Genomic DNA, 72,089 nt, shown 5'->3' on the forward strand with positions numbered 1-72,089 from the left:
CTCCTATTTGCTTCAATATAACTTTTGGGAAAAATCCATCATCTTCTTTATATCTAAAGCTGATCAAAGGATTCTTAACAGGAATCATATACATTTGAATGAGTGAATATGCATGCAATAACTCCAGTTATTTCCTTTGGGAAAATCCATTCCTTTGAATACTTGTTCCTGTCTATTTCCAATCTATTGAGTCTAGTGTTCCTCTTGTTTCCTCTTTTATTGGGAACTTTATAGTTGATGTTAATTCTCTGCGATTTGCTTCAATTTAACTTTTTGTGCAAATCCATCATCTTTTTTATATCAAAAACTGATCAAAGGATTCTTAACAGGAATCATTTACATTTGAATGAGCGAATGTGCAGGCAATTGTTCCAGTTATTCCCTTGGGGAAAATCCATTCCTTTGGATACTTGTTCCTGTCTATTTCCAATTCTATTGAGTCTATTGTTCCTCTTCTTGCCTCTTCAATTGGGAACTTTATAGTTGATGTTAATTCTTTCCTATTTGCTTCAATGGAACTTTTTGGGCAAAATCCATCATCTTCTTTATATCTAAAGCTGATCAAAGGATTCTTAACAGGAATCATATACAGTTGAATGAGCGAATGTGCAGGCAATAGATCCAGTTATTCCCTTGGGGAAAATCCATTCCTTTGGATACTTGTTCCTCTCTATTTTCAATTCTATTGAGTCTATTGTTCCTCTTCTTGCCTTTTCAATTGGGAACTTTATAGTTGATGTTAATTCTCTCCTGTTTGCTTCAATTTAACTTTTTGGGCAAAATCCATCATCTTCTTTATATCTAAAGCTGAGCAAAGGATTCTTGACAGGAATCCTTTACAGTGGAATGCGTGTATTTGCATTCAATAGTTCCAGGTATTCCCTTTGGAAAAATCCATTCCTTTGAATACTTGTTCCTCTCCATTTCCAATTCTATTGAGTCTAGTGTTCCCTTTTGTTTCCTCTTCAATAGGAACTTCATAGTTAATGTTAATTTTCTCCTATTTGCTTCAATTTAACTTTTTGGGCAAAATCCATCATCTTCTTTATAGCTAAAGCTGAGCAAAGGATTCTTGACAGGAATCCTATACAGTTGAATGAGTGAATGTGCATGCAATAGTTCCAGTTATTTCCTTTGGGAAAATCCATTCCTTTGAATACTTGTTCCTGTCAATTTCCAATTCTATTGAGTCTATTGTTCCTCTTCTTGCCTCTTCAATTGGGAACTTTATAGTTGAAGTTATTTCTCTCCAATTTGCTTCAATATAACTTTTGGGCAAAATCCATCATCTTTTTTATATCTAAAGCTGATCAAAGGATTCTTAACAGGAATCATATACATTTGAATGAGTGAACATGCATGCAATAATTCCAGTTATTTCCTTTGGGAAAATCCATTCCTTTGAATACTTGTTCCTGTCTATTTCCAATCTATTGAGTCTAGTGTTCCTCTTGTTTCCTCTTTTATTGGGAACTTTATAGTTGATGTTAATTCTCTGCGATTTGCTTCAATTTAACTTTTTGTGCAAATCCATCATCTTTTTTATATCAAAAGCTGATCAAAGGATTCTTAACAGGAATCATTTACATTTGAATGAGCGAATATGCAGGCAATTGTTCCAGTTATTCCCTTGGGGAAAATCCATTCCTTTGGATACTTGTTCCTCTCTATTTCCAATTCTATTGAGTCTATTGTTCCTCTTCTTGCCTCTTCAATTGGGAACTTTATAGTTGATGTTAATTCTCTCCTATTTGCTTCAATGGATATTTGTGGGCAAAATCCATCATCTTCCTTATAGCTAAAGCGGATCAAAGGATTCTTAACAGGAATCCTATACAGTTGAATGAGTGAATGTGCATGCAATAGTTCCAGTTATTTCCTTTTTGAAAATCCATTCCTTTGAATACTTGTTCCTGTCTATTTCCAATTCTATTGAGTCTATTGTTCCTCTTCTTTCCTCTAAAATTGTGAACTTTATACTTGATGTTAATTCTCTCCTATTTGCTTCAATGGAACTTTTTGGACAAAATCCCTCATCTTCTTTATATCTAAAGCTGATCAAAAGATTCTTAACAGGAATCATATACAGTTGAAAGAGCGAATGTGCAGGACATAGTTCCAGTTATTCCCTTTGGGAAAATCCATTCCTTTGGTTACTTTTTTCTCTATTTTCAATTCTATTGAGTCTATTGTTCCTCTTGTTTCCTCCTCAATTGGGCACTTTATAGTTGATGTTAATTCTCTCCTATTTTCTTCAATTTAACTTTTTGGGCAAAATCCGTCATCTTCTTAATATCTAAATTTGAGCAAAGTATTCTTGACAGGAATCATTTACAGTGGAATGCGTGAATGTTCAGTCAATAATTCCAGTTATTTCCTTTGGGAAAATACATTCCTTTGAATATTTGTTCCTGTCTATTTCCAATTCTATTGAGTCTATTGTTCCTCTTCTTGCCTCTTCAATTTGGAACTTTATAGTTGATGTTAATTCTCTCCTATTTGCTTCAATGAATCTTTTTGGGCAAAATCCATCATCTTCTTTATATCTAAAGCTGATCAAAGGATTCTTAACAGGAATCATATACATTTGAATGAGCGAATGTGCAGGCAATTGTTCCAGTTATTCCCTTTGGGAAAATCCATTCCTTTGGATACTTGTTCCTGTCTATTTCCAATTCTATTGAGTCTATTGTTCCTCTTCTTGCCTCTTCAATTGGGAACTTTATAGTTGATGTTAATTCTCTCCTATTTGCTTCAATGGAACTTTTTGGGCAAAATCCATCATCTTCTTTATATCTAAAGCTGATCAAAGGATTCTTAACAGGAATCATATACAGTTGAATGAGCGAATGTGCAGGCAATAGTTCCAGTTATTCCCTTTGGGAAAATACATTCCTTTGGATACTTTTTCCTCTCTATTTTCAATTCTATTGAGTGTATTGTTCCTCTTCTCTACTCTTCAATTGGGAACTTTATAGTTGATGTTAATTCTGTCCTGTTTGCTTCAATTTAACTTTTTGGGCAAAATCCATCATCTTCTTTATATCTAAAGCTGAGCAAAGGATTCTTGACAGGAATCCTTTACAGTGGAATGCGTGTATTTGCATTCAATAGTTCCAGGTATTCCCTTTGGAAAAATCCATTCCTTTGAATACTTGTTCCTCTCCATTTCCAATTCTATTGAGTCTAGTGTTTCCTTTTGTTTCCTCTTCAATAGGAACTTCATAGTTAATGTTAATTCTCTCCTATTTGCTTCAATTTAACTTTTTGGGCAAAATCCATCATCTTCTTTATAGCTAAAGCTGAGCAAAGGATTCTTGACAGGAATCCTATACAGTTGAATGAGTGAATGTGCATGCAATAGTTCCAGTTATTTCCTTTGGGAAAATCCATTCCTTTGAATACTTGTTCCTGTCTATTTCCAATTCTATTGAGTCTGTTGTTCTTCTGTTTCCTCTTCAACTGGGAACTTTATAGTTGATGTTAATTCTCTCCTATTTGCTTCAATGGGACTTTTTGGGCAAAATCCATCATCTTCTTTATAGCTACAGCTGATCAAAGTATTCTTAAGAGGAATCCTATACAGTTGAATGAGTGAATGTACAGGCAATAGTTCCAATTATTTCCTTTGGGAAAACCAATTCCTTTGAATACTTGTTCCTGTCTATTTCCAATTCTATTGAGTCTATTGTTCCTCTTCTTGCCTCTTCAATTGGGAACTTTATAGTTGAAGTTATTTCTCTCCTATTTGCTTCAATATAACTTTTGGGAAAAATCCATCATCTTCTTTATATCTAAAGCTGATCAAAGGATTCTTAACAGGAATCATATACATTTGAATGAGTGAATATGCATGCAATAACTCCAGTTATTTCCTTTGGGAAAATCCATTCCTTTGAATACTTGTTCCTGTCTATTTCCAATCTATTGAGTCTAGTGTTCCTCTTGTTTCCTCTTTTATTGGGAACTTTATAGTTGATGTTAATTCTCTGCGATTTGCTTCAATTTAGCTTTTTGTGCAAATCCATCATCTTTTTTATATCAAAGGCTGATCAAAGGATTCTTAACAGGAATCATTTACATTTGAATGAGCGAATGTGCAGGCAATTGTTCCAGTTATTCCCTTGGGGAAAATCCATTCCTTTGGATACTTGTTCCTCTCTATTTCCAATTCTATTGAGTCTATTGTTCCTCTTCTTGCCTCTTCAATTGGGAACTTTATAGTTGATGTTAATTCTCTCCTATTTGCTTCAATGGATATTTGTGAGCAAAATCCATCATCTTCTTTATAGCTAAAGCTGATCAAAGGATTCTTAACAGGAATCCTATACAGTTGAATGAGTGAATGTGCATGCAATAGTTCCAGTTATTTCCTTTTTGAAAATCCATTCCTTTGAATACTTGTTCCTGTCTATTTCCAATTCTATTGAGTCTATTGTTCCTCTTCTTTCCTCTAAAATTGTGAACTTTATACTTGATGTTAATTCTCTCCTATTTGCTTCAATGGAACTTTTTGGACAAAATCCCTCATCTTCTTTATATCTAAAGCTGATCAAAAGATTCTTAACAGGAATCATATACAGTTGAAAGAGCGAATGTGCAGGACATAGTTCCAGTTATTCCCTTTGGGAAAATACATTCCTTTGGTTACTTTTTCCTCTCTATTTTCAATTCTATTGAGTCTATTGTTCCTCTTGTTTCCTCTTCAATTGGGAACTTTATAGTTGATGTTAATTCTCTCCTATTTTCTTCAATTTAACTTTTTGGGCAAAATCCGTCATCTTCTTAATATCTAAAATTGAGCAAAGGATTCTTGACAGGAATCATTTACAGTGGAATGCGTGAATGTTCAGTCAATAATTCCAGTTATTTCCTTTGGGAAAATACATTCCTTTGAATATTTGTTCCTGTCTATTTCCAATTCTATTGAGTCTATTGTTCCTCTTCTTGCCTCTTCAATTGGGAACTTTATAGTTGATGTTAATTCTCTCCTATTTGCTTCAATGAAACTTTTTGGGCAAAATCCATCATCTTCTTTATATCTAAAGCTACTCAAAGGATTCTTAACAGGAATCATATACATTTGAATGAGCGAATGTGCATGCAATAGTTCCAGTTATTTCCTTTTTGAAAATCCATTCCTTTGAATACTTGTTCCTGTCTATTTCCAATTCTATTGAGTCTATTGTTCCTCTTCTTTCCTCTAAAATTGTGAACTTTATACTTGATGTTAATTCTCTCCTATTTGCTTCAATGGAACTTTTTGGACAAAATCCCTCATCTTCTTTATATCTAAAGCTGATCAAAAGATTCTTAACAGGAATCATATACAGTTGAAAGAGCGAATGTGCAGGACATAGTTCCAGTTATTCCCTTTGGGAAAATACATTCCTTTGGATACTTTTTCCTCTCTATTTTCAATTCTATTGAGTCTATTGTTCCTCTTGTTTCCTCTTCAATTGGGAACTTTATAGTTGATGTTAATTCTCTCCTATTTTCTTCAATTTAACTTTTTGGGCAAAATCCGTCATCTTCTTAATATCTAAAATTGAGCAAAGGATTCTTGACAGGAATCATTTACAGTGGAATGCGTGAATGTTCAGTCAATAATTCCAGTTATTTCCTTTGGGAAAATACATTCCTTTGAATATTTGTTCCTGTCTATTTCCAATTCTATTGAGTCAATTGTTCCTCTTCTTGCCTCTTCAATTTGGAACTTTATAGTTGATGTTAATTCTCTCCTATTTGCTTCAATGAATCTTTTTGGGCAAAATCCATCATCTTCTTTATATCTAAAGCTGATCAAAGGATTCTTAACAGGAATCATATACATTTGAATGAGCGAATGTGCAGGCAATTGTTCCAGTTATTCCCTTTGGGAAAATCCATTCCTTTGGATACTTGTTCCTGTCTATTTCCAATTCTATTGAGTCTATTGTTCCTCTTCTTGCCTCTTCAATTGGGAACTTTATAGTTGATGTTAATTCTCTCCTATTTGCTTCAATGGAACTTTTTGGGCAAAATCCATCATCTTCCTTATATCTAAAGCTGATCAAAGGATTCTTAACAGGAATCATATACATTTGAATGAGTGAATATGCATGCAATAATTCCAGTTATTTCCTTTGGGAAAATCCATTCCTTTGAATACTTGTTCCTGTCTATTTCCAATCTATTGAGTCTAGTGTTCCTCTTGTTTCCTCTTTTATTGGGAACTTTATAGTTGATGTTAATTCTCTGCGATTTGCTTCAATTTAATTTTTTTGCAAATCCATCATCTTTTTTATATCAAAAGCTGATCAAAGGATTCTTAACAGGAATCATTTACATTTGAATGAGCGAATGTGCAGGCAATTGTTCCAGTTATTCCCTTGGGGAAAATCCATTCCTTTGGATACTTGTTCCTCTCTATTTCCAATTCTATTCAGTCTATTGTTCCTCTTCTTGCCCCTTCAATTGGGAACTTTATACTTGATGTTAATTCTCTGCGACTTGCTTCAATGGAACTTTTTGGACAAAATCCCTCATCTTCTTTATATCTAAAGCTGATCAAAGGATACTTAACAGGAATCATATACAGTTGAATGAGCGAATGTGCAGGCAATAGTTCCAGTTATTCCCTTGGGGAAAATCCATTCCTTTGGATACTTGTTCCTCTCTATTTTCAATTCTATTGAGTCTATTGTTCCTCTTCTTGCCTCTTCAATTGGGAACTTTATAGTTGATGTTAATTCTCTCCTGTTTGCTTCAATTTAACTTTTTGGGCAAAATCCATCATCTTCTTTATATCTAAAGCTGAGCAAAGGATTCTTGACAGGAATCCTTTACAGTGGAATGCGTGTATTTGCATTCAATAGTTCCAGGTATTCCCTTTGGAAAAATCCATTCCTTTGAATACTTGTTCCTCTCCATTTCCAATTCTATTGAGTCTAGTGTTCCCTTTTGTTTCCTCTTCAATAGGAACTTCATAGTTAATGTTAATTCTCTCCTATTTGCTTCAATTTAACTTTTTGGGCAAAATCCATCATCTTCTTTATAGCTAAAGCTGAGCAAAGGATTCTTGACAGGAATCCTATACAGTTGAATGAGTGAATGTGCATGCAATAGTTCCAGTTATTTCCTTTGGAAAAATCCATTCCTTTGAATACTTGTTCCTGTCTATTTCCAATTCTATTGAGTCTATTGTTCCTCTTCTTGCCTCTTCAATTGGGAACTTTATAGTTGAAGTTATTTCTCTCCAATTTGCTTCAATATAACTTTTGGGCAAAATCCATCATCTTCTTTATATCTAAAGCTGATCAAAGGATTCTTAACAGGAATCATATACATTTGAATGAGTGAATATGCATGCAATAATTCCAGTTATTTCCTTTGGGAAAATTCATTCCTTTGAATACTTGTTCCTGTCTATTTCCAATCTATTGAGTCTAGTGTTCCTCTTGTTTCCTCTTTTATTGGGAACTTTATAGTTGATGTTAATTCTCTGCGATTTGCTTCAATTTAACTTTTTGTGCAAATCCATCATCTTTTTTATATCAAAAGCTGATCAAAGGATTCTTAACAGGAATCATTTACATTTGAATGAGCGAATGTGCAGGCAATTGTTCCAGTTATTCCCTTGGGGAAAATCCATTCCTTTGGATACTTGTTCCTCTCTATTTCCAATTCTATTGAGTCTATTGTTCCTCTTCTTGCCTCTTCAATTGGGAACTTTATAGTTGATGTTAATTCTCTCCTATTTGCTTCAATGGAACTTTTTGGGCAAAATCCATCATCTTCTTTATATCTAAAGCTGATCAAAGGATTCTTAACAGGAATCATATACAGTTGAATGAGCGAATGTGCAGGCAATAGTTCCAGTTATTCCCTTGGGGAAAATCCATTCCTTTGGATACTTGTTCCTCTCTATTTTCAATTCTATTGAGTCTATTGTTCCTCTTCTTGCCTCTTCAATTGGGAACTTTATAGTTGATGTTAATTCTCTCCTGTTTGCTTCAATTTAACTTTTTGGGCAAAATCCATCATCTTCTTTATATCTAAAGCTGAGCAAAGGATTCTTGACAGGAATCCTTTACAGTGGAATGCGTGTATTTGCATTCAATAGTTCCAGGTATTCCCTTTGGAAAAATCCATTCCTTTGAATACTTGTTCCTCTCCATTTCCAATTCTATTGAGTCTAGTGTTCCCTTTTGTTTCCTCTTCAATAGGAACTTCATAGTTAATGTTAATTCTCTCCTATTTGCTTCAATTTAACTTTTTGGGCAAAATCCATCATCTTCTTTATAGCTAAAGCTGAGCAAAGGATTCTTGACAGGAATCCTATACAGTTGAATGAGTGAATGTGCATGCAATAGTTCCAGTTATTTCCTTTGGGAAAATCCATTCCTTTGAATACTTGTTCCTGTCTATTTCCAATTCTATTGAGTCTATTGTTCCTCTTCTTGCCTCTTCAATTGGGAACTTTATAGTTGAAGTTATTTCTCTCCAATTTGCTTCAATATAACTTTTGGGCAAAATCCATCATCTTCTTTATATCTAAAGCTGATCAAAGGATTCTTAACAGGAATCATATACATTTGAATGAGTGAATATGCATGCAATAATTCCAGTTATTTCCTTTGGGAAAATCCATTCCTTTGAATACTTGTTCCTGTCTATTTCCAATCTATTGAGTCTAGTGTTCCTCTTGTTTCCTCTTTTATTGGGAACTTTATAGTTGATGTTAATTCTCTGCGATTTGCTTCAATTTAACTTTTTGTGCAAATCCATCATCTTTTTTATATCAAAAGCTGATCAAAGGATTCTTAACAGGAATCATTTACATTTGAATGAGCGAATGTGCAGGCAATTGTTCCAGTTATTCCCTTGGGGAAAATCCATTCCTTTGGATACTTGTTCCTCTCTATTTCCAATTCTATTGAGTCTATTGTTCCTCTTCTTGCCTCTTCAATTGGGAACTTTATAGTTGATGTTAATTCTCTCCTATTTGCTTCAATGGATATTTGTGGGCAAAATCCATCATCTTCTTTATAGCTAAAGCTGATCAAAGGATTCTTAACAGGAATCCTATACAGTTGAATGAGTGAATGTGCATGCAATAGTTCCAGTTATTTCCTTTTTGAAAATCCATTCCTTTGAATACTTGTTCCTGTCTATTTCCAATTCTATTGAGTCTATTGTTCCTCTTCTTTCCTCTAAAATTGTGAACTTTATACTTGATGTTAATTCTCTCCTATTTGCTTCAATGGAACTTTTTGGACAAAATCCCTCATCTTCTTTATATCTAAAGCTGATCAAAAGATTCTTAACAGGAATCATATACAGTCGAAAGAGCGAATGTGCAGGACATAGTTCCAGTTATTCCCTTTGGGAAAATACATTCCTTTGGTTACTTTTTCCTCTCTATTTTCAATTCTATTGAGTCTATTGTTCCTCTTGTTTCCTCTTCAATTGGGAACTTTATAGTTGATGTTAATTCTCTCCTATTTTCTTCAATTTAACTTTTTGGGCAAAATCCGTCATCTTCTTAATATCTAAAATTGAGCAAAGGATTCTTGACAGGAATCATTTACAGTGGAATGCGTGAATGTTCAGTCAATAATTCCAGTTATTTCCTTTGGGAAAATACATTCCTTTGAATATTTGTTCCTGTCTATTTCCAATTCTATTGAGTCTATTGTTCCTCTTCTTGCCTCTTCAATTGGGAACTTTATAGTTGATGTTAATTCTCTCCTATTTGCTTCAATGAAACTTTTTGGGCAAAATCCATCATCTTCTTTATATCTAAAGCTACTCAAAGGATTCTTAACAGGAATCATATACATTTGAATGAGCGAATGTGCATGCAATAGTTCCAGTTATTTCCTTTTTGAAAATCCATTCCTTTGAATACTTGTTCCTGTCTATTTCCAATTCTATTGAGTCTATTGTTCCTCTTCTTTCCTCTAAAATTGTGAACTTTATACTTGATGTTAATTCTCTCCTATTTGCTTCAATGGAACTTTTTGGACAAAATCCCTCATCTTCTTTATATCTAAAGCTGATCAAAAGATTCTTAACAGGAATCATATACAGTTGAAAGAGCGAATGTGCAGGACATAGTTCCAGTTATTCCCTTTGGGAAAATACATTCCTTTGGATACTTTTTCCTCTCTATTTTCAATTCTATTGAGTCTATTGTTCCTCTTGTTTCCTCTTCAATTGGGAACTTTATAGTTGATGTTAATTCTCTCCTATTTTCTTCAATTTAACTTTTTGGGCAAAATCCGTCATCTTCTTAATATCTAAAATTGAGCAAAGGATTCTTGACAGGAATCATTTACAGTGGAATGCGTGAATGTTCAGTCAATAATTCCAGTTATTTCCTTTGGGAAAATACATTCCTTTGAATATTTGTTCCTGTCTATTTCCAATTCTATTGAGTCAATTGTTCCTCTTCTTGCCTCTTCAATTTGGAACTTTATAATTGATGTTAATTCTCTCCTATTTGCTTCAATGAATTTTTTGGGCAAAATCCATCATCTTCTTTATATCTAAAGCTGATCAAAGGATTCTTAACAGGAATCATATACATTTGAATGAGCGAATGTGCAGGCAATTGTTCCAGTTATTCCCTTTGGGAAAATCCATTCCTTTGGATACTTGTTCCTGTCTATTTCCAATTCTATTGAGTCTATTGTTCCTCTTCTTGCCTCTTCAATTGGGAACTTTATAGTTGATGTTAATTCTCTCCTATTTGCTTCAATGGAACTTTTTGGGCAAAATCCATCATCTTCCTTATATCTAAAGCTGATCAAAGGATTCTTAACAGGAATCATATACATTTGAATGAGTGAATATGCATGCAATAATTCCAGTTATTTCCTTTGGGAAAATCCATTCCTTTGAATACTTGTTCCTGTCTATTTCCAATCTATTGAGTCTAGTGTTCCTCTTGTTTCCTCTTTTATTGGGAACTTTATAGTTGATGTTAATTCTCTGCGATTTGCTTCAATTTAATTTTTTTGCAAATCCATCATCTTTTTTATATCAAAAGCTGATCAAAGGATTCTTAACAGGAATCATTTACATTTGAATGAGCGAATGTGCAGGCAATTGTTCCAGTTATTCCCTTGGGGAAAATCCATTCCTTTGGATACTTGTTCCTGTCTATTTCCAATTCTATTGAGTCTATTGTTCCTCTTCTTGCCCCTTCAATTGGGAACTTTATACTTGATGTTAATTCTCTCCTATTTGCTTCAATGGAACTTTTTGGACAAAATCCCTCATCTTCTTTATATCTAAAGCTGATCAAAGGATACTTAACAGGAATCATATACAGTTGAATGAGCGAATGTGCAGGCAATAGTTCCAGTTATTCCCTTGGGGAAAATCCATTCCTTTGGATACTTGTTCCTCTCTATTTTCAATTCTATTGAGTCTATTGTTCCTCTTCTTGCCTCTTCAATTGGGAACTTTATAGTTGATGTTAATTCTCTCCTGTTTGCTTCAATTTAACTTTTTGGGCAAAATCCATCATCTTCTTTATATCTAAAGCTGAGCAAAGGATTCTTGACAGGAATCCTTTACAGTGGAATGCGTGTATTTGCATTCAATAGTTCCAGGTATTCCCTTTGGAAAAATCCATTCCTTTGAATACTTGTTCCTCTCCATTTCCAATTCTATTGAGTCTAGTGTTCCCTTTTGTTTCCTCTTCAATAGGAACTTCATAGTTAATGTTAATTCTCTCCTATTTGCTTCAATTTAACTTTTTGGGCAAAATCCATCATCTTCTTTATAGCTAAAGCTGAGCAAAGGATTCTTGACAGGAATCCTATACAGTTGAATGAGTGAATGTGCATGCAATAGTTCCAGTTATTTCCTTTGGGAAAATCCATTCCTTTGAATACTTGTTCCTGTCTATTTCCAATTCTATTGAGTCTATTGTTCCTCTTCTTGCCTCTTCAATTGGGAACTTTATAGTTGAAGTTATTTCTCTCCAATTTGCTTCAATATAACTTTTGGGCAAAATCCATCATCTTCTTTATATCTAAAGCTGATCAAAGGATTCTTAACAGGAATCATATACATTTGAATGAGTGAATATGCATGCAATAATTCCAGTTATTTCCTTTGGGAAAATCCATTCCTTTGAATACTTGTTCCTGTCTATTTCCAATCTATTGAGTCTAGTGTTCCTCTTGTTTCCTCTTTTATTGGGAACTTTATAGTTGATGTTAATTCTCTGCGATTTGCTTCAATTTAACTTTTTGTGCAAATCCATCATCTTTTTTATATCAAAAGCTGATCAAAGGATTCTTAACAGGAATCATTTACATTTGAATGAGCGAATGTGCAGGCAATTGTTCCAGTTATTCCCTTGGGGAAAATCCATTCCTTTGGATACTTGTTCCTCTCTATTTCCAATTCTATTGAGTCTATTGTTCCTCTTCTTGCCTCTTCAATTGGGAACTTTATAGTTGATGTTAATTCTCTCCTATTTGCTTCAATGGATATTTGTGGGCAAAATCCATCATCTTCTTTATAGCTAAAGCTGATCAAAGGATTCTTAACAGGAATCCTATACAGTTGAATGAGTGAATGTGCATGCAATAGTTCCAGTTATTTCCTTTTTGAAAATCCATTCCTTTGAATACTTGTTCCTGTCTATTTCCAATTCTATTGAGTCTATTGTTCCTCTTCTTTCCTCTAAAATTGTGAACTTTATACTTGATGTTAATTCTCTCCTATTTGCTTCAATGGAACTTTTTGGACAAAATCCCTCATCTTCTTTATATCTAAAGCTGATCAAAAGATTCTTAACAGGAATCATATACAGTTGAAAGAGCGAATGTGCAGGACATAGTTCCAGTTATTCCCTTTGGGAAAATACATTCCTTTGGTTACTTTTTCCTCTCTATTTTCAATTCTATTGAGTCTATTGTTCCTCTTGTTTCCTCTTCAATTGGGAACTTTATAGTTGATGTTAATTCTCTCCTATTTTCTTCAATTTAACTTTTTGGGCAAAATCCGTCATCTTCTTAATATCTAAAATTGAGCAAAGGATTCTTGACAGGAATCATTTACAGTGGAATGCGTGAATGTTCAGTCAATAATTCCAGTTATTTCCTTTGGGAAAATACATTCCTTTGAATATTTGTTCCTGTCTATTTCCAATTCCATTGAGTCTATTGTTCCTCTTCTTGCCTCTTCAATTTGGAACTTTATAGTTGATGTTAATTCTCTCCTATTTGCTTCAATGAATCTTTTTGGGCAAAATCCATCATCTTCTTTATATCTAAAACTGATCAAAGGATTCTTAACAGGAATCATATACATTTGAATGAGCGAATGTGCAGGCAATTGTTCCAGTTATTCCCTTTGGGAAAATCCATTCCTTTGGATACTTGATCCTGTCTATTTCCAATTCTATTGAGTCTATTGTTCCTCTTCTTGCCTCTTCAATTGGGAACTTTATAGTTGATGTTAATTCTCTCCTATTTGCTTCAATGGAACTTTTTGGGCAAAATCCATCATCTTCTTTATATCTAAAGCTGATCAAAGGATTCTTAACAGGAATCATATACATTTGAATGAGTGAATATGCATGCAATAATTCCAGTTATTTCCTTTGGGAAAATCCATTCCTTTGAATACTTGTTCCTGTCTATTTCCAATCTATTGAGTCTAGTGTTCCTCTTGTTTCCTCTTTTATTGGGAACTTTATAGTTGATGTTAATTCTCTGCGATTTGCTTCAATTTAACTTTTTGTGCAAATCCATCATCTTTTTTATATCAAAAGCTGATCAAAGGATTCTTAACAGGAATCATTTACATTTGAATGAGCGAATGTGCAGGCAATTGTTCCAGTTATTCCCTTGGGGAAAATCCATTCCTTTGGATACTTGTTCCTCTCTATTTCCAATTCTATTGAGTCTATTGTTCCTCTTCTTGCCTCTTCAATTGGGAACTTTATAGTTGATGTTAATTCTCTCCTATTTGCTTCAATGGATATTTGTGGGCAAAATCCATCATCTTCTTTATAGCTAAAGCTGATCAAAGGATTCTTAACAGGAATCCTATACATTTGAATGAGTGAATGTGCATGCAATAGTTCGTTATTTCCTTTTTGAAAATCCATTCCTTTGAATACTTGTTCCTGTCTATTTCCAATTCTATTGAGTCTATTGTTCCTCTTCTTTCTTCTAAAATTGTGAACTTTATACTTGATGTTAATTCTCTCCTATTTGCTTCAATGGAACTTTTTGGACAAAATCCCTCATCTTCTTTATATCTAAAGCTGATCAAAAGATTCTTAACAGGAATCATATACAGTTGAAAGAGCGAATGTGCAGGACATAGTTCCAGTTATTCCCTTTGGGAAAATCCATTCCTTTGGTTACTTTTTTCTCTATTTTCAATTCTATTGAGTCTATTGTTCCTCTTGTTTCCTCTTCAATTGGGCACTTTATAGTTGATGTTAATTCTCTCCTATTTTCTTCAATTTAACTTTTTGGGCAAAATCCGTCATCTTCTTAATATCTAAAATTGAGCAAAGGATTCTTGACAGGAATCATTTACAGTGGAATGCGTGAATGTTCAGTCAATAATTCCAGTTATTTCCTTTGGGAAAATACATTCCTTTGAATATTTGTTCCTGTCTATTTCCAATTCTATTGAGTCTATTGTTCCTCTTCTTGCCTCTTCAATTTGGAACTTTATAGTTGATGTTAATTCTCTCCTATTTGCTTCAATGAATCTTTTTGGGCAAAATCCATCATCTTCTTTATATCTAAAGCTGATCAAAGGATTCTTAACAGGAATCATATACATTTGAATGAGTGAATGTGCAGGCAATTGTTCCAGTTATTCCCTTTGGGAAAATCCATTCCTTTGGATACTTGTTCCTGTCTATTTCCAATTCTATTGAGTCTATTGTTCCTCTTCTTGCCTCTTCAATTGGGAACTTTATAGTTGATGTTAATTCTCTCCTATTTGCTTCAATGGAACTTTTTGGGCAAAATCCATCATCTTCTTTATATCTAAAGCTGATCAAAGGATTCTTAACAGGAATCATATACAGTTGAATGAGCGAATGTGCAGGCAATAGTTCCAGTTATTCCCTTTGGGAAAATACATTCCTTTGGATACTTTTTCCTCTCTATTTTCAATTCTATTGAGTGTATTGTTCCTCTTCTCTACTCTTCAATTGGGAACTTTATAGTTGATGTTAATTCTGTCCTGTTTGCTTCAATTTAACTTTTTGGGCAAAATCCATCATCTTCTTTATATCTAAAGCTGAGCAAAGGATTCTTGACAGGAATCCTTTACAGTGGAATGCGTGTATTTGCATTCAATAGTTCCAGGTATTCCCTTTGGAAAAATCCATTCCTTTGAATACTTGTTCCTCTCCATTTCCAATTCTATTGAGTCTAGTGTTTCCTTTTGTTTCCTCTTCAATAGGAACTTCATAGTTAATGTTAATTCTCTCCTATTTGCTTCAATTTAACTTTTTGGGCAAAATCCATCATCTTCTTTATAGCTAAAGCTGAGCAAAGGATTCTTGACAGGAATCCTATACAGTTGAATGAGTGAATGTGCATGCAATAGTTCCAGTTATTTCCTTTGGGAAAATCCATTCCTTTGAATACTTGTTCCTGTCTATTTCCAATTCTATTGAGTCTGTTGTTCTTCTGTTTCCTCTTCAACTGGGAACTTTATAGTTGATGTTAATTCTCTCCTATTTGCTTCAATGGGACTTTTTGGGCAAAATCCATCATCTTCTTTATAGCTACAGCTGATCAAAGTATTCTTAAGAGGAATCCTATACAGTTGAATGAGTGAATGTACAGGCAATAGTTCCAATTATTTCCTTTGGGAAAACCAATTCCTTTGAATACTTGTTCCTGTCTATTTCCAATTCTATTGAGTCTATTGTTCCTCTTCTTGCCTCTTCAATTGGGAACTTTATAGTTGAAGTTATTTCTCTCCTATTTGCTTCAATATAACTTTTGGGCAAAATCCATCATCTTCTTTATATCTAAAGCTGATCAAAGGATTCTTAACAGGAATCATATACATTTGAATGAGTGAATATGCATGCAATAACTCCAGTTATTTCCTTTGGGAAAATCCATTCCTTTGAATACTTGTTCCTGTCTATTTCCAATCTATTGAGTCTAGTGTTCCTCTTGTTTCCTCTTTTATTGGGAACTTTATAGTTGATGTTAATTCTCTGCGATTTGCTTCAATTTAGCTTTTTGTGCAAATCCATCATCTTTTTTATATCAAAGGCTGATCAAAGGATTCTTAACAGGAATCATATACATTTGAATGAGCGAATGTGCATGCAATAGTTCCAGTTATTTCCTTTTTGAAAATCCATTCCTTTGAATACTTGTTCCTGTCTATTTCCAATTCTATTGAGTCTATTGTTCCTCTTCTTTCCTCTAAAATTGTGAACTTTATACTTGATGTTAATTCTCTCCTATTTGCTTCAATGGAACTTTTTGGACAAAATCCCTCATCTTCTTTATATCTAAAGCTGATCAAAAGATTCTTAACAGGAATCATATACAGTTGAAAGAGCGAATGTGCAGGACATAGTTCCAGTTATTCCCTTTGGGAAAATACATTCCTTTGGATACTTTTTCCTCTCTATTTTCAATTCTATTGAGTCTATTGTTCCTCTTGTTTCCTCTTCAATTGGGAACTTTATAGTTGATGTTAATTCTCTCCTATTTTCTTCAATTTAACTTTTTGGGCAAAATCCGTCATCTTCTTAATATCTAAAATTGAGCAAAGGATTCTTGACAGGAATCATTTACAGTGGAATGCGTGAATGTTCAGTCAATAATTCCAGTTATTTCCTTTGGGAAAATACATTCCTTTGAATATTTGTTCCTGTCTATTTCCAATTCTATTGAGTCAATTGTTCCTCTTCTTGCCTCTTCAATTTGGAACTTTATAGTTGATGTTAATTCTCTCCTATTTGCTTCAATGAATCTTTTTGGGCAAAATCCATCATCTTCTTTATATCTAAAGCTGATCAAAGGATTCTTAACAGGAATCATATACATTTGAATGAGCGAATGTGCAGGCAATTGTTCCAGTTATTCCCTTTGGGAAAATCCATTCCTTTGGATACTTGTTCCTGTCTATTTCCAATTCTATTGAGTCTATTGTTCCTCTTCTTGCCTCTTCAATTGGGAACTTTATAGTTGATGTTAATTCTCTCCTATTTGCTTCAATGGAACTTTTTGGGCAAAATCCATCATCTTCCTTATATCTAAAGCTGATCAAAGGATTCTTAACAGGAATCATATACATTTGAAAGAGTGAATATGCATGCAATAATTCCAGTTATTTCCTTTGGGAAAATCCATTCCTTTGAATACTTGTTCCTGTCTATTTCCAATCTATTGAGTCTAGTGTTCCTCTTGTTTCCTCTTTTATTGGGAACTTTATAGTTGATGTTAATTCTCTGCGATTTGCTTCAATTTAATTTTTTTGCAAATCCATCATCTTTTTTATATCAAAAGCTGATCAAAGGATTCTTAACAGGAATCATTTACATTTGAATGAGCGAATGTGCAGGCAATTGTTCCAGTTATTCCCTTGGGGAAAATCCATTCCTTTGGATACTTGTTCCTCTCTATTTCCAATTCTATTGAGTCTATTGTTCCTCTTCTTGCCTCTTCAATTGGGAACTTTATAGTTGATGTTAATTCTCTCCTATTTGCTTCAATGGAACTTTTTGGGCAAAATCCATCATCTTCTTTATATCTAAAGCTGATCAAAGGATTCTTAACAGGAATCATATACAGTTGAATGAGCGAATGTGCAGGCAATAGTTCCAGTTATTCCCTTGGGGAAAATCCATTCCTTTGGATACTTGTTCCTCTCTATTTTCAATTCTATTGAGTCTATTGTTCCTCTTCTTGCCTCTTCAATTGGGAACTTTATAGTTGATGTTAATTCTCTCCTGTTTGCTTCAATTTAACTTTTTGGGCAAAATCCATCATCTTCTTTATATCTAAAGCTGAGCAAAGGATTCTTGACAGGAATCCTTTACAGTGGAATGCGTGTATTTGCATTCAATAGTTCCAGGTATTCCCTTTGGAAAAATCCATTCCTTTGAATACTTGTTCCTCTCCATTTCCAATTCTATTGAGTCTAGTGTTCCCTTTTGTTTCCTCTTCAATAGGAACTTCATAGTTAATGTTAATTCTCTCCTATTTGCTTCAATTTAACTTTTTGGGCAAAATCCATCATCTTCTTTATAGCTAAAGCTGAGCAAAGGATTCTTGACAGGAATCCTATACAGTTGAATGAGTGAATGTGCATGCAATAGTTCCAGTTATTTCCTTTGGGAAAATCCATTCCTTTGAATACTTGTTCCTGTCTATTTCCAATTCTATTGAGTCTATTGTTCCTCTTCTTGCCTCTTCAATTGGGAACTTTATAGTTGAAGTTATTTCTCTCCAATTTGCTTCAATATAACTTTTGGGCAAAATCCATCACCTTCTTTATATCTAAAGCTGATCAAAGGATTCTTAACAGGAATCATATACATTTGAATGAGTGAATATGCATGCAATAATTCCAGTTATTTCCTTTAGGAAAATCCATTCCTTTGAATACTTGTTCCTGTCTATTTCCAATCTATTGAGTCTAGTGTTCCTCTTGTTTCCTCTTTTATTGGGAACTTTATAGTTGATGTTAATTCTCTGCGATTTGCTTCAATTTAACTTTTTGTGCAAATCCATCATCTTTTTTATATCAAAAGCTGATCAAAGGATTCTTAACAGGAATCATTTACATTTGAATGAGCGAATGTGCAGGCAATTGTTCCAGTTATTCCCTTGGGGAAAATCCATTCCTTTGGATACTTGTTCCTCTCTATTTCCAATTCTATTGAGTCTATTGTTCCTCTTCTTGCCTCTTCAATTGGGAACTTTATAGTTGATGTTAATTCTCTCCTATTTGCTTCAATGGATATTTGTGTGCAAAATCCATCATCTTCTTTATAGCTAAAGCTGATCAAAGGATTCTTAACAGGAATCCTATACAGTTGAATGAGTGAATGTGCATGCAATAGTTCCAGTTATTTCCTTTTTGAAAATCCATTCCTTTGAATACTTGTTCCTGTCTATTTCCAATTCTATTGAGTCTATTGTTCCTCTTCTTTCCTCTAAAATTGTGAACTTTATACTTGATGTTAATTCTCTCCTATTTGCTTCAATGGAACTTTTTGGACAAAATCCCTCATCTTCTTTATATCTAAAGCTGATCAAAAGATTCTTAACAGGAATCATATACAGTTGAAAGAGCGAATGTGCAGGACATAGTTCCAGTTATTCCCTTTGGGAAAATACATTCCTTTGGTTACTTTTTCCTCTCTATTTTCAATTCTATTGAGTCTATTGTTCCTCTTGTTTCCTCTTCACTTGGGAACTTTATAGTTGATGTTAATTCTCTCCTATTTTCTTCAATTTAACTTTTTGGGCAAAATCCATCATCTTCTTTATATCTAGAGCTGATCAAAGGATTCTTAACAGGAATCATTTACATTTGAATGAGCGAATGTGCAGGCAATTGTTCCAGTTATTCCCTTGGGGAAAATCCATTCCTTTGGATACTTGTTCCTGTCTATTTCCAATTCTATTGAGTCTATTGTTCCTCTTCTTGCCTCTTCAATTGGGAACTTTATAGTTGATGTTAATTCTTTCCTATTTGCTTCAATGGAACTTTTTGGGCAAAATCCATCATCTTCTTTATATCTAAAGCTGATCAAAGGATTCTTAACAGGAATCATATACAGTTGAATGAGCGAATGTGCAGGCAATAGATCCAGTTATTCCCTTGGGGAAAATCCATTCCTTTGGATACTTGTTCCTCTCTATTTTCAATTCTATTGAGTCTATTGTTCCTCTTCTTGCCTTTTCAATTGGGAACTTTATAGTTGATGTTAATTCTCTCCTGTTTGCTTCAATTTAACTTTTTGGGCAAAATCCATCATCTTCTTTATATCTAAAGCTGAGCAAAGGATTCTTGACAGGAATCCTTTACAGTGGAATGCGTGTATTTGCATTCAATAGTTCCAGGTATTCCCTTTGGAAAAATCCATTCCTTTGAATACTTGTTCCTCTCCATTTCCAATTCTATTGAGTCTAGTGTTCCCTTTTGTTTCCTCTTCAATAGGAACTTCATAGTTAATGTTAATTTTCTCCTATTTGCTTCAATTTAACTTTTTGGGCAAAATCCATCATCTTCTTTATAGCTAAAGCTGAGCAAAGGATTCTTGACAGGAATCCTATACAGTTGAATGAGTGAATGTGCATGCAATAGTTCCAGTTATTTCCTTTGGGAAAATCCATTCCTTTGAATACTTGTTCCTGTCAATTTCCAATTCTATTGAGTCTATTGTTCCTCTTCTTGCCTCTTCAATTGGGAACTTTATAGTTGAAGTTATTTCTCTCCAATTTGCTTCAATATAACTTTTGGGCAAAATCCATCATCTTTTTTATATCTAAAGCTGATCAAAGGATTCTTAACAGGAATCATATACATTTGAATGAGTGAACATGCATGCAATAATTCCAGTTATTTCCTTTGGGAAAATCCATTCCTTTGAATACTTGTTCCTGTCTATTTCCAATCTATTGAGTCTAGTGTTCCTCTTGTTTCCTCTTTTATTGGGAACTTTATAGTTGATGTTAATTCTCTGCGATTTGCTTCAATTTAACTTTTTGTGCAAATCCATCATCTTTTTTATATCAAAAGCTGATCAAAGGATTCTTAACAGGAATCATTTACATTTGAATGAGCGAATATGCAGGCAATTGTTCCAGTTATTCCCTTGGGGAAAATCCATTCCTTTGGATACTTGTTCCTCTCTATTTCCAATTCTATTGAGTCTATTGTTCCTCTTCTTGCCTCTTCAATTGGGAACTTTATAGTTGATGTTAATTCTCTCCTATTTGCTTCAATGGATATTTGTGGGCAAAATCCATCATCTTCCTTATAGCTAAAGCGGATCAAAGGATTCTTAACAGGAATCCTATACAGTTGAATGAGTGAATGTGCATGCAATAGTTCCAGTTATTTCCTTTTTGAAAATCCATTCCTTTGAATACTTGTTCCTGTCTATTTCCAATTCTATTGAGTCTATTGTTCCTCTTCTTTCCTCTAAAATTGTGAACTTTATACTTGATGTTAATTCTCTCCTATTTGCTTCAATGGAACTTTTTGGACAAAATCCCTCATCTTCTTTATATCTAAAGCTGATCAAAAGATTCTTAACAGGAATCATATACAGTTGAAAGAGCGAATGTGCAGGACATAGTTCCAGTTATTCCCTTTGGGAAAATCCATTCCTTTGGTTACTTTTTTCTCTATTTTCAATTCTATTGAGTCTATTGTTCCTCTTGTTTCCTCCTCAATTGGGCACTTTATAGTTGATGTTAATTCTCTCCTATTTTCTTCAATTTAACTTTTTGGGCAAAATCCGTCATCTTCTTAATATCTAAATTTGAGCAAAGTATTCTTGACAGGAATCATTTACAGTGGAATGCGTGAATGTTCAGTCAATAATTCCAGTTATTTCCTTTGGGAAAATACATTCCTTTGAATATTTGTTCCTGTCTATTTCCAATTCTATTGAGTCTATTGTTCCTCTTCTTGCCTCTTCAATTTGGAACTTTATAGTTGATGTTAATTCTCTCCTATTTGCTTCAATGAATCTTTTTGGGCAAAATCCATCATCTTCTTTATATCTAAAGCTGATCAAAGGATTCTTAACAGGAATCATATACATTTGAATGAGCGAATGTGCAGGCAATTGTTCCAGTTATTCCCTTTGGGAAAATCCATTCCTTTGGATACTTGTTCCTGTCTATTTCCAATTCTATTGAGTCTATTGTTCCTCTTCTTGCCTCTTCAATTGGGAACTTTATAGTTGATGTTAATTCTCTCCTATTTGCTTCAATGGAACTTTTTGGGCAAAATCCATCATCTTCTTTATATCTAAAGCTGATCAAAGGATTCTTAACAGGAATCATATACAGTTGAATGAGCGAATGTGCAGGCAATAGTTCCAGTTATTCCCTTTGGGAAAATACATTCCTTTGGATACTTTTTCCTCTCTATTTTCAATTCTATTGAGTGTATTGTTCCTCTTCTCTACTCTTCAATTGGGAACTTTATAGTTGATGTTAATTCTGTCCTGTTTGCTTCAATTTAACTTTTTGGGCAAAATCCATCATCTTCTTTATATCTAAAGCTGAGCAAAGGATTCTTGACAGGAATCCTTTACAGTGGAATGCGTGTATTTGCATTCAATAGTTCCAGGTATTCCCTTTGGAAAAATCCATTCCTTTGAATACTTGTTCCTCTCCATTTCCAATTCTATTGAGTCTAGTGTTTCCTTTTGTTTCCTCTTCAATAGGAACTTCATAGTTAATGTTAATTCTCTCCTATTTGCTTCAATTTAACTTTTTGGGCAAAATCCATCATCTTCTTTATAGCTAAAGCTGAGCAAAGGATTCTTGACAGGAATCCTATACAGTTGAATGAGTGAATGTGCATGCAATAGTTCCAGTTATTTCCTTTGGGAAAATCCATTCCTTTGAATACTTGTTCCTGTCTATTTCCAATTCTATTGAGTCTGTTGTTCTTCTGTTTCCTCTTCAACTGGGAACTTTATAGTTGATGTTAATTCTCTCCTATTTGCTTCAATGGGACTTTTTGGGCAAAATCCATCATCTTCTTTATAGCTACAGCTGATCAAAGTATTCTTAAGAGGAATCCTATACAGTTGAATGAGTGAATGTACAGGCAATAGTTCCAATTATTTCCTTTGGGAAAACCAATTCCTTTGAATACTTGTTCCTGTCTGTTTCCAATTCTATTGAGTCTATTGTTCCTCTTCTTGCCTCTTCAATTGGGAACTTTATAGTTGAAGTTATTTCTCTCCTATTTGCTTCAATATAACTTTTGGGAAAAATCCATCATCTTCTTTATATCTAAAGCTGATCAAAGGATTCTTAACAGGAATCATATACATTTGAATGAGTGAATATGCATGCAATAACTCCAGTTATTTCCTTTGGGAAAATCCATTCCTTTGAATACTTGTTCCTGTCTATTTCCAATCTATTGAGTCTAGTGTTCCTCTTGTTTCCTCTTTTATTGGGAACTTTATAGTTGATGTTAATTCTCTGCGATTTGCTTCAATTTAGCTTTTTGTGCAAATCCATCATCTTTTTTATATCAAAGGCTGATCAAAGGATTCTTAACAGGAATCATTTACATTTGAATGAGCGAATGTGCAGGCAATTGTTCCAGTTATTCCCTTGGGGAAAATCCATTCCTTTGGATACTTGTTCCTCTCTATTTCCAATTCTATTGAGTCTATTGTTCCTCTTCTTGCCTTTTCAATTGGGAACTTTATAGTTGATGTTAATTCTCTCCTGTTTGCTTCAATTTAACTTTTTGGGCAAAATCCATCATCTTCTTTATATCTAAAGCTGATCAAAGGATTCTTAACAGGAATCATATACATTTGAATGAGTGAATATGCATGCAATAATTCCAGTTATTTCCTTTGGGAAAATCCATTCCTTTGAATACTTGTTCCTGTCTATTTCCAATCTATTGAGTCTAGTGTTCCTCTTGTTTCCTCTTTTATTGGGAACTTTATAGTTGATGTTAATTCTCTGCGATTTGCTTCAATTTAACTTTTTGTGCAAATCCATCATCTTTTTTATATCAAAAACTGATCAAAGGATTCTTAACAGGAATCATTTACATTTGAATGAGCGAATGTGCAGGCAATTGTTCCAGTTATTCCCTTGGGGAAAATCCATTCCTTTGGATACTTGTTCCTGTCTATTTCCAATTCTATTGAGTCTATTGTTCCTCTTCTTGCCTCTTCAATTGGGAACTTTATAGTTGATGTTAATTCTTTCCTATTTGCTTCAATGGAACTTTTTGGGCAAAATCCATCATCTTCTTTATATCTAAAGCTGATCAAAGGATTCTTAACAGGAATCATATACAGTTGAATGAGCGAATGTGCAGGCAATAGTTCCAGTTATTCCCTTGGGGAAAATCCATTCCTTTGGATACTTGTTCCTCTCTATTTTCAATTCTATTGAGTCTATTGTTCCTCTTCTTGCCTTTTCAATTGGGAACTTTATAGTTGATGTTAATTCTCTCCTGTTTGCTTCAATTTAACTTTTTGGGCAAAATCCATCATCTTCTTTATATCTAAAGCTGAGCAAAGGATTCTTGACAGGAATCCTTTACAGTGGAATGCGTGTATTTGCATTCAATAGTTCCAGGTATTCCCTTTGGAAAAATCCATTCCTTTGAATACTTGTTCCTCTCCATTTCCAATTCTATTGAGTCTAGTGTTCCCTTTTGTTTCCTCTTCAATAGGAACTTCATAGTTAATGTTAATTTTCTCCTATTTGCTTCAATTTAACTTTTTGGGCAAAATCCATCATCTTCTTTATAGCTAAAGCTGAGCAAAGGATTCTTGACAGGAATCCTATACAGTTGAATGAGTGAATGTGCATGCAATAGTTCCAGTTATTTCCTTTGGGAAAATCCATTCCTTTGAATACTTGTTCCTGTCAATTTCCAATTCTATTGAGTCTATTGTTCCTCTTCTTGCCTCTTCAATTGGGAACTTTATAGTTGAAGTTATTTCTCTCCAATTTGCTTCAATATAACTTTTGGGCAAAATCCATCATCTTCTTTATATCTAAAGCTGATCAAAGGATTCTTAACAGGAATCATATACATTTGAATGAGTGAACATGCATGCAATAATTCCAGTTATTTCCTTTGGGAAAATCCATTCCTTTGAATACTTGTTCCTGTCTATTTCCAATCTATTGAGTCTAGTGTTCCTCTTGTTTCCTCTTTTATTGGGAACTTTATAGTTGATGTTAATTCTCTGCGATTTGCTTCAATTTAACTTTTTGTGCAAATCCATCATCTTTTTTATATCAAAAGCTGATCAAAGGATTCTTAACAGGAATCATTTACATTTGAATGAGCGAATATGCAGGCAATTGTTCCAGTTATTCCCTTGGGGAAAATCCATTCCTTTGGATACTTGTTCCTCTCTATTTCCAATTCTATTGAGTCTATTGTTCCTCTTCTTGCCTCTTCAATTGGGAACTTTATAGTTGATGTTAATTCTCTCCTATTTGCTTCAATGGATATTTGTGGGCAAAATCCATCATCTTCCTTATAGCTAAAGCGGATCAAAGGATTCTTAACAGGAATCCTATACAGTTGAATGAGTGAATGTGCATGCAATAGTTCCAGTTATTTCCTTTTTGAAAATCCATTCCTTTGAATACTTGTTCCTGTCTATTTCCAATTCTATTGAGTCTATTGTTCCTCTTCTTTCCTCTAAAATTGTGAACTTTATACTTGATGTTAATTCTCTCCTATTTGCTTCAATGGAACTTTTTGGACAAAATCCCTCATCTTCTTTATATCTAAAGCTGATCAAAAGATTCTTAACAGGAATCATATACAGTTGAAAGAGCGAATGTGCAGGACATAGTTCCAGTTATTCCCTTTGGGAAAATCCATTCCTTTGGTTACTTTTTTCTCTATTTTCAATTCTATTGAGTCTATTGTTCCTCTTGTTTCCTCCTCAATTGGGCACTTTATAGTTGATGTTAATTCTCTCCTATTTTCTTCAATTTAACTTTTTGGGCAAAATCCGTCATCTTCTTAATATCTAAATTTGAGCAAAGTATTCTTGACAGGAATCATTTACAGTGGAATGCGTGAATGTTCAGTCAATAATTCCAGTTATTTCCTTTGGGAAAATACATTCCTTTGAATATTTGTTCCTGTCTATTTCCAATTCTATTGAGTCTATTGTTCCTCTTCTTGCCTCTTCAATTTGGAACTTTATAGTTGATGTTAATTCTCTCCTATTTGCTTCAATGAATCTTTTTGGGCAAAATCCATCATCTTCTTTATATCTAAAGCTGATCAAAGGATTCTTAACAGGAATCATATACATTTGAATGAGCGAATGTGCAGGCAATTGTTCCAGTTATTCCCTTTGGGAAAATCCATTCCTTTGGATACTTGTTCCTGTCTATTTCCAATTCTATTGAGTCTATTGTTCCTCTTCTTGCCTCTTCAATTGGGAACTTTATAGTTGATGTTAATTCTCTCCTATTTGCTTCAATGGAACTTTTTGGGCAAAATCCATCATCTTCTTTATATCTAAAGCTGATCAAAGGATTCTTAACAGGAATCATATACAGTTGAATGAGCGAATGTGCAGGCAATAGTTCCAGTTATTCCCTTTGGGAAAATACATTCCTTTGGATACTTTTTCCTCTCTATTTTCAATTCTATTGAGTGTATTGTTCCTCTTCTCTACTCTTCAATTGGGAACTTTATAGTTGATGTTAATTCTGTCCTGTTTGCTTCAATTTAACTTTTTGGGCAAAATCCATCATCTTCTTTATATCTAAAGCTGAGCAAAGGATTCTTGACAGGAATCCTTTACAGTGGAATGCGTGTATTTGCATTCAATAGTTCCAGGTATTCCCTTTGGAAAAATCCATTCCTTTGAATACTTGTTCCTCTCCATTTCCAATTCTATTGAGTCTAGTGTTTCCTTTTGTTTCCTCTTCAATAGGAACTTCATAGTTAATGTTAATTCTCTCCTATTTGCTTCAATTTAACTTTTTGGGCAAAATCCATCATCTTCTTTATAGCTAAAGCTGAGCAAAGGATTCTTGACAGGAATCCTATACAGTTGAATGAGTGAATGTGCATGCAATAGTTCCAGTTATTTCCTTTGGGAAAATCCATTCCTTTGAATACTTGTTCCTGTCTATTTCCAATTCTATTGAGTCTGTTGTTCTTCTGTTTCCTCTTCAACTGGGAACTTTATAGTTGATGTTAATTCTCTCCTATTTGCTTCAATGGGACTTTTTGGGCAAAATCCATCATCTTCTTTATAGCTACAGCTGATCAAAGTATTCTTAAGAGGAATCCTATACAGTTGAATGAGTGAATGTACAGGCAATAGTTCCAATTATTTCCTTTGGGAAAACCAATTCCTTTGAATACTTGTTCCTGTCTATTTCCAATTCTATTGAGTCTATTGTTCCTCTTCTTGCCTCTTCAATTGGGAACTTTATAGTTGAAGTTATTTCTCTCCTATTTGCTTCAATATAACTTTTGGGAAAAATCCATCATCTTCTTTATATCTAAAGCTGATCAAAGGATTCTTAACAGGAATCATATACATTTGAATGAGTGAATATGCATGCAATAACTCCAGTTATTTCCTTTGGGAAAATCCATTCCTTTGAATACTTGTTCCTGTCTATTTCCAATCTATTGAGTCTAGTGTTCCTCTTGTTTCCTCTTTTATTGGGAACTTTATAGTTGATGTTAATTCTCTGCGATTTGCTTCAATTTAGCTTTTTGTGCAAATCCATCATCTTTTTTATATCAAAGGCTGATCAAAGGATTCTTAACAGGAATCATTTACATTTGAATGAGCGAATGTGCAGGCAATTGTTCCAGTTATTCCCTTGGGGAAAATCCATTCCTTTGGATACTTGTTCCTCTCTATTTCCAATTCTATTGAGTCTATTGTTCCTCTTCTTGCCTCTTCAATTGGGAACTTTATAGTTGATGTTAATTCTCTCCTATTTGCTTCAATGGATATTTGTGAGCAAAATCCATCATCTTCTTTATAGCTAAAGCTGATCAAAGGATTCTTAACAGGAATCCTATACAGTTGAATGAGTGAATGTGCATGCAATAGTTCCAGTTATTTCCTTTTTGAAAATCCATTCCTTTGAATACTTGTTCCTGTCTATTTCCAATTCTATTGAGTCTATTGTTCCTCTTCTTTCCTCTAAAATTGTGAACTTTATACTTGATGTTAATTCTCTCCTATTTGCTTCAATGGAACTTTTTGGACAAAATCCCTCATCTTCTTTATATCTAAAGCTGATCAAAAGATTCTTAACAGGAATCATATACAGTTGAAAGAGCGAATGTGCAGGACATAGTTCCAGTTATTCCCTTTGGGAAAATACATTCCTTTGGTTACTTTTTCCTCTCTATTTTCAATTCTATTGAGTCTATTGTTCCTCTTGTTTCCTCTTCAATTGGGAACTTTATAGTTGATGTTAATTCTCTCCTATTTTCTTCAATTTAACTTTTTGGGCAAAATCCGTCATCTTCTTAATATCTAAAATTGAGCAAAGGATTCTTGACAGGAATCATTTACAGTGGAATGCGTGAATGTTCAGTCAATAATTCCAGTTATTTCCTTTGGGAAAATACATTCCTTTGAATATTTGTTCCTGTCTATTTCCAATTCTATTGAGTCTATTGTTCCTCTTCTTGCCTCTTCAATTTGGAACTTTATAGTTGATGTTAATTCTCTCCTATTTGCTTCAATGAATCTTTTTGGGCAAAATCCATCATCTTCTTTATATCTAAAGCTGATCAAAGGATTCTTAACAGGAATCATATACATTTGAATGAGCGAATGTGCAGGCAATTGTTCCAGTTATTCCCTTTGGGAAAATCCATTCCTTTGGATACTTGTTCCTGTCTATTTCCAATTCTATTGAGTCTATTGTTCCTCTTCTTGCCTCTTCAATTGGGAACTTTATAGTTGATGTTAATTCTCTCCTATTTGCTTCAATGGAACTTTTTGGGCAAAATCCATCATCTTCTTTATATCTAAAGCTGATCAAAGGATTCTTAACAGGAATCATATACAGTTGAATGAGCGAATGTGCAGGCAATAGTTCCAGTTATTCCCTTTGGGAAAATACATTCCTTTGGATACTTTTTCCTCTCTATTTTCAATTCTATTGAGTGTATTGTTCCTCTTCTCTACTCTTCAATTGGGAACTTTATAGTTGATGTTAATTCTGTCCTGTTTGCTTCAATTTAACTTTTTGGGCAAAATCCATCATCTTCTTTATATCTAAAGCTGAGCAAAGGATTCTTGACAGGAATCCTTTACAGTGGAATGCGTGTATTTGCATTCAATAGTTCCAGGTATTCCCTTTGGAAAAATCCATTCCTTTGAATACTTGTTCCTCTCCATTTCCAATTCTATTGAGTCTAGTGTTTCCTTTTGTTTCCTCTTCAATAGGAACTTCATAGTTAATGTTAATTCTCTCCTATTTGCTTCAATTTAACTTTTTGGGCAAAATCCATCATCTTCTTTATAGCTAAAGCTGAGCAAAGGATTCTTGACAGGAATCCTATACAGTTGAATGAGTGAATGTGCATGCAATAGTTCCAGTTATTTCCTTTGGGAAAATCCATTCCTTTGAATACTTGTTCCTGTCTATTTCCAATTCTATTGAGTCTGTTGTTCTTCTGTTTCCTCTTCAACTGGGAACTTTATAGTTGATGTTAATTCTCTCCTATTTGCTTCAATGGGACTTTTTGGGCAAAATCCATCATCTTCTTTATAGCTACAGCTGATCAAAGTATTCTTAAGAGGAATCCTATACAGTTGAATGAGTGAATGTACAGGCAATAGTTCCAATTATTTCCTTTGGGAAAACCAATTCCTTTGAATACTTGTTCCTGTCTGTTTCCAATTCTATTGAGTCTATTGTTCCTCTTCTTGCCTCTTCAATTGGGAACTTTATAGTTGAAGTTATTTCTCTCCTATTTGCTTCAATATAACTTTTGGGAAAAATCCATCATCTTCTTTATATCTAAAGCTGATCAAAGGATTCTTAACAGGAATCATATACATTTGAATGAGTGAATATGCATGCAATAACTCCAGTTATTTCCTTTGGGAAAATCCATTCCTTTGAATACTTGTTCCTGTCTATTTCCAATCTATTGAGTCTAGTGTTCCTCTTGTTTCCTCTTTTATTGGGAACTTTATAGTTGATGTTAATTCTCTGCGATTTGCTTCAATTTAGCTTTTTGTGCAAATCCATCATCTTTTTTATATCAAAGGCTGATCAAAGGATTCTTAACAGGAATCATTTACATTTGAATGAGCGAATGTGCAGGCAATTGTTCCAGTTATTCCCTTGGGGAAAATCCATTCCTTTGGATACTTGTTCCTCTCTATTTCCAATTCTATTGAGTCTATTGTTCCTCTTCTTGCCTCTTCAATTTGGAACTTTATAGTTGATGTTAATTCTCTCCTATTTGCTTCAATGAATCTTTTTGGGCAAAATCCATCATCTTCTTTATATCTAAAGCTGATCAAAGGATTCTTAACAGGAATCATATACATTTGAATGAGCGAATGTGCAGGCAATTGTTCCAGTTATTCCCTTTGGGAAAATCCATTCCTTTGGATACTTGTTCCTGTCTATTTCCAATTCTATTGAGTCTATTGTTCCTCTTCTTGCCTCTTCAATTGGGAACTTTATAGTTGATGTTAATTCTCTCCTATTTGCTTCAATGGAACTTTTTGGGCAAAATCCATCATCTTCTTTATATCTAAAGCTGATCAAAGGATTCTTAACAGGAATCATATACAGTTGAATGAGCGAATGTGCAGGCAATAGTTCCAGTTATTTCCTTTGGGAAAATCCATTCCTTTGAATACTTGTTCCTGTCTATTTCCAATTCTATTGAGTCTATTGTTCCTCTTCTTGCCTCTTCAATTGGGAACTTTATAGTTGAAGTTATTTCTCTCCTATTTGCTTCAATATAACTTTTGGGCAAAATCCATCATCTTCTTTATATCTAAAGCTGAGCAAAGGATTCTTGACAGGAATCCTTTACAGTGGAATGCATGTATTTGCATTCAATAGTTCCAGGTATTCCCTTTGGAAAAATCCATTCCTTTGAATACTTGTTCCTCTCCATTTCCAATTCTATTGAGTCTAGTGTTCCCTTTTGTTTCCTCTTCAATAGGAACTTCATAGTTAATGTTAATTCTCTCCTATTTGCTTCAATTTAACTTTTTGGGCAAAATCCATCATCTTCTTTATAGCTAAAGCTGAGCAAAGGATTCTTGACAGGAATCCTATACAGTTGAATGAGTGAATGTGCATGCAATAGTTCCAGTTATTTCCTTTGGGAAAATCCATTCCTTTGAATACTTGTTCCTGTCTATTTCCAATTCTATTGAGTCTATTGTTCCTCTTCTTGCCTCTTCAATTGGGAACTTTATAGTTGAAGTTATTTCTCTCCTATTTGCTTCAATATAACTTTTGGGCAAAATCCATCATCTTCTTTATATCTAAAGCTGATCAAAGGATTCTTAACAGGAATCATATACATTTGAATGAGTGAATATGCATGCAATAATTCCAGTTATTTCCTTTGGGAAAATCCATTCCTTTGAATACTTGTTCCTGTCTATTTCCAATCTATTGAGTCTAGTGTTCCTCTTGTTTCCTCTTTTATTGGGAACTTTATAGTTGATGTTAATTCTCTGCGATTTGCTTCAATTTAACTTTTTGTGCAAATCCATCATCTTTTTTATATCAAAAGCTGATCAAAGGATTCTTAACAGGAATCATTTACATTTGAATGAGCGAATGTGCAGGCAATTGTTCCAGTTATTCCCTTGGGGAAAATCCATTCCTTTGGATACTTGTTCCTCTCTATTTCCAATTCTATTGAGTCTATTGTTCCTCTTCTTGCCTCTTCAATTGGGAACTTTATAGTTGATGTTAATTCTCTCCTATTTGCTTCAATGGATATTTGTGGGCAAAATCCATCATCTTCTTTATAGCTAAAGCTGATCAAAGGATTCTTAACAGGAATCCTATACAGTTGAATGAGTGAATGTGCATGCAATAGTTCCAGTTATTTCCTTTTTGAAAATCCATTCCTTTGAATACTTGTTCCTGTCTATTTCCAATTCTATTGAGTCTATTGTTCCTCTTCTTTCCTCTAAAATTGTGAACTTTGTACTTGATGTTAATTCTCTCCTATTTGCTTCAATGGAACTTTTTGGACAAAATCCCTCATCTTCTTTATATCTAAAGCTTATCAAAAGATTCTTAACAGGAATCATATACAGTTGAAAGAGCGAATGTGCAGGACATAGTTCCAGTTATTCCCTTTGGGAAAATACATTCCTTTGGTTACTTTTTCCTCTCTATTTTCAATTCTATTGAGTCTATTGTTCCTCTTGTTTCCTCTTCAATTGGGAACTTTATAGTTGATGTTAATTCTCTCCTATTTTCTTCAATTTAACTTTTTGGGCAAAATCCGTCATCTTCTTAATATCTAAAATTGAGCAAAGGATTCTTGACAGGAATCATTTACAGTGGAATGCGTGAATGTTCAGTCAATAATTCCAGTTATTTCCTTTGGGAAAATACATTCCTTTGAATATTTGTTCCTGTCTATTTCCAATTCTATTGAGTCTATTGTTCCTCTTCTTGCCTCTTCAATTGGGAACTTTATAGTTGATGTTAATTCTCTCCTATTTGCTTCAATGGAACTTTTTGGGCAAAATCCATCATCTTCTTTATATCTAAAGCTGATCAAAGGATTCTTAACAGGAATCATATACAGTTGAATGAGCGAATGTGCAGGCAATAGTTCCAGTTATTCCCTTGGGGAAAATCCATTCCTTTGGATACTTGTTCCTCTCTATTTTCAATTCTATTGAGTCTATTGTTCCTCTTCTTGCCTCTTCTATTGGGAACTTTATAGTTGATGTTAATTCTCTCCTGTTTGCTTCAATTTAACTTTTTGGGCAAAATCCATCATCTTCTTTATATCTAAAGCTGAGCAAAGGATTCTTGACAGGAATCCTTTACAGTGGAATGCGTGTATTTGCATTTAATAGTTCCAGGTATTCCCTTTGGAAAAATCCATTCCTTTGAATACTTGTTCCTCTCCATTTCCAATTCTATTGAGTCTAGTGTTCCCTTTTGTTTCCTCTTCAATAGGAACTTCATAGTTAATGTTAATTCTCTCCTATTTGCTTCAATTTAACTTTTTGGGCAAAATCCATCATCTTCTTTATAGCTAAAGCTGAGCAAAGGATTCTTGACAGGAATCCTATACAGTTGAATGAGTGAATGTGCATGCAATAGTTCCAGTTATTTCCTTTGGGAAAATCCATTCCTTTGAATACTTGTTCCTGTCTATTTCCAATTCTATTGAGTCTATTGTTCCTCTTCTTGCCTCTTCAATTGGGAACTTTATAGTTGAAGTTATTTCTCTCCTATTTGCTTCAATATAACTTTTGGGCAAAATCCATCATCTTCTTTATATCTAAAGCTGATCAAAGGATTCTTAACAGGAATCATATACATTTGAATGAGTGAATATGCATGCAATAATTCCAGTTATTTCCTTTGGGAAAATCCATTCCTTTGAATACTTGTTCCTGTCTATTTCCAATCTATTGAGTCTAGTGTTCCTCTTGTTTCCTCTTTTATTGGGAACTTTATAGTTGATGTTAATTCTCTGCGATTTGCTTCAATTTAACTTTTTGTGCAAATCCATCATCTTTTTTATATCAAAAGCTGATCAAAGGATTCTTAACAGGAATCATTTACATTTGAATGAGCGAATGTGCAGGCAATTGTTCCAGTTATTCCCTTGGGGAAAATCCATTCCTTTGGATACTTGTTCCTCTCTATTTCCAATTCTATTGAGTCTATTGTTCCTCTTCTTGCCTCTTCAATTGGGAACTTTATAGTTGATGTTAATTCTCTCCTATTTTCTTCAATTTAACTTTTTGGGCAAAATCCGTCATCTTCTTAATATCTAAAATTGAGCAAAGGATTCTTGACAGGAATCATTTACAGTGGAATGCGTGAATGTTCAGTCAATAATTCCAGTTATTTCCTTTGGGAAAATACATTCCTTTGAATATTTGTTCCTGTCTATTTCCAATTCTATTGAGTCTATTGTTCCTCTTCTTGCCTCTTCAATTTGGAACTTTATAGTTGATGTTAATTCTCTGCTATTTGCTTCAATGAATCTTTTTGGGCAAAATCCATCATCTTCTTTATATCTAAAGCTGATCAAAGGATTCTTAACAGGAATCATATACATTTGAATGAGCGATTGTGCAGGCAATTGTTCCAGTTATTCCCTTTGGGAAAATCCATTCCTTTGGATACTTGTTCCTGTCTATTTCCAATTCTATTGAGTCTATTGTTCCTCTTCTTGCCTCTTCAATTGGGAACTTTATAGTTGATGTTAATTCTCTCCTATTTGCTTCAATGGAACTTTTTGGGCAAAATCCATCATCTTCTTTATATCTAAAGCTGATCAAAGGATTCTTAACAGGAATCATATACAGTTGAATGAGCGAATGTGCATGCAATAGTTCCAGTTATTTCCTTTGGGAAAATCCATTCCTTTGAATACTTGTTCCTATCTATTTCCAATTCTATTGAGTCTATTGTTCCTCTTCTTGCCTCTTCAATTGGGAACTTTATAGTTGAAGTTATTTCTCTCCTATTTGCTTCAATATAACTTTTGGGCAAAATCCATCATCTTCTTTATATCTAAAGCTGAGCAAAGGATTCTTGACAGGAATCCTTTACAGTGGAATGCGTGTATTTGCATTCAATAGTTCCAGGTATTCCCTTTGGAAAAATCCATTCCTTTGAATACTTGTTCCTCTCCATTTCCAATTCTATTGAGTCTAGTGTTCCCTTTTGTTTCCTCTTCAATAGGAACTTCATAGTTAATGTTAATTGTCTCCTATTTGCTTCAATTTAACTTTTTGGGCAAAATCCATCATCTTCTTTATAGCTAAAGCTGAGCAAAGGATTCTTGACAGGAATCCTATACAGTTGAATGAGTGAATGTGCATGCAATAGTTCCAGTTATTCCCTTTGGGAAAATCCATTCCTTTGAATACTTGTTCCTGTCTATTTCCAATTCTATTGAGTCTATTGTTCCTCTTCTTGCCTCTTCAATTGGGAACTTTATAGTTGAAGTTATTTCTCTCCTATTTGCTTCAATATAACTTTTGGGCAAAATCCATCATCTTCTTTATATCTAAAGCTGATCAAAGGATTCTTAACAGGAATCATATACATTTGAATGAGTGAATATGCATGCAATAATTCCAGTTATTTCCTTTGGGAAAATCCATTCCTTTGAATACTTGTTCCTGTCTATTTCCAATCTATTGAGTCTAGTGTTCCTCTTGTTTCCTCTTTTATTGGGAACTTTATAGTTGATGTTAATTCTCTGCGATTTGCTTCAATTTAACTTTTTGTGCAAATCCATCATCTTTTTTATATCAAAAACTGATCAAAGGATTCTTAACAGGAATCATTTACATTTGAATGAGCGAATGTGCAGGCAATTGTTCCAGTTATTCCCTTGGGGAAAATCCATTCCTTTGGATACTTGTTCCTGTCTATTTCCAATTCTATTGAGTCTATTGTTCCTCTTCTTGCCTCTTCAATTGGGAACTTTATAGTTGATGTTAATTCTTTCCTATTTGCTTCAATGGAACTTTTTGGGCAAAATCCATCATCTTCTTTATATCTAAAGCTGATCAAAGGATTCTTAACAGGAATCATATACAGTTGAATGAGCGAATGTGCAGGCAATAGATCCAGTTATTCCCTTGGGGAAAATCCATTCCTTTGGATACTTGTTCCTCTCTATTTTCAATTCTATTGAGTCTATTGTTCCTCTTCTTGCCTTTTCAATTGGGAACTTTATAGTTGATGTTAATTCTCTCCTGTTTGCTTCAATTTAACTTTTTGGGCAAAATCCATCATCTTCTTTATATCTAAAGCTGAGCAAAGGATTCTTGACAGGAATCCTTTACAGTGGAATGCGTGTATTTGCATTCAATAGTTCCAGGTATTCCCTTTGGAAAAATCCATTCCTTTGAATACTTGTTCCTCTCCATTTCCAATTCTATTGAGTCTAGTGTTCCCTTTTGTTTCCTCTTCAATAGGAACTTCATAGTTAATGTTAATTTTCTCCTATTTGCTTCAATTTAACTTTTTGGGCAAAATCCATCATCTTCTTTATAGCTAAAGCTGAGCAAAGGATTCTTGACAGGAATCCTATACAGTTGAATGAGTGAATGTGCATGCAATAGTTCCAGTTATTTCCTTTGGGAAAATCCATTCCTTTGAATACTTGTTCCTGTCAATTTCCAATTCTATTGAGTCTATTGTTCCTCTTCTTGCCTCTTCAATTGGGAACTTTATAGTTGAAGTTATTTCTCTCCAATTTGCTTCAATATAACTTTTGGGCAAAATCCATCATCTTTTTTATATCTAAAGCTGATCAAAGGATTCTTAACAGGAATCATATACATTTGAATGAGTGAACATGCATGCAATAATTCCAGTTATTTCCTTTGGGAAAATCCATTCCTTTGAATACTTGTTCCTGTCTATTTCCAATCTATTGAGTCTAGTGTTCCTCTTGTTTCCTCTTTTATTGGGAACTTTATAGTTGATGTTAATTCTCTGCGATTTGCTTCAATTTAACTTTTTGTGCAAATCCATCATCTTTTTTATATCAAAAGCTGATCAAAGGATTCTTAACAGGAATCATTTACATTTGAATGAGCGAATATGCAGGCAATTGTTCCAGTTATTCCCTTGGGGAAAATCCATTCCTTTGGATACTTGTTCCTCTCTATTTCCAATTCTATTGAGTCTATTGTTCCTCTTCTTGCCTCTTCAATTGGGAACTTTATAGTTGATGTTAATTCTCTCCTATTTGCTTCAATGGATATTTGTGGGCAAAATCCATCATCTTCCTTATAGCTAAAGCGGATCAAAGGATTCTTAACAGGAATCCTATACAGTTGAATGAGTGAATGTGCATGCAATAGTTCCAGTTATTTCCTTTTTGAAAATCCATTCCTTTGAATACTTGTTCCTGTCTATTTCCAATTCTATTGAGTCTATTGTTCCTCTTCTTTCCTCTAAAATTGTGAACTTTATACTTGATGTTAATTCTCTCCTATTTGCTTCAATGGAACTTTTTGGACAAAATCCCTCATCTTCTTTATATCTAAAGCTGATCAAAAGATTCTTAACAGGAATCATATACAGTTGAAAGAGCGAATGTGCAGGACATAGTTCCAGTTATTCCCTTTGGGAAAATCCATTCCTTTGGTTACTTTTTTCTCTATTTTCAATTCTATTGAGTCTATTGTTCCTCTTGTTTCCTCCTCAATTGGGCACTTTATAGTTGATGTTAATTCTCTCCTATTTTCTTCAATTTAACTTTTTGGGCAAAATCCGTCATCTTCTTAATATCTAAATTTGAGCAAAGTATTCTTGACAGGAATCATTTACAGTGGAATGCGTGAATGTTCAGTCAATAATTCCAGTTATTTCCTTTGGGAAAATACATTCCTTTGAATATTTGTTCCTGTCTATTTCCAATTCTATTGAGTCTATTGTTCCTCTTCTTGCCTCTTCAATTTGGAACTTTATAGTTGATGTTAATTCTCTCCTATTTGCTTCAATGAATCTTTTTGGGCAAAATCCATCATCTTCTTTATATCTAAAGCTGATCAAAGGATTCTTAACAGGAATCATATACATTTGAATGAGCGAATGTGCAGGCAATTGTTCCAGTTATTCCCTTTGGGAAAATCCATTCCTTTGGATACTTGTTCCTGTCTATTTCCAATTCTATTGAGTCTATTGTTCCTCTTCTTGCCTCTTCAATTGGGAACTTTATAGTTGATGTTAATTCTCTCCTATTTGCTTCAATGGAACTTTTTGGGCAAAATCCATCATCTTCTTTATATCTAAAGCTGATCAAAGGATTCTTAACAGGAATCATATACAGTTGAATGAGCGAATGTGCAGGCAATAGTTCCAGTTATTCCCTTTGGGAAAATACATTCCTTTGGATACTTTTTCCTCTCTATTTTCAATTCTATTGAGTGTATTGTTCCTCTTCTCTACTCTTCAATTGGGAACTTTATAGTTGATGTTAATTCTGTCCTGTTTGCTTCAATTTAACTTTTTGGGCAAAATCCATCATCTTCTTTATATCTAAAGCTGAGCAAAGGATTCTTGACAGGAATCCTTTACAGTGGAATGCGTGTATTTGCATTCAATAGTTCCAGGTATTCCCTTTGGAAAAATCCATTCCTTTGAATACTTGTTCCTCTCCATTTCCAATTCTATTGAGTCTAGTGTTTCCTTTTGTTTCCTCTTCAATAGGAACTTCATAGTTAATGTTAATTCTCTCCTATTTGCTTCAATTTAACTTTTTGGGCAAAATCCATCATCTTCTTTATAGCTAAAGCTGAGCAAAGGATTCTTGACAGGAATCCTATACAGTTGAATGAGTGAATGTGCATGCAATAGTTCCAGTTATTTCCTTTGGGAAAATCCATTCCTTTGAATACTTGTTCCTGTCTATTTCCAATTCTATTGAGTCTGTTGTTCTTCTGTTTCCTCTTCAACTGGGAACTTTATAGTTGATGTTAATTCTCTCCTATTTGCTTCAATGGGACTTTTTGGGCAAAATCCATCATCTTCTTTATAGCTACAGCTGATCAAAGTATTCTTAAGAGGAATCCTATACAGTTGAATGAGTGAATGTACAGGCAATAGTTCCAATTATTTCCTTTGGGAAAACCAATTCCTTTGAATACTTGTTCCTGTCTATTTCCAATTCTATTGAGTCTATTGTTCCTCTTCTTGCCTCTTCAATTGGGAACTTTATAGTTGAAGTTATTTCTCTCCTATTTGCTTCAATATAACTTTTGGGCAAAATCCATCATCTTCTTTATATCTAAAGCTGATCAAAGGATTCTTAACAGGAATCATATACATTTGAATGAGTGAATATGCATGCAATAACTCCAGTTATTTCCTTTGGGAAAATCCATTCCTTTGAATACTTGTTCCTGTCTATTTCCAATCTATTGAGTCTAGTGTTCCTCTTGTTTCCTCTTTTATTGGGAACTTTATAGTTGATGTTAATTCTCTGCGATTTGCTTCAATTTAGCTTTTTGTGCAAATCCATCATCTTTTTTATATCAAAGGCTGATCAAAGGATTCTTAACAGGAATCATATACATTTGAATGAGCGAATGTGCATGCAATAGTTCCAGTTATTTCCTTTTTGAAAATCCATTCCTTTGAATACTTGTTCCTGTCTATTTCCAATTCTATTGAGTCTATTGTTCCTCTTCTTTCCTCTAAAATTGTGAACTTTATACTTGATGTTAATTCTCTCCTATTTGCTTCAATGGAACTTTTTGGACAAAATCCCTCATCTTCTTTATATCTAAAGCTGATCAAAAGATTCTTAACAGGAATCATATACAGTTGAAAGAGCGAATGTGCAGGACATAGTTCCAGTTATTCCCTTTGGGAAAATACATTCCTTTGGATACTTTTTCCTCTCTATTTTCAATTCTATTGAGTCTATTGTTCCTCTTGTTTCCTCTTCAATTGGGAACTTTATAGTTGATGTTAATTCTCTCCTATTTTCTTCAATTTAACTTTTTGGGCAAAATCCGTCATCTTCTTAATATCTAAAATTGAGCAAAGGATTCTTGACAGGAATCATTTACAGTGGAATGCGTGAATGTTCAGTCAATAATTCCAGTTATTTCCTTTGGGAAAATACATTCCTTTGAATATTTGTTCCTGTCTATTTCCAATTCTATTGAGTCAATTGTTCCTCTTCTTGCCTCTTCAATTTGGAACTTTATAGTTGATGTTAATTCTCTCCTATTTGCTTCAATGAATCTTTTTGGGCAAAATCCATCATCTTCTTTATATCTAAAGCTGATCAAAGGATTCTTAACAGGAATCATATACATTTGAATGAGCGAATGTGCAGGCAATTGTTCCAGTTATTCCCTTTGGGAAAATCCATTCCTTTGGATACTTGTTCCTGTCTATTTCCAATTCTATTGAGTCTATTGTTCCTCTTCTTGCCTCTTCAATTGGGAACTTTATAGTTGATGTTAATTCTCTCCTATTTGCTTCAATGGAACTTTTTGGGCAAAATCCATCATCTTCCTTATATCTAAAGCTGATCAAAGGATTCTTAACAGGAATCATATACATTTGAAAGAGTGAATATGCATGCAATAATTCCAGTTATTTCCTTTGGGAAAATCCATTCCTTTGAATACTTGTTCCTGTCTATTTCCAATCTATTGAGTCTAGTGTTCCTCTTGTTTCCTCTTTTATTGGGAACTTTATAGTTGATGTTAATTCTCTGCGATTTGCTTCAATTTAATTTTTTTGCAAATCCATCATCTTTTTTATATCAAAAGCTGATCAAAGGATTCTTAACAGGAATCATTTACATTTGAATGAGCGAATGTGCAGGCAATTGTTCCAGTTATTCCCTTGGGGAAAATCCATTCCTTTGGATACTTGTTCCTCTCTATTTCCAATTCTATTGAGTCTATTGTTCCTCTTCTTGCCTCTTCAATTGGGAACTTTATAGTTGATGTTAATTCTCTCCTATTTGCTTCAATGGAACTTTTTGGGCAAAATCCATCATCTTCTTTATATCTAAAGCTGATCAAAGGATTCTTAACAGGAATCATATACAGTTGAATGAGCGAATGTGCAGGCAATAGTTCCAGTTATTCCCTTGGGGAAAATCCATTCCTTTGGATACTTGTTCCTCTCTATTTTCAATTCTATTGAGTCTATTGTTCCTCTTCTTGCCTCTTCAATTGGGAACTTTATAGTTGATGTTAATTCTCTCCTGTTTGCTTCAATTTAACTTTTTGGGCAAAATCCATCATCTTCTTTATATCTAAAGCTGAGCAAAGGATTCTTGACAGGAATCCTTTACAGTGGAATGCGTGTATTTGCATTCAATAGTTCCAGGTATTCCCTTTGGAAAAATCCATTCCTTTGAATACTTGTTCCTCTCCATTTCCAATTCTATTGAGTCTAGTGTTCCCTTTTGTTTCCTCTTCAATAGGAACTTCATAGTTAATGTTAATTCTCTCCTATTTGCTTCAATTTAACTTTTTGGGCAAAATCCATCATCTTCTTTATAGCTAAAGCTGAGCAAAGGATTCTTGACAGGAATCCTATACAGTTGAATGAGTGAATGTGCATGCAATAGTTCCAGTTATTTCCTTTGGGAAAATCCATTCCTTTGAATACTTGTTCCTGTCTATTTCCAATTCTATTGAGTCTATTGTTCCTCTTCTTGCCTCTTCAATTGGGAACTTTATAGTTGAAGTTATTTCTCTCCAATTTGCTTCAATATAACTTTTGGGCAAAATCCATCACCTTCTTTATATCTAAAGCTGATCAAAGGATTCTTAACAGGAATCATATACATTTGAATGAGTGAATATGCATGCAATAATTCCAGTTATTTCCTTTAGGAAAATCCATTCCTTTGAATACTTGTTCCTGTCTATTTCCAATCTATTGAGTCTAGTGTTCCTCTTGTTTCCTCTTTTATTGGGAACTTTATAGTTGATGTTAATTCTCTGCGATTTGCTTCAATTTAATTTTTTTGCAAATCCATCATCTTTTTTATATCAAAAGCTGATCAAAGGATTCTTAACAGGAATCATTTACATTTGAATGAGCGAATGTGCAGGCAATTGTTCCAGTTATTCCCTTGGGGAAAATCCATTCCTTTGGATACTTGTTCCTCTCTATTTCCAATTCTATTGAGTCTATTGTTCCTCTTCTTGCCTCTTCAATTGGGAACTTTATAGTTGATGTTAATTCTCTCCTATTTGCTTCAATGGAACTTTTTGGGCAAAATCCATCATCTTCTTTATATCTAAAGCTGATCAAAGGATTCTTAACAGGAATCATATACAGTTGAATGAGCGAATGTGCAGGCAATAGTTCCAGTTATTCCCTTGGGGAAAATCCATTCCTTTGGATACTTGTTCCTCTCTATTTTCAATTCTATTGAGTCTATTGTTCCTCTTCTTGCCTCTTCAATTGGGAACTTTATAGTTGATGTTAATTCTCTCCTGTTTGCTTCAATTTAACTTTTTGGGCAAAATCCATCATCTTCTTTATATCTAAAGCTGAGCAAAGGATTCTTGACAGGAATCCTTTACAGTGGAATGCGTGTATTTGCATTCAATAGTTCCAGGTATTCCCTTTGGAAAAATCCATTCCTTTGAATACTTGTTCCTCTCCATTTCCAATTCTATTGAGTCTAGTGTTCCCTTTTGTTTCCTCTTCAATAGGAACTTCATAGTTAATGTTAATTCTCTCCTATTTGCTTCAATTTAACTTTTTGGGCAAAATCCATCATCTTCTTTATAGCTAAAGCTGAGCAAAGGATTCTTGACAGGAATCCTATACAGTTGAATGAGTGAATGTGCATGCAATAGTTCCAGTTATTTCCTTTGGGAAAATCCATTCCTTTGAATACTTGTTCCTGTCTATTTCCAATTCTATTGAGTCTATTGTTCCTCTTCTTGCCTCTTCAATTGGGAACTTTATAGTTGAAGTTATTTCTCTCCAATTTGCTTCAATATAACTTTTGGGCAAAATCCATCACCTTCTTTATATCTAAAGCTGATCAAAGGATTCTTAACAGGAATCATATACATTTGAATGAGTGAATATGCATGCAATAATTCCAGTTATTTCCTTTAGGAAAATCCATTCCTTTGAATACTTGTTCCTGTCTATTTCCAATCTATTGAGTCTAGTGTTCCTCTTGTTTCCTCTTTTATTGGGAACTTTATAGTTGATGTTAATTCTCTGCGATTTGCTTCAATTTAACTTTTTGTGCAAATCCATCATCTTTTTTATATCAAAAGCTGATCAAAGGATTCTTAACAGGAATCATTTACATTTGAATGAGCGAATGTGCAGGCAATTGTTCCAGTTATTCCCTTGGGGAAAATCCATTCCTTTGGATACTTGTTCCTCTCTATTTCCAATTCTATTGAGTCTATTGTTCCTCTTCTTGCCTCTTCAATTGGGAACTTTATAGTTGATGTTAATTCTCTCCTATTTGCTTCAATGGATATTTGTGTGCAAAATCCATCATCTTCTTTATAGCTAAAGCTGATCAAAGGATTCTTAACAGGAATCCTATACAGTTGAATGAGTGAATGTGCATGCAATAGTTCCAGTTATTTCCTTTTTGAAAATCCATTCCTTTGAATACTTGTTCCTGTCTATTTCCAATTCTATTGAGTCTATTGTTCCTCTTCTTTCCTCTAAAATTGTGAACTTTATACTTGATGTTAATTCTCTCCTATTTGCTTCAATGGAACTTTTTGGACAAAATCCCTCATCTTCTTTATATCTAAAGCTGATCAAAAGATTCTTAACAGGAATCATATACAGTTGAAAGAGCGAATGTGCAGGACATAGTTCCAGTTATTCCCTTTGGGAAAATACATTCCTTTGGTTACTTTTTCCTCTCTATTTTCAATTCTATTGAGTCTATTGTTCCTCTTGTTTCCTCTTCACTTGGGAACTTTATAGTTGATGTTAATTCTCTCCTATTTTCTTCAATTTAACTTTTTGGGCAAAATCCATCATCTTCTTTATATCTAGAGCTGATCAAAGGATTCTTAACAGGAATCATATACATTTGAATGAGCGAATGTGCAGGCAATTGTTCCAGTTATTTCCTTTGGGAAAATCCATTCCTTTGAATACTTGTTCCTGTCTATTTCCAATCTATTGAGTCTAGTGTTCCTCTTGTTTCCTCTTTTATTGGGAACTTTATAGTTGATGTTAATTCTCTGCGATTTGCTTCAATTTAGCTTTTTGTGCAAATCAATCATCTTTTTTATATCAAAGGCTGATCAAAGGATTCTTTTTTTTTTTTTTTTTTTTTTTTTTTTTTTTTTTTTTTTTTTTTTTTTTTATTATATATATATATATATTTTATAATATTATCCCTTGTATTCATTTTTCCAATTTACCCCCCCTCCCTCTATTCCCTCCCCCCGACGACAGGCAATACCATACATTTTACATGTGTTACAATATAGTCTAGGTACAATACATGTGTGCGAATATCACTTTCTTGTTGCACAATAAACATTAGAATCCGAAGGTACATGCAACCTGGGCAGACAGATATTAGTGCTAACAATTTTCATTCCCCTCCCAGTGTTTCTTCTCTGGGTGCAGCTACCTCTGTCCATCATTGATCAACTGGAAGTGAGTTGGATCTTCTTTATGTTGAAGATTTCCACTTCCATCAGAATACATCCTCATACAGCATTGTTGTTGAAGTGTACAGTGATCTTCTGGTTCTGCTCATTTCACTCAGCATCAGTTGATTTAAGTCTCTCCAGGCCTCTCTATATTCCTCCTGTTGGTCATTTCTTACCGAGCAATAATATTCCATAACCTTCATATACCACAATTTACCCAACCATTCTCCAACTGATGGACATCCATTCATCCTCCAGTTTCTAGCTACAACAAAAAGAGCTGCCACAAACATTTTGGCACATATATGTCTCTTTCCGCTCTTTAGTATTTCTTTGGGATATAATCCCAGTAGTAGCGCTGCTGGGTCAAAGGGTATGCACAGTTTGATAACTTTTTGGGCATAATTCCAGATTGCTCTCCAGAATGGCTGGATTCTTTCACAACTCCACCAGCAATGTATTAGTGTCCCAGTTTTCCCACATCCCCTCCAACATTTGTCATTATTTGTTCCTGTCATCTTAGCCAATCTGACAGGTGTGTAGTGGTATCTCAGAGTGGTCTTAATTTGCATTTCTCTGATCAGTAGTGATTTGGAACACTCTTTCATGTGAGTGGATATAGTTTCAATTTCTTCCTCTGAGAATTGTCTGTTCATATCCTTTGACCATTTATCAATTGGAGAATGGTTCGGTTTCTTATAAATTTGGGTCAGTTCTCTATATATTTTGGAAATGAGACCTTTGTCAGAACCTTTGTTTTTAAAAATATTTTCCCAATTTGTTACTTCCCTTCTAATCTTGTTTGCATTAGTATTATTTGTACAGAAACTTTTTAGTTTGATGTAATCAAAATCTTCTATTTTGTGATCAATAATGATCTCTAGTTCTCCTCTGGTCATAAATTCCTTCCTCCTCCACAAGTCTGAGAGGTAGATTATCCTCTGTTCCTCTAATCTATTTATTATCTCCCTCTTTATGCCTAAATCATGGACCCATTTTGATCTTATCTTGGTATATGGTGTTAAGTGTGGATCCATATCTAATTTCTGCCATACTAATTTCCAGTTTTCCCAACAGTTTTTTCCGAATAATGAATTTTTATCCCTAATGTTGGAATCTTTGGGTTTGTCAAAGATTAGATTGCTATAGATGTATCCTTTTTTGTCCTTTGTATCTAATCTGTTCCACTGATCTACCGGTCTATTTCGTAGCCAATACCAAATGGTTTTGGTGACTGCTGCTATATAATATAGCTTTAGATCAGGTACACTTAGACCACCTTCCTCTGAGTTTTTTTTCATTAGTTCCCTTGCAATTCTTGACCTTTTATTCTTCCATATAAATTTTGTTGTTATTTTTTCTAGGTCATTAAAATAGTTTCTTGGGAGTCTGATTGGTATAGCACTAAATAAATAGATTAGTTTGGGGAGTATTGTCATCTTTATTATATTCGCTCGGCCTATCCAAGAGCACTGAATGTCTTTCCAATTATTTAAATCTGACTTTATTTTTGTGGCAAGTGTTTTGTAATTTTTCTCATATAATTCCTGACTTTTCTTTGGTAGATGGATTCCCAAATATTTTATACTCTCAACATTTGTTTGGAATGGAATTCCTCTTTGTATCTCTTGCTGTTGCATTTTGTTAGTGATATATAAAAATGCCGAGGATTTATGTGGATTTATTTTGTATCCTGCCACTTTGCTGAAATTTTGAATTATTTCTAGTAGTTTTTTAGCAGAGTCTTTGGGGTTCTCTAAGTATACCATCATGTCATCTGCAAAAAGTGATAGTTTGATTTCCTCATTTCCTACTCTAATTCCTTGAATCTCTTTCTCGGCTCTTATTGCCGAGGCTAGCGTTTCTAGTACTATATTGAATAGTAATGGTGATAGTGGGCAACCTTGTTTCACTCCTGATCTTACTGGGAAAGGTTGCAGTTTATTTCTATTGCATATTATGCTTACTGACGGTCTTAAATATATACTCCTGATTATTCTAAGGAATAATCCATTTATTCCTATGCTCTCAAGAGTTTTTAGTAGGAATGGATGTTGGATTTTGTCAAATGCTTTTTCTGCATCTATTGAGATGATCATATGGTTCTTATTAATTTGATTATTAATATGGTCAATTATATTAATAGTTTTCCTAATATTAAACCAGCCCTGCATTCCTGGAATAAATCCTACTTGATCATAGTGTATTATCTTGGAGATGATTTTCTGAAGTCTTTTTGCTAATATCTTATTTAAGATTTTAGCATCAATATTCATTAAGGAGATTGGTCTATAATTTTCTTTCTCAGTTTTCGATCTACCAGGTTTAGGTATCAGTACCATGTCTGTGTCATAAAAGGAGTTTGGTAGGACTCCTTCATCCCCTATTTTTTCAAATAATTTATATAACATTGGGGCTAATTGTTCTTTAAATGTTTGGTAGAATTCACATGTGAATCCATCTGGCCCTGGGGATTTTTTCCTGGGGAGTTGATTAATAGCTTGTTCTATTTCTTTTTCTGAAATGGGACTATTTAAGCAATTTATCTCCTCCTCTGTTAATCTAGGGAGCCTATATTTTTGGAGAAAGTCATCCATTTCACTTAAGTTATCAAATTTATTGGCATAAAGTTGGGCAAAGTAACTCCTTATTATTTCTCTAATTTCCTCTTCATTGGTGGAAAGATCTCCCTTTTCATTTGTAAGACTATCAATTTGATTTTCCTCTTTCTTTTTTTTGATCAAATTTACCAAAGGTTTATCTATTTTATTGGCTTTTTCATAAAACCAACTCTTGGTTTTATTTATTAATTCAATAGTTTTTTTACTTTCAATTTTATTGATTTCTCCTTTTAATTTTTGTATTTCGAGTTTAATTTTTGGTTGGGGGTTTATAATTTGGTCTTTTTCTAGCCTTTTAAGTTGTAAGCCCAATTCGTTAATCTTCTCTTTCTCAATTTTCTTCAAATAAGCCTCTAAAGATATAAAATTTCCCCTTATTACTGCTTTAGCTGCATCCCAAAGATTTTGATATGATGTCTCATCATTATCATTATCTTGGGTGAAATTGTTAATTGTTTCTATAATTTGCTCTTTCACCCAGTCATTCTTTAAGATGAGATTATTCAGTTTCCAATTACTTTTTGGTCTATTTACCCCTAACTTTTTACTGAATGTAGCTTTTATTGCATTGTGATCTGAGAAGAAGGCATTTATTATTTCTGCCTTCCTACATTTAATTTTGAGATCTTTATGTCCTAATATATGGTCAATTTTTGTATAGGATCCATGAACTGCTGAGAAGAAAGTATATTCCTTCCTATTGCCATTCAGTTTTCTCCAAAGGTCTATCATACCTAGTTTTTCTAATGTTCTATTTACTTTTTTAATTTCTTTCTTGTTTGTTTTGTGGTTTGATTTGTCTAAATCTGAGAGTGCAAGGTTGAGATCTCCCACTATTATAGTTTTACTGTCTATTTCTTCTTGCAGTTCTCTTAACTTTTCCTTTAGAAAGTTAGATGCTATACCACTTGGTGCATATATGTTTAGTATTGATATGGCTTCATTATTTATGCTACCTTTCAGCAGGATATAGTTTCCTTCCTTATCTTTTTTAACGAGATCTACTTCTGCTTTTGCTTGATCTGAGATAAGGATAGCTACCCCTGCTTTTTTGGCTTTACCTGAAGCATAATAAGCTCTGTTCCAACCTTTTACCTTTACTCTGTATGTATCTCCCTGCTTTAAGTGTGTTTCCTGTAGACAACATATTGTAGGGTTCTGCTTTTTGATCCAATCTGCTATCCGTCTCCGTTTGATGGGATCGTTCATCCCATTTACATTTACAGTTAAAATTACTAATTCTGTATTTCCTGCCATCGTATTATCCCCAGATTATACTTTTTTCCCTTGACCCCCCTGATCCCCCTCCCCGATATTTAATTTACAGCCCCCCCTTGTGACGCGCAACCCTCCCTCTTTTTTTTTTTTTTTTTAGGATCCCTCCCCCCTCCCTCCAAGTCCCTTCACTTATTCTCCTTTTCCTTTCCTCTTTTCCTCTCCCCCCTTTTAATGAGGTGAGAGAAAATTCTCTGAAAAACAAATATGTTAATTATTTACTCTTTGAGCCTCTTCTGATGAGAGTAAGATTCACACAATGATTCTCCCCCTCACTAAGTTCCCTCAGATATGGTGTATTTTCTATGTCTCTTCCTGGGATGTAGTTTCCCTCTTTTTATCACTCCTTCCCCTTTTTCTGAACCGACCTCCTTCCCTTTACCACACCCCCCTTTTTTTCTTTTATATCAGTAAAATCAAATTATCCTTGAGTATTTTTTATATACTCACAACAAAGTTACAGTTCTCAAGGGTTCTGTGTACCTTTTTCTGTTTCTCTTCAGTCTTGTGGATGTAGATCAAATTTTTTGTTTAAGTCTGGTTTTTTTCTTAGAAACATATAGAATTCCTCTGTTTCATTGAATGACCATCTTCTTCCATGGAAAAAGATGCTAAACTTAGCTGGGTAGTTCATTCTTGGTTGCAGTCCTTGATCTTTTGCCTTTCGGAATATCAGGTTCCAGGCCCTTCTATCTTTTAATGTGGAGGCAGCCAGATCTTGGGTGACCCTTATTGTGGCACCTTGGTATTTAAATTGTTTTTTTCTAGCTGCTTGCAGGATTTTCTCCTTTGTGTGGTAATTCTGCAGCTTAGCCACAATATTCCGTGGTGTTCTTTTTTTAGGGTCTATTTCAGAAGGAGTTCGATGAATTCTTTCAACATCTACTTTCCCTTCTGTTTCTATTATCTCTGGACAGTTCTCTTTGATAATTTCCTGTAAAATAGAATCTAGGCTCTTTTTTTGGTCATAGTTTTCTGGAAGTCCAATAATCCGCAGATTATCTCTCCTAGATCTATTTTCCAGGTCTATAGATTTTCCCAGTAAATATTTGACGTTGTTCTCCAGCTTCTCATTTTTTTTGTTTTGTTTGACTGATTCTTGGGTTCTCTGTGAATCATTCATTTCTATTTGTTCTATCCTGACTTTTAAGGAGTTATTTTCTTCTTTCACAGTTTTTAGTTCTTTTTGTAAATGCCCAATTTCGTTTTTAAATGAATTATTTTGCTCTATTGAGTTTTTTTCCATTTCCCTAATTTTTTTTTTTTGAGAATTATTTTCTTTTTCCAATTCAGAAATTCTATTTTCTTGAGACTTTTTTATCTTTTCCAATTCAGATATCCTACTTTCCTGTGTTTTTTTAACCTTTTCTAATTCACTAATTTTGTTTCCCTGCATCTCCTGTGAATTCTTTATTTTTTCCAACTCCAATTTCAGGACATTGTTATTTTCTATCATAACTTCCCTTTCCTTGCCCCATTTTTCTTCGATCTCCCTCAATTTCTTAAGAGCTTCTTCTAGGAGAGAGTTATGTGATGGGGGGCAGGAATCGTTCCCCTTTAGGTTGTTATCTGATTCTCTGCTGTCAACTTCCTCGGGGTTGGATACCCGCTCTTTCTCTGTATAGAAGGAATCTATGGTTTTTCTAGCTTTTTTGTTCATACTTAAAAAAAATCTTTTGGGGTCTGTCTCTGGGGTAGGAAATTATTTACTTCTTTACCAGCTTCCTCCCAGACGGGATGGATGCAGCGGCTCCTGAGCCTGAGCTAAGAGAGAGCTCTGGGAGAGAGTTCCCCACCCCCTCCCTGGAAGCGCCTCAGAGGTGATTAGCACTGCTGTGCTTCGAGGGCGTAGAATAGTGAAGACTGCAGGAAGCCCAGGCTATGTGTCCGGGTGGGGAGTGGGTGTCTGCAGCAGGTGACGTAAGAAGCCCCTGCGCTCAAACTGGAAGTGTCTGCCAGAAACCGCGGTCCCTAGTTCAAAGGTTCCGCTTCTCTGGGACTTCCTGGAGCTGAGTTCCACTCCCTCCAGCTAAGTTAGGCAGTGTGTGTTGCCTTGGGCCGTATCCACCCACTTGTCAGTCTCTTAACTATTCTCAGGAGGTAGCTGAGGCCACACCCCCTGGTGCCAAGATCTGTGCCTGAGTCACCCCCAGGGTCCGGGGAAAATCTGAGTTTTAAAATATTTTGGCTTTCTCTTCTGAACTGCTAAATAATTAGCAGAGAAGAGCTAACAGCCTGTGCCAGATTCCTTTACCTCAGTGGCTTCTCTGATCCCAGAGCCCCTCCCAGCGCAATGGGCGCAGTGTGCCCCTACTCCACCGTCTGTGCTGGTCTCTTATTCCTCCCCTGAGAACTGATCTTTCCTGTTGAAATTCCAGATTCTCTTCAGCTGGTAAGTCGTGCTTCCAGTCCTTGTGGTATCTATCAATCCTGAGCTAATTTTGAGACTTAATTTATCTAATTGGTTGTGAGGGAGTGAGGACGTTCACTGAGTCGTGTGTTTCCTCTCCGCCATCTTCGATCAAAGGATTCTTAACAGGAATCATTTACATTTGAATGAGCTAATGTGCAGGCAATTGTTCCAGTTATTCCCTTGGGGAAAATCCATTCCTTTGGATACTTGTTCCTCTCTATTTCCAATTCTATTGAGTCTATTGTTCCTCTTCTTGCCTCTTCAATTGGGAACATTATAGTTGATGTTAATTCTCTCCTATTTGCTTCAATGGATATTTGTGGGCAAAATCCATCATCTTCTTTATAGCTAAAGCTGATCAAAGGATTCTTAACAGGAATCCTATAGAGTTGAATGAGTGAATGTGCATGCAATAGTTCCAGTTATTTCCTTTTTGAAAATCCATTCCTTTGAATACTTGTTCCTGTCTATTTCCAATTCTATTGAGTCTATTGTTCCTCTTCTTTCCTCTAAAATTGTGAACTTTATACTTGATGTTAATTCTCTCCTATTTGCTTCAATGGAACTTTTTGGACAAAATCCCTCATCTTCTTTATATCTAAAGCTGATCAAAAGATTCTTAACAGGAATCATATACAGTCGAAAGAGCGAATGTGCAGGACATAGTTCCAGTTATTCCCTTTGGGAAAATACATTCCTTTGGTTACTTTTTCCTCTCTATTTTCAATTCTATTGAGTCTATTGTTCCTCTTGTTTCCTCTTCAATTGGGAACTTTATAGTTGATGTTAATTCTCTCCTATTTTCTTCAATTTAACTTTTTGGGCAAAATCCGTCATCTTCTTAATATCTAAAATTGAGCAAAGGATTCTTGACAGGAATCATTTACAGTGGAATGCGTGAATGTTCAGTCAATAATTCCAGTTATTTCCTTTGGGAAAATACATTCCTTTGAATATTTGTTCCTGTCTATTTCCAATTCTATTGAGTCTATTGTTCCTCTTCTTGCCTCTTCAATTTGGAACTTTATAGTTGATGTTAATTCTCTCCTATTTGCTTCAATGAAACTTTTTGGGCAAAATCCATCATCTTCTTTATATCTAAAGCTACTCAAAGGATTCTTAACAGGAATCATATACATTTGAATGAGCGAATGTGCATGCAATAGTTCCAGTTATTTCCTTTTTGAAAATCCATTCCTTTGAATACTTGTTCCTGTCTATTTCCAATTCTATTGAGTCTATTGTTCCTCTTCTTTCCTCTAAAATTGTGAACTTTATACTTGATGTTAATTCTCTCCTATTTGCTTCAATGGAACTTTTTGGACAAAATCCCTCATCTTCTTTATATCTAAAGCTGATCAAAAGATTCTTAACAGGAATCATATACAGTTGAAAGAGCGAATGTGCAGGACATAGTTCCAGTTATTCCCTTTGGGAAAATACATTCCTTTGGATACTTTTTCCTCTCTATTTTCAATTCTATTGAGTCTATTGTTCCTCTTGTTTCCTCTTCAATTGGGAACTTTATAGTTGATGTTAATTCTCTCCTATTTTCTTCAATTTAACTTTTTGGGCAAAATCCGTCATCTTCTTAATATCTAAAATTGAGCAAAGGATTCTTGACAGGAATCATTTACAGTGGAATGCGTGAATGTTCAGTCAATAATTCCAGTTATTTCCTTTGGGAAAATACATTCCTTTGAATATTTGTTCCTGTCTATTTCCAATTCTATTGAGTCAATTGTTCCTCTTCTTGCCTCTTCAATTTGGAACTTTATAGTTGATGTTAATTCTCTCCTATTTGCTTCAATGAATCTTTTGGGGCAAAATCCATCATCTTCTTTATATCTAAAGCTGATCAAAGGATTCTTAACAGGAATCATATACATTTGAATGAGCGAATGTGCAGGCAATTGTTCCAGTTATTCCCTTTGGGAAAATCCATTCCTTTGGATACTTGTTCCTGTCTATTTCCAATTCTATTGAGTCTATTGTTCCTCTTCTTGCCTCTTCAATTGGGAACTTTATAGTTGATGTTAATTCTCTCCTATTTGCTTCAATGGAACTTTTTGGGCAAAATCCATCATCTTCCTTATATCTAAAGCTGATCAAAGGATTCTTAACAGGAATCATATACATTTGAATGAGTGAATATGCATGCAATAATTCCAGTTATTTCCTTTGGGAAAATCCATTCCTTTGAATACTTGTTCCTGTCTATTTCCAATCTATTGAGTCTAGTGTTCCTCTTGTTTCCTCTTTTATTGGGAACTTTATAGTTGATGTTAATTCTCTGCGATTTGCTTCAATTTAATTTTTTTGCAAATCCATCATCTTTTTTATATCAAAAGCTGATCAAAGGATTCTTAACAGGAATCATTTACATTTGAATGAGCGAATGTGCAGGCAATTGTTCCAGTTATTCCCTTGGGGAAAATCCATTCCTTTGGATACTTGTTCCTGTCTATTTCCAATTCTATTGAGTCTATTGTTCCTCTTCTTGCCCCTTCAATTGGGAACTTTATACTTGATGTTAATTCTCTCCTATTTGCTTCAATGGAACTTTTTGGACAAAATCCCTCATCTTCTTTATATCTAAAGCTGATCAAAGGATACTTAACAGGAATCATATACAGTTGAATGAGCGAATGTGCAGGCAATAGTTCCAGTTATTCCCTTGGGGAAAATCCATTCCTTTGGATACTTGTTCCTCTCTATTTTCAATTCTATTGAGTCTATTGTTCCTCTTCTTGCCTCTTCAATTGGGAACTTTATAGTTGATGTTAATTCTCTCCTGTTTGCTTCAATTTAACTTTTTGGGCAAAATCCATCATCTTCTTTATATCTAAAGCTGAGCAAAGGATTCTTGACAGGAATCCTTTACAGTGGAATGCGTGTATTTGCATTCAATAGTTCCAGGTATTCCCTTTGGAAAAATCCATTCCTTTGAATACTTGTTCCTCTCCATTTCCAATTCTATTGAGTCTAGTGTTCCCTTTTGTTTCCTCTTCAATAGGAACTTCATAGTTAATGTTAATTCTCTCCTATTTGCTTCAATTTAACTTTTTGGGCAAAATCCATCATCTTCTTTATAGCTAAAGCTGAGCAAAGGATTCTTGACAGGAATCCTATACAGTTGAATGAGTGAATGTGCATGCAATAGTTCCAGTTATTTCCTTTGGGAAAATCCATTCCTTTGAATACTTGTTCCTGTCTATTTCCAATTCTATTGAGTCTATTGTTCCTCTTCTTGCCTCTTCAATTGGGAACTTTATAGTTGAAGTTATTTCTCTCCAATTTGCTTCAATATAACTTTTGGGCAAAATCCATCACCTTCTTTATATCTAAAGCTGATCAAAGGATTCTTAACAGGAATCATATACATTTGAATGAGTGAATATGCATGCAATAATTCCAGTTATTTCCTTTAGGAAAATCCATTCCTTTGAATACTTGTTCCTGTCTATTTCCAATCTATTGAGTCTAGTGTTCCTCTTGTTTCCTCTTTTATTGGGAACTTTATAGTTGATGTTAATTCTCTGCGATTTGCTTCAATTTAACTTTTTGTGCAAATCCATCATCTTTTTTATATCAAAAGCTGATCAAAGGATTCTTAACAGGAATCATTTACATTTGAATGAGCGAATGTGCAGGCAATTGTTCCAGTTATTCCCTTGGGGAAAATCCATTCCTTTGGATACTTGTTCCTCTCTATTTCCAATTCTATTGAGTCTATTGTTCCTCTTCTTGCCTCTTCAATTGGGAACTTTATAGTTGATGTTAATTCTCTCCTATTTGCTTCAATGGATATTTGTGTGCAAAATCCATCATCTTCTTTATAGCTAAAGCTGATCAAAGGATTCTTAACAGGAATCCTATACAGTTGAATGAGTGAATGTGCATGCAATAGTTCCAGTTATTTCCTTTTTGAAAATCCATTCCTTTGAATACTTTTTCCTCTCTATTTTCAATTCTATTGAGTCTATTGTTCCTCTTGTTTCCTCTTCACTTGGGAACTTTATAGTTGATGTTAATTCTCTCCTATTTTCTTCAATTTAACTTTTTGGGCAAAATCCATCATCTTCTTTATATCTAGAGCTGATCAAAGGATTCTTAACAGGAATCATATACATTTGAATGAGCGAATGTGCAGGCAATTGTTCCAGTTATTTCCTTTGGGAAAATCCATTCCTTTGAATACTTGTTCCTGTCTATTTCCAATCTATTGAGTCTAGTGTTCCTCTTGTTTCCTCTTTTATTGGGAACTTTATAGTTGATGTTAATTCTCTGCGATTTGCTTCAATTTAGCTTTTTGTGCAAATCAATCATCTTTTTTATATCAAAGGCTGATCAAAGGATTCTTAACAGGAATCATTTACATTTGAATGAGCTAATGTGCAGGCAATTGTTCCAGTTATTCCCTTGGGGAAAATCCATTCCTTTGGATACTTGTTCCTCTCTATTTCCAATTCTATTGAGTCTATTGTTCCTCTTCTTGCCTCTTCAATTGGGAACATTATAGTTGATGTTAATTCTCTCCTATTTGCTTCAATGGATATTTGTGGGCAAAATCCATCATCTTCTTTATAGCTAAAGCTGATCAAAGGATTCTTAACAGGAATCCTATAGAGTTGAATGAGTGAATGTGCATGCAATAGTTCCAGTTATTTCCTTTTTGAAAATCCATTCCTTTGAATACTTGTTCCTGTCTATTTCCAATTCTATTGAGTCTATTGTTCCTCTTCTTTCCTCTAAAATTGTGAACTTTATACTTGATGTTAATTCTCTCCTATTTGCTTCAATGGAACTTTTTGGACAAAATCCCTCATCTTCTTTATATCTAAAGCTGATCAAAAGATTCTTAACAGGAATCATATACAGTCGAAAGAGCGAATGTGCAGGACATAGTTCCAGTTATTCCCTTTGGGAAAATACATTCCTTTGGTTACTTTTTCCTCTCTATTTTCAATTCTATTGAGTCTATTGTTCCTCTTGTTTCCTCTTCAATTGGGAACTTTATAGTTGATGTTAATTCTCTCCTATTTTCTTCAATTTAACTTTTTGGGCAAAATCCGTCATCTTCTTAATATCTAAAATTGAGCAAAGGATTCTTGACAGGAATCATTTACAGTGGAATGCGTGAATGTTCAGTCAATAATTCCAGTTATTTCCTTTGGGAAAATACATTCCTTTGAATATTTGTTCCTGTCTATTTCCAATTCTATTGAGTCTATTGTTCCTCTTCTTGCCTCTTCAATTTGGAACTTTATAGTTGATGTTAATTCTCTCCTATTTGCTTCAATGAAACTTTTTGGGCAAAATCCATCATCTTCTTTATATCTAAAGCTACTCAAAGGATTCTTAACAGGAATCATATACATTTGAATGAGCGAATGTGCATGCAATAGTTCCAGTTATTTCCTTTTTGAAAATCCATTCCTTTGAATACTTGTTCCTGTCTATTTCCAATTCTATTGAGTCTATTGTTCCTCTTCTTTCCTCTAAAATTGTGAACTTTATACTTGATGTTAATTCTCTCCTATTTGCTTCAATGGAACTTTTTGGACAAAATCCCTCATCTTCTTTATATCTAAAGCTGATCAAAAGATTCTTAACAGGAATCATATACAGTTGAAAGAGCGAATGTGCAGGACATAGTTCCAGTTATTCCCTTTGGGAAAATACATTCCTTTGGATACTTTTTCCTCTCTATTTTCAATTCTATTGAGTCTATTGTTCCTCTTGTTTCCTCTTCAATTGGGAACTTTATAGTTGATGTTAATTCTCTCCTATTTTCTTCAATTTAACTTTTTGGGCAAAATCCGTCATCTTCTTAATATCTAAAATTGAGCAAAGGATTCTTGACAGGAATCATTTACAGTGGAATGCGTGAATGTTCAGTCAATAATTCCAGTTATTTCCTTTGGGAAAATACATTCCTTTGAATATTTGTTCCTGTCTATTTCCAATTCTATTGAGTCAATTGTTCCTCTTCTTGCCTCTTCAATTTGGAACTTTATAGTTGATGTTAATTCTCTCCTATTTGCTTCAATGAATCTTTTGGGGCAAAATCCATCATCTTCTTTATATCTAAAGCTGATCAAAGGATTCTTAACAGGAATCATATACATTTGAATGAGCGAATGTGCAGGCAATTGTTCCAGTTATTCCCTTTGGGAAAATCCATTCCTTTGGATACTTGTTCCTGTCTATTTCCAATTCTATTGAGTCTATTGTTCCTCTTCTTGCCTCTTCAATTGGGAACTTTATAGTTGATGTTAATTCTCTCCTATTTGCTTCAATGGAACTTTTTGGGCAAAATCCATCATCTTCCTTATATCTAAAGCTGATCAAAGGATTCTTAACAGGAATCATATACATTTGAATGAGTGAATATGCATGCAATAATTCCAGTTATTTCCTTTGGGAAAATCCATTCCTTTGAATACTTGTTCCTGTCTATTTCCAATCTATTGAGTCTAGTGTTCCTCTTGTTTCCTCTTTTATTGGGAACTTTATAGTTGATGTTAATTCTCTGCGATTTGCTTCAATTTAATTTTTTTGCAAATCCATCATCTTTTTTATATCAAAAGCTGATCAAAGGATTCTTAACAGGAATCATTTACATTTGAATGAGCGAATGTGCAGGCAATTGTTCCAGTTATTCCCTTGGGGAAAATCCATTCCTTTGGATACTTGTTCCTGTCTATTTCCAATTCTATTGAGTCTATTGTTCCTCTTCTTGCCCCTTCAATTGGGAACTTTATACTTGATGTTAATTCTCTCCTATTTGCTTCAATGGAACTTTTTGGACAAAATCCCTCATCTTCTTTATATCTAAAGCTGATCAAAGGATACTTAACAGGAATCATATACAGTTGAATGAGCGAATGTGCAGGCAATAGTTCCAGTTATTCCCTTGGGGAAAATCCATTCCTTTGGATACTTGTTCCTCTCTATTTTCAATTCTATTGAGTCTATTGTTCCTCTTCTTGCCTCTTCAATTGGGAACTTTATAGTTGATGTTAATTCTCTCCTGTTTGCTTCAATTTAACTTTTTGGGCAAAATCCATCATCTTCTTTATATCTAAAGCTGAGCAAAGGATTCTTGACAGGAATCCTTTACAGTGGAATGCGTGTATTTGCATTCAATAGTTCCAGGTATTCCCTTTGGAAAAATCCATTCCTTTGAATACTTGTTCCTCTCCATTTCCAATTCTATTGAGTCTAGTGTTCCCTTTTGTTTCCTCTTCAATAGGAACTTCATAGTTAATGTTAATTCTCTCCTATTTGCTTCAATTTAACTTTTTGGGCAAAATCCATCATCTTCTTTATAGCTAAAGCTGAGCAAAGGATTCTTGACAGGAATCCTATACAGTTGAATGAGTGAATGTGCATGCAATAGTTCCAGTTATTTCCTTTGGGAAAATCCATTCCTTTGAATACTTGTTCCTGTCTATTTCCAATTCTATTGAGTCTATTGTTCCTCTTCTTGCCTCTTCAATTGGGAACTTTATAGTTGAAGTTATTTCTCTCCAATTTGCTTCAATATAACTTTTGGGCAAAATCCATCATCTTCTTTATATCTAAAGCTGATCAAAGGATTCTTAACAGGAATCATATACATTTGAATGAGTGAATATGCATGCAATAATTCCAGTTATTTCCTTTGGGAAAATCCATTCCTTTGAATACTTGTTCCTGTCTATTTCCAATCTATTGAGTCTAGTGTTCCTCTTGTTTCCTCTTTTATTGGGAACTTTATAGTTGATGTTAATTCTCTGCGATTTGCTTCAATTTAACTTTTTGTGCAAATCCATCATCTTTTTTATATCAAAAGCTGATCAAAGGATTCTTAACAGGAATCATTTACATTTGAATGAGCGAATGTGCAGGCAATTGTTCCAGTTATTCCCTTGGGGAAAATCCATTCCTTTGGATACTTGTTCCTCTCTATTTCCAATTCTATTGAGTCTATTGTTCCTCTTCTTGCCTCTTCAATTGGGAACTTTATAGTTGATGTTAATTCTCTCCTATTTGCTTCAATGGATATTTGTGGGCAAAATCCATCATCTTCTTTATAGCTAAAGCTGATCAAAGGATTCTTAACAGGAATCCTATACAGTTGAATGAGTGAATGTGCATGCAATAGTTCCAGTTATTTCCTTTGGGAAAATCCATTCCTTTGAATACTTGTTCCTGTCTATTTCCAATTCTATTGAGTCTGTTGTTCTTCTGTTACCTCTAAAATTGGGAACTTTATAGTTGATGTTAATTCTCTCCTATTTGCTTCAATGGAACTTTTTGTGCAAAATCCATCATCTTCTTTATATTTAATGCTGATCAAAGGATTCTTAACAGGAATCATATACATTTGAAAGAGTGAATGTGCAGGCATTTGTTCCAGTTATTCCCTTTGTGAAAAAACAATCCTTTGGATACTTTTTCCTCTCTATTTTCAATTCTATTGAGTCTATTGTTCCTCTTCTTGCCTCTTCAATTGGGAACTTTATAGTTGAAGTTAATTCTCTCCTATTTGCTTCAATACAACTTTTTGGGCAAAATCCATCATCTTCTTTATATCTAAAGCTGAGCAAAGGATTCTTGACAGGAATCCTTTACAGTGGAATGCGTGAATTTGCATTCAATAGTTCCAGGTATTCCCTTTGGAAAAATAAATTCCTTTGGTTACTTGTTCCTCTCTATTTCCAATTCTATTGAGTCTAGTGTTCCCCTTGTTTCCTCTTTTATTGGGAACTTTATAGTTGATGTTAATTCTCCTATTTGATTCAATTTAACTTTTTGGCCAAAATCCATCATCTTCTTTATATCTAAAGCTGATCAAAAGATTCTTAACAGGAATCCTGTACAGTGGAATGCGTGAATGTGCAGGGAATAGTTCCATTTATTTACTTAGGGAAAATCCATTCCTTTGGATACTTGTTCCTCTCTATTTCCCATTCTATTGAGTCTAGTGTTCCTGATGTTTCCTTTTCAATTGGCGATCTTATAGTTGATGTTAATAATCGCCTATTTGCTTCAATCGAACTTTTTGGGCAAAATCTATCATCTTCTTAATATCTAAATCTGATCAAAGGATTCTTAACAGGAATCGATACAGTGGAATGAGTGAATGTGCAGGCTATAGTTCCAGTTATTGCCTTTGGGAAAATCCATTCCTTTGGATATATGTTCCTCTCTATTTCCCATTCTATTGAGTCTAGTGTTCCTGATGTTTCCTTTTCAATTGGGAACTTTATACTTGATGTTAATTCTCTCCTATTGTCTTCAAAGGAACTTTTTGGGAAAAATCCATCATCTTCTTAATATCTAAAGCTGATCATACGATTTTTAACAGGAATCGATACAGTGGAATGAGTGAATGTGCTTGTAATAGTTCCAGTTATTTCCTTTGGAAAAATCTATTTTCTTTGGATACTTGTTCCTCTTTATTTCCCATTCTATTGAGTCCAGTGTTCCTGATGTTTCCTTTTCAATTGGCGACCTTATAGTTGATGTTAATAATCGCCTATTTGCTTCAATGGAACTTTTTGGGCAAAATCCATCACCTTCTTAATATCTAAAGCTGATCAAAGAATTCTTAACAGAAATCGATACAGTGGAATGAGTGAATGTGCAGGCAATAGTTCCAGTTATTCCCTTTGGAAAAATCCATTTCTTTGGATACTTCTTCCTCTCTATTTCCCATTCTATTTAGTCTAGTGTTCCTGATGTTTCCTTTTCAATTGCGAACTTTATAGTTGATGTTAATTCTCTCTTATTTGCTTCAATGGAATTTTTGGGCAAAATATATCATCATCTTAATATCTAAAGCTGATCAAATGATTCTTAACAGGAATCGATAGAGTGGAATGAGTGAATGTGCAGGGCCTAGTTCCAGTTATTGCCTTTGGGAAAATCCATTCCTTTGGATCTATGTTCCTCTCTATTTCCCATTCTATTGAGTCGAGTGTTCCTGATGTTTCCTTTTCAATTGGGAACTTTATACTTGATGTTAATTCTCTCGTATTGTCTTCAATGGAACTTTTTGGGCAAAATCCATCATCTTCTTAATATCTAAAGCTGGTCAAAGGATTCTTAACAGGAATCGATAGAGTGGAATGAGTGAATGTGCAGGCCATAGTTCCAGTTATTGCCTTTGGGAAAATCCATTCCTTTGGATACATGTTCCTCTCTATTTCCCATTCTATTGAGTCTAGTGTCCCTCTTGTTTCCTCTTCAATTAGAAAAGTTATAGTTGATGTTAATTCTCTCCTATTTGCTTCAATGGAACTTTTTGGGTAAAATCCATCATCTTCTTTAAAGCTAAAGCTGATCAAAGGATTCTGAACAGGAATCCTATTCAGTGGAATGCGTGAATGTGCAGGCAATAGTTCCAGTTCTTGCCTTTGGGAAAATCCATTCCTTTGGATACTTGTTCCTCTCTATTTCCAATTCTATTGAGTCTAGTGTTCCTCTTGTTTCCTCTTCAATTGGGAACTTTATAGTTGATGTTAATTCTCTCCTCTTTGATTCAATGTAACTTTTTGGGCAAAATCCATCATCTTCTTTATATCTAAAGCTGATCAATGGATTCTTAACAGGAATCCTATACAGTGGAATGCGTGAATGTGCAGGCAATGGTTCCAGGTATTCTCTTTGGGAAAATCCATTCCTTTGGATACTTGTTCCTCTATGTTTCCAATTCTATTGAGTGTATTTTTCCTCTTGTTTGCTCTTCAATTGGGAACTTTATATTGATGTTAATTCTCTCCTATTTGCTTCAATGGAAATTTTTGGGCAAAATCCATCATCTTCTTTATCGCTAAAGCTGATCAAAGGATTCTTAACAGGAATCTTATACAGTGGAATGTTTGAATGTGCAGGCAATTGTTCCAGGTATTCCCTTTGGGAAAATCCATTCCTTTGGATCCTCGTTCCTCTCTATTTCCAATTCTATTGAGTCTAGTGTTCCTCTTGTTTCCTCTTCAATTGGGAACTTTATAGTTGATGTTAATTCTCTCCTATTTGCTTCAATTTAACTTTTTGGGCAAAATCCGTCATCTTCTTTATATCTAAAGCTGAGCAAAGGATTCTTGACAGGAATCCTTTACAGTGGAATGCGTGAATGTTCAGTCAATAGTTCCAGGTATTCCCTTTGGGAAAATCCATTCCTTTGGATACTTGTTCCTCTCTATTTCCAATTCTATTGAGTGTATTGTTCCTCTTCTTGCCTCTTCAATTGGGAACTTTATAGTTGATGTTAATTCTCTCCTATTTGCTTCAATGGATATTTGTGGGCAAAATCCATCATCTTCTTTATAGCTAAAGCTGATCAAAGGATTCTTAACAGGAATCCTATACAGTTGAATGAGTGAATGTGCATGCAATAGTTCCAGTTATTTCCTTTGGGAAAATCCATTCCTTTGAATACTTGTTCCTGTCTATTTCCAATTCTATTGAGTCTGTTGTTCTTCTGTTACCTCTAAAATTGGGAACTTTATAGTTGATGTTAATTCTCTCCTATTTGCTTCAATGGAACTTTTTGTGCAAAATCCATCATCTTCTTTATATTTAATGCTGATCAAAGGATTCTTAACAGGAATCATATACATTTGAAAGAGTGAATGTGCAGGCATTTGTTCCAGTTATTTCCTTTGTGAAAAAACAATCCTTTGGATACTTGTTCCTGTCTATTTCCAATTCTATTGAGTCTATTGTTCCTCTTCTTGCCTCTTCAATTGGGAACTTTATAGTTGAAGTTAATTCTCTCCTATTTGCTTCAATACAACTTTTTGGGCAAAATCCATCATCTTCTTTATATCTAAAGCTGAGCAAAGGATTCTTGACAGGAATCCTTTACAGTGGAATGCGTGAATTTGCATTCAATAGTTCCAGGTATTCCCTTTGGAAAAATAAATTCCTTTGGTTACTTGTTCCTCTCTATTTCCAATTCTATTGAGTCTAGTGTTCCCCTTGTTTCCTCTTTTATTGGGAACTTTATAGTTGATGTTAATTCTCCTATTTGATTCAATTTAACTTTTTGGCCAAAATCCATCATCTTCTTTATATCTAAAGCTGATCAAAAGATTCTTAACAGGAATCCTGTACAGTGGAATGCGTGAATGTGCAGGGAATAGTTCCATTTATTTACTTAGGGAAAATCCATTCCTTTGGATACTTGTTCCTCTCTATTTCCCATTCTATTGAGTCTAGTGTTCCTGATGTTTCCTTTTCAATTGGCGATCTTATAGTTGATGTTAATAATCGCCTATTTGCTTCAATCGAACTTTTTGGGCAAAATCTATCATCTTCTTAATATCTAAATCTGATCAAAGGATTCTTAACAGGAATCGATACAGTGGAATGAGTGAATGTGCAGGCTATAGTTCCAGTTATTGCCTTTGGGAAAATCCATTCCTTTGGATATATGTTCCTCTCTATTTCCCATTCTATTGAGTCTAGTGTTCCTGATGTTTCCTTTTCAATTGGGAACTTTATACTTGATGTTAATTCTCTCCTATTGTCTTCAAAGGAACTTTTTGGGAAAAATCCATCATCTTCTTAATATCTAAAGCTGATCATACGATTTTTAACAGGAATCGATACAGTGGAATGAGTGAATGTGCTTGTAATAGTTCCAGTTATTTCCTTTGGAAAAATCTATTTTCTTTGGATACTTGTTCCTCTTTATTTCCCATTCTATTGAGTCCAGTGTTCCTGATGTTTCCTTTTCAATTGGCGACCTTATAGTTGATGTTAATAATCGCCTATTTGCTTCAATGGAACTTTTTGGGCAAAATCCATCACCTTCTTAATATCTAAAGCTGATCAAAGAATTCTTAACAGAAATCGATACAGTGGAATGAGTGAATGTGCAGGCAATAGTTCCAGTTATTCCCTTTGGAAAAATCCATTTCTTTGGATACTTCTTCCTCTCTATTTCCCATTCTATTTAGTCTAGTGTTCCTGATGTTTCCTTTTCAATTGCGAACTTTATAGTTGATGTTAATTCTCTCTTATTTGCTTCAATGGAATTTTTGGGCAAAATATATCATCATCTTAATATCTAAAGCTGATCAAATGATTCTTAACAGGAATCGATAGAGTGGAATGAGTGAATGTGCAGGGCCTAGTTCCAGTTATTGCCTTTGGGAAAATCCATTCCTTTGGATCTATGTTCCTCTCTATTTCCCATTCTATTGAGTCGAGTGTTCCTGATGTTTCCTTTTCAATTGGGAACTTTATACTTGATGTTAATTCTCTCGTATTGTCTTCAATGGAACTTTTTGGGCAAAATCCATCATCTTCTTAATATCTAAAGCTGGTCAAAGGATTCTTAACAGGAATCGATAGAGTGGAATGAGTGAATGTGCAGGCCATAGTTCCAGTTATTGCCTTTGGGAAAATCCATTCCTTTGGATACATGTTCCTCTCTATTTCCCATTCTATTGAGTCTAGTGTTCCTCTTGTTTCCTCTTCAATTAGAAAAGTTATAGTTGATGTTAATTCTCTCCTATTTGCTTCAATGGAACTTTTTGGGTAAAATCCATCATCTTCTTTAAAGCTAAAGCTGATCAAAGGATTCTGAACAGGAATCCTATTCAGTGGAATGCGTGAATGTGCAGGCAATAGTTCCAGTTCTTGCCTTTGGGAAAATCCATTCCTTTGGATACTTGTTCCTCTCTATTTCCAATTCTATTGAGTCTAGTGTTCCTCTTGTTTCCTCTTCAATTGGGAACTTTATAGTTGATGTTAATTCTCTCCTCTTTGATTCAATGTAACTTTTTGGGCAAAATCCATCATCTTCTTTATATCTAAAGCTGATCAATGGATTCTTAACAGGAATCCTATACAGTGGAATGCGTGAATGTGCAGGCAATGGTTCCAGGTATTCTCTTTGGGAAAATCCATTCCTTTGGATACTTGTTCCTCTATGTTTCCAATTCTATTGAGTGTATTTTTCCTCTTGTTTGCTCTTCAATTGGGAACTTTATATTGATGTTAATTCTCTCCTATTTGCTTCAATGGAAATTTTTGGGCAAAATCCATCATCTTCTTTATCGCTAAAGCTGATCAAAGGATTCTTAACAGGAATCTTATACAGTGGAATGTTTGAATGTGCAGGCAATTGTTCCAGGTATTCCCTTTGGGAAAATCCATTCCTTTGGATCCTCGTTCCTCTCTATTTCCAATTCTATTGAGTCTAGTGTTCCTCTTGTTTCCTCTTCAATTGGGAACTTTATAGTTGATGTTAATTCTCTCCTATTTGCTTCAATTTAACTTTTTGGGCAAAATCCGTCATCTTCTTTATATCTAAAGCTGAGCAAAGGATTCTTGACAGGAATCCTTTACAGTGGAATGCGTGAATGTTCAGTCAATAGTTCCAGGTATTCCCTTTGGGAAAATCCATTCCTTTGGATACTTGTTCCTCTCTATTTCCAATTCTATTGAGTGTATTGTTCCTCTTGTTTCCTCTTTTATTGGGAACTTTATAGTTGATGTTAATTCTCCTATTTGCTTCAATTTAACTTTTTGGGCAAAATACATGTTGTTCTTTATCGCTAAAGCTGAGAAAAGGATTCTTAACAGGAATCATATACAGTTGAATGAGCGAATGTGCAGCCAATAGTTCCAGTTATTCCCTTTGGGAAAATCCATTTCTTTTGGATACTTGTTCCTCTCTATTTTCAATTCTATTGAGTCTATGGTTCCTCTTGTTTCCTCTTCAATTGGGAACTTTATAGTTGATGGTAATTCTCTCCTATTTGCTTCAATTTAACTTTTTGGGCAAAATCCATTATCTTCTTTATAGCTAAAGCTGATCAAAGGATTCTTAACAGGAATCCTACATAGTGGAATGCGTGAATGTGCAGGCAATAGTTCCAATTATTCCTTTTGGGAAAATCCATTTCTTTGGATCCTTCTTCCTCTCTATTTCCAATTCTATTGAGTCTAGTGTTCCTCTTGCTTCCTCTTCAATTGGGAACTTTATAGTTGATGTAAATTCTCTCCTATTTGCTTCAATGGAAATTTTTGGGCAAAATCCATCATCTTCTTTATCGCTAAAGATGATCAAAGGATTCTTAACAGGAATCTTATACAGTGGAATGTTTGAATGTGCAGGCAATTGTTCCAGGTATTCCCTTTGGGAAAATCCATTCCTTTGGATCCTGTTCCTCTCTATTTCCAATTCTATTGAGTCTAGTGTTCCTCTTGTTTCCTCTTCAATTGGGAACTTTATAGTTGATGTTAATTCTCTCCTATTTGCTTCAATTTAACTTTTTGGGCAAAATCCGTCATCTTCTTTATATCTAAAGCTGAGCAAAGGATTCTTGACAGGAATCCTTTACAGTGGAATGCGTGAATGTTCAGTCAATAGTTCCAGGTATTCCCTTTGGGAAAATCCATTCCTTTGGATACTTGTTCCTCTCTATTTCCAATTCTATTGAGTGTATTGTTCCTCTTGTTTCCTCTTTTAATTGGGAACTTTATAGTTGATGTTAATTCTCCTATTTGCTTCAATTTAACTTTTTGGGCAAAATACATGTTGTTCTTTATCGCTAAAGCTGAGAAAAGGATTCTTAACAGGAATCATATACAGTTGAATGAGCGAATGTGCAGCCAATAGTTCCAGTTATTCCCTTTGGGAAAATCCATTTCTTTTGGATACTTGTTCCTCTCTATTTTCAATTCTATTGAGTCTATGGTTCCTCTTGTTTCCTCTTCAATTGGGAACTTTATAGTTGATGGTAATTCTCTCCTATTTCTTCAATTTAACTTTTTGGGCAAAATCCATTATCTTCTTTATAGCTAAAGCTGATCAAAGGATTCTTAACAGGAATCCTACATAGTGGAATGCGTGAATGTGCAGGCAATAGTTCCAATTATTCCTTTTGGGAAAATCCATTTCTTTGGATCCTTCTTCCTCTCTATTTCCAATTCTATTGAGTCTAGTGTTCCTCTTGCTTCCTCTTCAATTGGGAACTTTATAGTTGATGTAAATTCTCTCCTATTTGCTTCAATGGAAATTTTTGGGCAAAATCCATCATCTTCTTTATCGCTAAAGATGATCAAAGGATTCTTAACAGGAATCTTATACAGTGGAATGTGTGAATGTGCAGGCAATGGTTCCAGGTATTCCCTTTGGGAAAATCCATTCCTTTGGATCCTCGTTCCTCTCTATTTCCAATTCTATTGAGTCTAGTGTTCCTCTTGTTTCCTCTTCAATTGGGAACTTTATAGTTGATGTTAATTCTCTCCTATTTGCTTCAATTTAACTTTTTGGGCAAAATCCATTATCTTCTTTATAGCTAAAGCTGATCAATGGATTCTTAACAGGAATCCTATACAGTGGAATGCGTGAATGTGCAGGCAATGGTTCCAGGCATTCTCTTTGGGAAAATCCATTCCTTTGGATACTTGTTCCTATCTATTTCCAATTCTATTGAGGGTATTGTTCCTCTTGTTTGCTCTTCAATTGAGAACTTTATAGTTGATGTTAATTCTCTCCTATTTGCTGCAATGGAAATTTTTGGGCAAAATCCATCATCTTCTTTATATCTAAAGCTGAGCAAAGGATTCTTGACAGGAATCATATAGAGTTGAATGAGCGAATGTGCAGGCAATAGTTCCCGTTATTCCTTTTGGGAAAATCCATTTCTTTGGATCCCTCTTCCTCTCTATTTCCAATTCTATTGAGTCTAGTGTTCCTCTTGCTTCCTCTTCTATTGGGAACTTTATAGTTGATGTAAATTCTCTCCTATTTGCTTCAATGGAAATTTTTGGGCAAAATCCATCATCTTCTTTATCGCTAAAGATGCTCAAAGGATTCTTAACAGGAATCTTATACAGTGGAATGTGTGAATGTGCAGGCAATGGTTCCAGGTATTCCCTTTCGGAAAATCCATTCCTTTGGATCCTCGTTCCTCTCTATTTCCAATTCTATTGAGTCTAGTGTTCCTCTTGTTTCCTCTTCAATTGGGAACTTTATAGTTGATGTAAATTCTCTCCTATTTGTTTCAATATAACTTTTTGGACAAAATCCATCATCTTCTTTATATCTAAAGCTGAGCAAAGGATTCTTGACAGGAATCATATACAGTTGAATGAGCGAATGTGCAGGCAATAGTTCCAGTTATTCATTTTGGGAAAATCCATTTCTTTGGATCCTTCTTCCTCTCTATTTCCAATTCTATTGAGTCTAGTGTTCCTCTTGTTTCCTCTTCAATTGGGAACTTTATAGTTGATGTTAATTCTCTCCTATTTGCTTCAATTTAACTTTTTGGGCAAAATCCATCATCTTCTTTATATCTAAAGCTGAGCAAAGGATTCTTGACAGGAATCCTTTACAGTGGAATGCGTGAATGTGCAGTCAATAGTTCCAGGTATTCCCTTTGGGAAAATCCATTCCTTTGGATCCTTCTTCCTCTCTATTTCCAATTCTATTGAGTCTATTGTTCCTCTTGTTTCCTCTTCAATTGGGAACTTTATAGTTGATGTTAATTCTCTCCTATTTGCTTCAATTTAACTTTTTGGGCAAAAACCATTATCTTCTTTATAGCTATAGCTGATCAAAGGATTCTTAACAGGAATCCTACATAGTGGAATGCGTGAATGTGCAGGCAATAGTTCCAATTGTTCCCTTTGGGAAAATCCATTTCTTTGGATCCTTCTTCCTCTCTATTTCCAATTCTATTGAGTCTAGTGTTCCTCTTGTTTCCTCTTCAATTGGGAACTTTATAGTTGATGTAAATTCTCTCCTATTTGTTTCAATATAACTTTTTGGACAAAATCCATCATCTTCTTTATATCTAAAGCTGAGCAAAGGATTCTTGACAGGAATCATATACAGTTGAATGAGCGAATGTGCAGGCAATAGTTCCAGTTATTCATTTTGGGAAAATCCATTTCTTTGGATCCTTCTTCCTCTCTATTTCCAATTCTATTGAGTCTAGTGTTCCTCTTGTTTCCTCTTCAATTGGGAACTTTATAGTTGATGTTAATTCTCTCCTATTTGCTTCAATTTAACTTTTTGGGCAAAATCCATGATGTTCTTTATCGCTAAAGATGAGAAAAGGATTCTTAACAGGAATCATATACAGTTGAATGAGCGAATGTGCAGCCATTAGTTCCAGTTACTCCCTTTGGGAAAATCCATTTCTTTTGGATACTTGTTCCTCTCTATTTTCAATTCTATTGAGTCTATTGTTCCTCTTGTTTCCTCTTCAATTGGGAACTTTATAGTTGATGTTAATTCTCTCCTATTTGCTTCAATTTAACTTTTTGGGCAAAAACCATTATCTTCTTTATAGCTATAGCTGATCAAAGGATTCTTAACAGGAATCCTACATAGTGGAATGCGTGAATGTGCAGGCAATAGTTCCAATTGTTCCCTTTGGGAAAATCCATTTCTTTGGATCCTTCTTCCTCTCTATTTCCAATTCTATTGAGTCTAGTGTTCCTCTTGTTTCCTCTTCAATTGGGAACTTTATAGTTGATGTAAATTCTCTCCTATTTGCTTCAATATAACTTTTTGGACAAAATCCATCATCTTCTTTATATCTAAAGCTGAGCAAAGGATTCTTGACAGGAATCATATACAGTTGAATGAGCGAATGTGCAGGCAATAGTTCCAGTTATTCCTTTTGGGAAAATCCATTCCTTTGGATCCTTCTTCCTCTCTATTTCCAATTCTATTGAGTCTAGTGTTCCTCTTGCTTCCTCTTCAATTGGGAACTTTATAGTTGATGTAAATTCTCTCCTATTTGCTTCAATGGAAATTTTTGGGCAAAATCCATCATCTTCTTTATCGCTAAAGATGATCAAAGGATTCTTTTTTTTTTTTTTTTTTTTTTTGGAATTTTATGCATATCTGTTTAATATTGACAATTTTTTATTCTTAAAATATATATTCTTCAGTTTCATGTAAAAAATTTTTTTATTATACATATATATATATATATATATTTTATAATATTATCCCTTGTATTCATTTTTCCAATTTACCCCCCCTCCCTCTATTCCCTCTTCCTGACGACAGGCAATACCATACATTTTACATGTGTTACAATATAGTCTAGGTACAATACATGTGTGCGAATATCATTTTCTTGTTGCACAATAAACATTAGAATCTGAAGGTTCATGCAACCTGGGCAGACAGATATTAGTGCTAACAATTTTCATTCCCCTCCCAGTGTTTCTTCTCTGGGTGCAGCTACCCCTGTCCATCATTGATCAACTGGAAGTGAGTTGGATCTTCTTTATGTTGAATATTTCCACTTCCATCAGAATACATCCTCATACAGTATTGTTGTTGAAGTGTACAGTGATCTTCTGGTTCTGCTCATTTCACTCAGCATCAGTTGATTTAAGTCTCTCCAGGCCTCTCTATATTCCTCCTGCTGGTCATTTCTTACCGAGCAATAATATTCCATAACCTTCATATACCACAATTTACCCAACCATTCTCCAACTGATGGACATCCATTCATCCTCCAGTTTCTAGCTACAACAAAAAGAGCTGCCACAAACATTTTGGCACATATATGTCTCTTTCTGCTCTTTAGTATTTCTTTGAGATATAATCCCAGTAGTAGCGCTGCTGGGTCAAAGGGTATGCACAGTTTGATAACTTTTTGGGCATAATTCCAGATTGCTCTCCAGAATGGCTGGATTCTTTCACAACTCCACCAGCAATGTATTAGTGTCCCAGTTTCCCCACATCCCCTCCAACATTTGTCATTATTTGTTCCTGTCATCTTAGCCATCTGACAGCTGTGTAGTGGTATCTCAGAGTGGTCTTAATTTGCATTTCTCTGATCAGTAGTGATTTGGAACACTCTTTCATGTGAGTGGATATAGTTTCAATTTCTTCCTCTGAGAATTGTCTGTTCATATCCTTTGACCATTTATCAATTGGAGAATGGTTCGGTTTCTTATAAATTAGGGTCAGTTCTCTATATATTTTGGAAATGAGACCTTTGTCAGAACCTTTGTTTTTAAAAATATTTTCCCAATTTGTTACTTCCCTTCTAATCTTGTTTGCATTAGTATTATTTGTACAGAAACTTTTTAGTTTGATGTAATCAAAATCTTCTATTTTGTGATCAATAATGATCTCTAGTTCTCCTCTGGTCATAAATTCCTTCCTCCTCCACAAGTCTGAGAGGTAGATTATCCTCTGTTCCTCTAATCTATTTATTATCTCCCTCTTTATGCCTAAATCATGGACCCATTTTGATCTTATCTTGGTATATGGTGTTAAGTGTGGATCCATATCTAATTTCTGCCATACTAATTTCCAGTTTTCCCAACAGTTTTTTCCGAATAATGAATTTTTATCCCTAATGTTGGAATCTTTGGGTTTGTCAAAGATTAGATTGCTATAGATGTACCCTTTTTTGTCCTTTGTATCTAATCTGTTCCACTGATCTACCGGTCTATTTCTTAGCCAATACCAAATGGTTTTGGTGACTGCTGCTATATAATATAGCTTTAGATCAGGTACACTTAGACCACCTTCCTCTGAGTTTTTTTTCATTAGTTCCCTTGCAATTCTTGACCTTTTATTCTTCCATATGAATTTTGTTGTTATTTTCTCTAGGTCATTAAAATAGTTTCTTGGGAGTCTGATTGGTATAGCACTAAATAAATAGATTAGTCCGGGGAGTATTGTCATCTTTATTATATTCGCTCGGCCTATCCAAGAGCACTGAATGTCTTTCCAATTATTTAAATCTGATTTTATTTTTGTGGCAAGTGTTTTGTAATTTTTCTCATATAATTCCTGACTTTTCTTTGGTAGATGGATTCCCAAATATTTTATACTCTCAACATTTGTTTGGAATGGAATTTCTCTTTGTATCTCTTGCTGTTGCATTTTGTTAGTGATATATAAAAATGCCGAGGATTTATGTGGATTTATTTTGTATCCAGCCACTTTGCTGAAATTTTGAATTATTTCTAGTAGCTTTTTAGCAGAGTCTTTGGGGTTCTCTAAGTATAGCATCATGTCATCTGCAAAAAGTGATAGTTTAATTTCCTCATTTCCTACTCTAATTCCTTGAATCTCTTTCTCGGCTCTTATTGCCGAGGCTAGCGTTTCTAGTACTATATTGAATAGTAATGGTGATAGTGGGCAACCTTGTTTCACTCCTGATCTTACTGGGAAAGGTTGCAGTTTATTTCTATTGCATATTATGCTTACTGACGGTCTTAAATATATACTCCTGATTATTCTAAGGAATAATCCATTTATTCCTATACTCTCAAGAGTTTTTAGTAGGAATGGATGTTGGATTTTGTCAAATGCTTTTTCTGCATCTATTGAGATGATCATATGGTTCTTATTAATTTGATTATTAATATGGTCAATTATATTAATAGTTTTCCTAATATTAAACCAGCCCTGCATTCCTGGAATAAATCCTACTTGATCATAGTGTATTATCTTGGAGATGATTTTCTGAAGTCTTTTTGCTAATATCTTATTTAAGATTTTAGCATCAATATTCATTAAGGAGATTGGTCTATAATTTTCTTTCTCAGTTTTCGATCTACCAGGTTTAGGTATCAGTACTATGTCTGTGTCATAAAAGGAGTTTGGTAGGACTCCTTCATCCCCTATTTTTTCAAATAATTTATATAACATTGGGGCTAATTGTTCTTTAAATGTTTGGTAGAATTCACATGTGAATCCATCTGG

Source organism: Sminthopsis crassicaudata, chromosome 6 (assembly GCF_048593235.1).
Source record: "Sminthopsis crassicaudata isolate SCR6 chromosome 6, ASM4859323v1, whole genome shotgun sequence".
Taxonomy (NCBI): Eukaryota; Metazoa; Chordata; class Mammalia; order Dasyuromorphia; family Dasyuridae; genus Sminthopsis; species Sminthopsis crassicaudata.